Source organism: Delphinus delphis, chromosome X (assembly GCF_949987515.2).
Source record: "Delphinus delphis chromosome X, mDelDel1.2, whole genome shotgun sequence".
Classification (NCBI taxonomy): domain Eukaryota; kingdom Metazoa; phylum Chordata; class Mammalia; order Artiodactyla; family Delphinidae; genus Delphinus; species Delphinus delphis.
This window is the reverse complement of record NC_082704.1, coordinates 14161208-14233296: the sequence shown is the minus strand read 5'-3', so window position 1 is coordinate 14233296 and position 72089 is coordinate 14161208. Positions and strand designations below refer to the sequence as shown.

Genomic DNA, 72089 nt, shown 5'->3' with positions numbered 1-72089 from the left:
TGTACTAATACCAGTACATGATGAGAGATAGAGAAGAATATTTTGTAAAAATAAAAGAATCAAATGACTAGGAGAATATTACAAATTCTAAAGCCATATGCACCCATAATAGATAAAAAGCAAAAACTGTTCGAGCTGAAAGGTAAAATAGACAAATCCACAGCCACAGTAAGAACAATCTGATAGATGGAGAGCAAATCTTTAAAAATACAACATTCATTCATGATTAGGAAAAAACCACTCATAGCACATTAGTAATAGAAAGGAACTCTTTTAATCATATAAAGTGTATCTACAAAAAAAACACCCCAGATCAAACATCATGCTTAATGATGAATTATTGAAAATTTTCTCCCTGAGGTCAGGACTGAGACAAGGAAGTCTGTTATCACAACTTCTATTCAACAAAGCTTGGAGTCCAGTGGCAATAACACAGGAAAAAGCAATAAAGAGTATATGGTAGGAAAGGAAGAAAGAAAACTGTCATTATTTACAACAACATGAGTTGCACTAAAAAAAAAAAAAAACAACTCCAAAAGAATCTGCAGAAAATCTATTAGAATTAATAAGCAAATTTAGTAAAGCTACTTGATAGTTTATATCTAAAAAATCAAGAGTATTTCTATATAATAGCATCAAGTAAATATGAAATGAAATTTTTAAAGATACCATTTACAGTAGTATCAACAACATCAAACAACTAGGAATAAATCTAACAAAAGATGCCCAAGAGCTTTAAACTGAAAACTAAATAATACTGAGAAAATTTTTAAAAAAGACAAAAAATAGAGTGATACACCTTGTTTATGGATTACACAACTCAATATGGTAAAGATGTCAGTTCTCCCCAAATTGATCCATAAACTCAATGTAATCAAAATCCCAACAGGTTGCTTTTATTCCACTAAGAAATTGACACATTGATTATAATATTTATATGGAAAAGCAAAGGGTCAGGAATAGTCCAGACACATTGTGGATCTAAATGAGAATGATACATCAACAAAACTTCTACAAGAAAGTAAAGAAGAATATTTTTATGACCTTGGCAAAATTAGTGATTTCTTGAAGAAGACCAAAGGCATCAACCATAAAATAAACAATGTGGAAAGGAATAGGTGTGCCTCTGTTCCCATAAAACTTTACAGACACTGAACTTTGACTTTCATGTTATTCTTTAGAAATCATTATTAATGTATAAAATTAAATTTACAAATTATTTTATAAAATAAATTTCACAAAAATGTTTACCAAGTAAAGTTTTACAAAATATTTTTCAAAAAGGAAAAAGTTCATAAACTGGACTACATTAAATTTAAGAGATTCTGTTGATTAAGAGAGTAAAAAGCAAAGCACAAAGTGGGAAATGATATTTGTATATTATATAACTGACAAAGGGCTTGCTTTTATCCAAAATATATAAAGAATTCGTACAAATAATTATGAAGGCAGCAGAAAAATGGAGAAAAGACTTGAAGAGGTGTTTCTCTTTTAGCACTGCTTTAGCTACATCCCACAGATTTTGATACATTGTATTTTTCATTGTAATTCATTTAAAATATCTTCTAATTTACCCTCAGATTTTCTCTGACTCATGGATCATAGGGAAATCTGTTGCTGAATTTCTAAGAGCTTGGAAGTTTTTCTTTTGTTGTTGTTATCTTGGTTTCTAGTTTTATTCCGTTATGGTCAGAGAAATTTTCAATTCTATCAAATTTGTTTTGTTTTATCACCTAGAATATAGTCTAGCAGGCTCACCTTACAAGAAATACTAAAGGAAGTTCTTCGGACTGAAAGCAAGTGACCCCAGAAGGTAATCTGAATCTACATGAAAAAAAAAAAAGAGCCCTAGTAAAGGTAATTAAGTAACTATAAAAGACAGTACAAATCCATATTTCATCTCCTTTCTTCTCTTCATTAATTTAAAGAGCAACTGTATTAAGCAATATGTGTATGATTGTATTGTTGTGCCTGTAACATGTAAAAACGTAATACATTTGACAATAACAGCACAAAGGAGGTGGGCGGAGGCAAGTTGTATTGGGGTTAGGAAATGATACCAGATGGCTACTCAAATCCACAGCACAGATGAAGAGGACTAGAAACAGCAAATAAGAAGGTAAATGTAGCAAACTCTATAAATATATACTTTGTCTCTTTTCTTTTTAAAATATTAATTAATTAATTAATTAATTTGGCTGTGCCTGGTCTTAGTTGCCACATGTTGGATCTTCTTTTAGGATCTTTTTTTAGTTGCATCATGCAGGCTCTTAGCTGCGGCATGTGGGATCTAGTTCCCTGACCAGGGATCAAACCCGGGACCCCTGCATTGGGAGCGCAGAGTCTTAACCACTGGACCACCAGGGTAGTCCCTGTCTCTTTTCTTTTCTCAGCTTCTATACTACACATAAAATTATATAAAGTAATAATTGTAACATTGCATGTTTGGGTTTGTAACATATATAGATGTGATATGTATAACAATAATAGCACAAAATGGGGAAGAAGGAACGGAGCCATATAGGAGTATAATACTTCTATATGTTGCTGGAGTTAAGTTAGTATAAATGTAAAGTAGATTCTGGTAAGTTCAGATGTATATGAGAAGCCCTAGAGCAACCACTAAGAAAGCAACTTTAAAAGCAGAATAAAAAAATCATTAAAAGTATGAAATTGTTACACTAGGAAATACTTAATGCAAAAGAAAGCAGTAAGGAAGAATAGAGGAGTATAAAAGGCATGAGGTTGCAGTTGACCCTTGAACAACATGGGGCGTCAACTCCCCCACCTCTGCGGTTGAAAATCCGAGTATAATTTATAGTCAGCCCTCCATATGTGCAGTTCCTCTGTATCCACAGTTCTGCATCGACGGATTCAACCAACCAGGGATTGTGTAGTACTGTAGTATATGCATTTATTGAAAAAAAATCCATGTATAAGTGGACACATACAGTTCAAACCCATGTTGTTCAAAGGTCAAATGTATATAGTAAACAAAACCGGAAATATCAATGAAAGTCCAACTATATCAATAATAAAATCAAAAGTGAATGGATTAAACAAGCCAATCAAAAGGCAGAGAATGTCAGTCTTGAGAAAAGAAAACAAGATCCTACTATATGCTGTCTACTAGAGGAGTCACACTTTGGATTTAACGATGCAAATACGATAAAAGTCAAAGGATGGAAAAAGATACATCATGCAAGTAGCAACCATAAGAAAGCTGGAGTGGCTATACTAATATCAGACAAAGTAGACACCAAGACAAAATCATCACTAGACACAAAGAAGGACATTTTATATTGATAAAAGAGTCACTCCATCAAGATCATGTATGAAGGGTTTCCCTGGTGGCACAGTGGTTAAGAATCCGCCTGCCAATGCAGGGGACATGGGTTCAAGCCCTGGTCCTGGAAGATCCCACATGCTGCGGAACAACTAAGCCTGTGCCCCACAACTACTGAGCCTGCGCTCTAGAGGCCGTGAGCCACAACTACTGAAGCCCGCATGCCTAGAGCCTGTGCTCCGCAACAGGAGAAGCCACCGCAAAGAGATGCCCGCGCACTGCAATGAAGAGTAGCCCCTGCTCGCCGCAACTAGAGAAAGCCCGTGCGCAGCAACAAAGACCCAACGAAGCCAAAGATAAATAAAATTTTAAAAAAATAATATATGAAGTATAAACATATACACCTACTACAGAGTCCCAAAATACATGAAGCAAAAACTGCCATAAGTGAAACAAGAAATTAGACAATTCAACAATAATAATTGAAGATTTCAATACTTCACTTCTGATAATGGATAGAAAAACCATGCAGAAGATGAAAAGGAAATAGTCTTTTTTCTTCCAGTTTTATTGAGATATAATTGACATTTCTCACTGTATAAGTTTAAAGTGTACAGCATAATGATTTGACTTACATACGTCATGAAATGATGACCACAGTAAGTTTAGTGAACATCCATCGTCTCATAGAGATAGAAGAATTAAGGAAATAGAAAAACAATGCTTTTTCCTTGTGATCAGAACTCTTAGGATTTACTCTCTCAACAGCTTTCATATATAACATACAGCAATGTTAATTCTATTGATCATGTTTTACATTACATCACTAGTACTTGTTTATCTTATAACTGCAAGTTTGTACCTTTTGACCACCTTCATCCAATTCCTCTTCCCCCTACCCCTTGTCTCGGGTAACCACAAATCTGATCTCTTTTTCTATGAGTTGGTTTGTTTTTGAAGTATAATTGACCTACAACACTACGCTAGTTCTTGCTACACAACCTACTGATTTGATATTTCTATACATTTCAAAATGATCAGCATGGGGCTTCCCTGGTGGTGCAGTGGTTGGGGGTCCGCCTGCCGATGCGGGGGACACGGGTTTGTGCCCCGGTCCGGGAGGATCCCACATGCCGCGGAGCTGCTGGGCCCGTGAGCCATGGCCTCTGAGCCTGCGTGTCCGGAGCCTGTGCTCCGCGACGGGAGAGGCCACAACAGTGAGAGGCCCATGTACCGCAAAAAAAACAAAACAAAACAAAACAAAATGATCAGCATGATAAGTCAAGTTATCATCTGTCACCATACAAAGGTATGGCATTATTATTGCATATATTCCCCACACTGTACATTTCATCCCTGTGACTCATTTATTTTGCAACTGGAAGTTTGTACCTCTCAATCTCCCTCACCTATTCCTCTCCTCCCCCCACCCCCATCTCCTCTGGAAACCACCTGTTTGTCCTCTGCATCCGTATCTCTATTTCTGTTTTGTTATGTTTGTTCATTGGTTTTGTTTTTTAGATTCCACATATAAGTGAAATCATACAGTATTTGTCTTTCTCTGACTTATTTGATTTAGCATAATACCTTCTAAGTCCCTTCATGTTGTCACAAATGGCAAGATTTCATTCTTTTTTATGGCTGAGTAGTATTCCATTGTATATATCTTCTTTATCCATTCATCTATTGATGGGCACTTAGGTTGCTTCTATATCTTGGCTATCGTAAATAATGCTGCAGTAAACATAGGAGTGCATATAGGAAATAGAAGTGTTAAATAACACTATAAACCAACTAGAACTAATAGATATATATGTATTGCTATATACAGATATATATGTATATCTATCTATCTAGCTATCTATCTCCACAAAATAAAAGCAGAATATACATTCTTCTCAAGTGCACATGGGACATTTTTCAGGATAGACTATATATTAGGCAATATCATAAGCCTCAATACATTTAAAAGAATTGAAACCATACAATGTTATCTGATGACAGTGGAGTAAAATTAGAAATTAATAACATAAAAATACTGGGAAACTCACAAACATGTGGAAATTAAACAACATATTCCTAAATAAACAATGAGCCAAGAAATCACAAGAGTGATTACAGAATATTTTGAGATAAATGAAACTGTAGGCACAACAAACAAAATTTATGGGATCCAACTAAAGTAGTGTTCACAGGGAAATGTATAGCTGTAAACACCTACATTAAAAAAGAAGAAAGATTCAAATCAATAACCTACCTTTCCACCTTAAGAAACTTAAGACAAAAGAACTAAACCCAAACCAATTAGAAGGAAATAATAAAGATTAGAGTAGAAATTAATAAAGTAGAGAATAGGAAAAGAATAGAGAAAATTAATGAAACAAAAAGTTGGTTCTTTGAAAAGTTCAAGAAAATTGAAAAAACATTTAACTAGATTAACCAGGAAAAAAAAGAGAAGACTCAATTTACTAACAACAGGAATGAAATAGAGGACATTACTACCAACCTTGCAGAAATAAAAAGGATTATAAATGTATACTATGAACAACTATATAACAAATTAGTTAACAGACAAAATGAACAAATTGCTAGAGAGACACAAACTACCATACCTGACAGAAAAGGAAATAGAAAATTATGAATAGAACTATAATAAGCAGAGAGACTGAATTAGTAATTTTAAAACTACCCACAAGGAAAAAAACAAAACAAAACAAAACTAAGGATTTAAAGACTTTACTGGTGAATTCTACCAAATATTTAAAGAAGAATTAATAGCACTTTTTCATAAACTCTTCTAAAAACTAGAAGAGGAGGGAACACTTCCTAACTCATTTTATGAGGCCAGTATTACTTTGCCACCAAAATCAGACAAAAACATAGCAAGTAAAGAAAGCTAAAGACCAATATATCTTATGAAAACAGAAACAAAAATCCTCAACCAAATACTGGCAAACTGAATCCAGCAACATATAAAATTAATTATACACCATGACCAAGTGGGATTCATCCCAGGATTCCAAGGATGTTTTAACAACCAAAAATCAATTAATGTAATGCACCATATAAATAGAATAAAGGACAAAGCTCACATGATCATCTCAATAGATGCAGAAAAAGTATTTGACGAAATTCACCATCCCTTAATGATAAAAATGCTCCATAAACTAAGAATTGAAGGAAACTTTCTCAACCTGATGAAGGATGTCTTTGAAAAAACCCACAACTAACATTATATTTAATGGTGAAAGTTTTTCCCTAAGATCAGGAGTGAAACATGGATGTCTGCTCTAGTCACTTGTATTCAACATTTTTTATTGAAATATTTTTGACATATAACATTGTGTGAATTTAAGGTATACAACGTTTTGTTTTGATACATTTATATATCGTAATATGATTCTCATTGTAGGGATAGTTAGCACCTCCATCACATCATATAATTATCATTTCTTTTTTTGTGGTGGGAATAATTAAGATCTAGTCTCTTTGCAAGTTTGATAATCATAATACAATATTGTTGTCTATATTCACTACACTGTGTATTAGATTTCCAGGATTTATTTACCTACTAGTTGCAAGTTTTTATCCCTAAACAACGTCTCTTCTATCAACATTGTACTGGTGGTTCTAACTAGGGCTTTGGCAAGAAAAAAAAAAAAAAGGCATCCAGATTGGAAATGAAAAAGTAAATAATATTATCTCTATTTGCAGATAACATGATCCTGTATATAGCAAATCCTAAGGAATACACTAAAAACCTACTAGATATAATAAATGAGTTCAGCAAGGTCATGGACACAGGACCAAAATACAAAAATCACTTGTATTTCTATACACTAGCAATGAACAAATTGAAAATGAAATTAAGAAAATGATTCTAGCAGATGCAAACTATTATATATAGAATGGATAAACAACAAGGTCCTACTGTATAGCACAGGGAAATATATTCAATATCCTGTGATAAACCATAATAAAAAAATATAAAGAAGAATGTATATATACGTATGACCGAATCACTTTGCTGTACAGCAGAAATTAACACAACATTGTAAATCAACTATACTTCAATTTAAAAAAATGATTCCATTTACAATGGTATCAAGAAGAAATAGGAATAAATTTACTTAGGAATAAATTTAACAAAAGATGTGCTGACTTGTACACTGAAAACTACAAAATACTGATGAAAGAAATTAAAAACCTAAAATATTAAAAATCATCCCTAAAAATCTGCTTAATGAAATATTTAAATAAATTTGAACACTTTCAAAAAAAATCATCCCACATTCATGATTGGAAGACTTAATATTGCAAAGACGGCAATACTTTCCAAACTGACCTACAGATTCAACTCAATCCTTTATCAAGAACCCAGCTGGTTTTTTGCAGAATTTGATAAGCTGATCCTAAAATTCATCTGTAACTTCAAAGGACCCAGAATAGCCAAAACGACCTTGCAAAGGAAGAACAAATTTGGAGGATTCACATTTCCTAATTTCAAAACTTTCTGCAAAGCTATAATAATCAAGACAGTGTGATCAATGGAAGAGCACTGAAAGTCCAGAAATAAACTCTTACATTTATGGTCAACTGATTGTCAACAGGGTGCCAAGACCATTCAATCGGGAAAGAATGGTGTTTTCAACAAACGGTGCTGGGACAACTGGATATCCATGTGCAAAAGGATAAAGTTGAAACCCTACCTCCCACCACATGCAAAAATTAACTAAAAATTGATCAAAAAGTTAAATGTAAGAGCTAAAATATCTTCTCAACAAAAGTGTTGAGCACAGAATACGTAGATTTTACTAAGTAGAAACATCAGATTTCCAGACTTGCAGGAATTAGTTTCCAGCTCTCCAAAAATGTACATTCATTCACTTTGTTATCTTCAAGATACCTTTGTTAGACTAGCTGTTTGCAATCAGGTCCTTTGCACCTATAAATTCATTGTATAGGCTTATCCATGCTTAAAATGCCCATAATTTTTACTCATCATAAAGGATTCTGGATGTCATCAAAACTTAACCCTTTTTTTCTCAGGAAAAGTGTTCTCGGGGAAAAAAAGTACAGAGGTGACTTGAAATTGTGAAATCAAAATTGGATTCCAAATAAGTTAGAGTTTTCATAAGAAATTGAGGAAGCACTGTTTAATTTGACTGCCCTTTACTGGGTGACATTTTATTTTGAGTTCTAAAGCCATCTGATTTCCAAAATTTACATTGGCACTGTCTACTGAATATGCAGAACGATGAGCAAAGTTGATAAGATAGCAACAATCTTTAGTTTTATATTTTTTGCAGCTTCACTATGATCTTAAAAGAAATCAAGAAGATGATTTGAAATTCTCCTTTTTAAATCAAAGTATCTAAAAGCTAGGAGGAACATTTTTCAGTTGCCATGATTTGACACATCATTTGATTTACTGTAGAAAGCATGATTCTTGGTAAGATCTGACAAAATCAACTCCATACTGCTAGGGGCCAACCCATCTTGTACCAAAATTTCCCCTTTTGTTCACCCACAGGACATTTTAGTTGCTATCTTGGAATGAGGAAACGTAACTTTATTCAAAGAGCAATGAAGAGAAAGATAGAATAATGCATGTTTGTTGGTATGGTGTATCTAGGGTAAATCAGTGGCCACCAATTTCAGCTGAACATTAATGTCTTTCTGGAAGACCCAAAGCATCTAATTGATTTATAAGCACTTATCTGTCTTATACTTCACTTGTGATATTCAATCTCCATATATGCTTACACATTCTGTTCTCTGCCATGCCCAGTCCCAAATTCTTTTCAGTTTATTGCGCAGTTATGTTCTGTTTTGGTTGTTCACCTCCCTAAGCCAGTTGTATGTGCCCTTCTATCTGTCATCAAAATAACATAGTCATTTATTTAGTTTTCTTTTTGGGTGATTTCTGGGTCAAGCTGGAGTTGGTATTGTGATTGTATTCATTTTCTTTATCTGACCACTCAGAGCACAATGCTCATAATGTTAAAAATTAAAGTACCACTATCTCCATACAAATTGCAACAGTTAATCCACAGGCAAAGTCAAAGACAGAATGTTACAAATCATGACTGAAATACATGTAAATTACAAACAAAGTTGCATTCCTCTGAGTGATACAACAATGAATGATGGGCTATTGTGAACAGCGGATCATGGCTGCCAACATCAGTGGTCAGCAACGGTGACTACGGATAGATAATCGATGCCATTGGACACTGAAAATAGCATTGCTTTCAGCCCCTGCTTTTGGAGCCACAGTATGGGTTTGGTACCTTTCCCTCAAACATGAGCAACCATTGCTGAAAATTGATTTTTTGCATACTGGGGAAGAGTTTCCTGGGATGCAGGACTTTCAGTGCTAAAACTGGGACAGTACCAAGGAAATCAGGATAATTGGTCCCCCTATTATGTCTTTGGTAGCCTTCCAGAACACTGGAAGGGCTGTTTCTGTCAGTTTTGTCCAGCTTTTTTTTTTTTTTTGCAGTACGCGGGCCTCTCACTGCTGTGGCCTCTCCCGTTGCGGAGCACAGGCTCCGGACGCGCAGGCTCAGCGGCCATGGCTCACCGGCTCAGCCGCTCCGCGGCAAGTGGGATCTTCCCGGACCGGGGCACGAACCCGTGTCCCCTGCATCGGCAGGCGGACTCTCAACCACTGCGCCACCAGGGAAGCCCCTGTCCAGCTTTATAGTTGCTTTTGGGGGGAGAAGATGTGTTAACTTTCTTAATTTATCATGCTGGAAATAAATCTCTCATACTATGTATACTACATATTATTTTTAGTGTGCCTCTCTTTTACTAAACTGTAAACTCCATGACAATGGGGATTTTTGCTTGTTTTGACCACTGCTATATCTCTGGTGCTTCGCACATCATTCGTAGGCACTCAATAAATTTTTTTTTCTTTTTTTCAATAAATATTTTTTGATGAATAAATGAATTAATGACACCTGCAGGAGTGCTGGAGATTAAATTGGAAGAGGGAAACTTAAATCAGATAGCCAAGTCAGTAAACTGGTAGAGTGGTCCAGGTAGGAGATGGTAGAGACAGTGGAGATAATGAATAGTAGGCTGATTTTAGAGATAATTAGGAGTCAAAATTGCCACGATTACTGATAGAGTACAGATGAGTGGGGGGAGTGAAATAGAGGGTGGTGTCAAGGATGACTCCTTGATCTATGGCCTAAAGAACTGGGTGGATAGAGGTGCCAGTCAGTGAGTTAGCAAACAGTGGACCAGGTTTATAGGGAGAAGATCACCAGTTCTGTTTCAGACATACTGAGTTTGAGATGCTTTTGAGGTGACTAAGCAATTTCAAATAGGCAGTTGGATATATGGCCCTAGAATTCAGAGGAGAAATGTTGACTAGAGAGCTAAATGGATGTTTTGTCAGTCCCAGTGGGTGGTAAATAAAGTGGTGGGTGTGAATGATTACCAAGGAAGAGAGAGAACAGGGTCTAAGATCAAGCTGCAATTGTACTCTGCATGTGCTTAAGTTTTTCCTTGGATTAAAGAAAGGAAATCACTTGATTGTCAACTGGAGCCTAAGTTAGGATTTTAAATCATAAACGTTTTAATGATTTTGCAATGCAACAATTAGAAGAAGTTTCCAGGTTTTCTCCTACTTTTCTTTTAGGTCCCATTTTTAGAGACGAGGCATGTTCATGGCATACTTGGTATCCATTGGTTGTGCTTTTTTTAAATTTTGGTGAAGGTTGTGACTTTAAGTATTTCTCATGTCCTCTTGTGTTTTCAGCACTGTGCTAGGTGCTACGGAGAATATAAGAGATACCTACCTTGTTGACTCCTGAGGAGTCTTCTAACTATTGGTAGGAAGAATTGCATATTAAAATTGGAAGAGATCTTAAAGATAATCTAGTCTGATTTCATCATGTTTTTTAGAACCTGAAAGTGTGTCCCAGAAAGATGAAGTGACATTTCAAGTTCAACATGAAGCGATAGAGATCTGATTAGAAGCCAGGGCTCCTGATTTCTGTCTAATCAAGTTCACTACTGTTTTTCACTAAATCACTCATTCATTTAACAAACACCGAGTGTCTAAATGTTCTAGGCACTTGTGGTAAATTATGCTACTTTTTCTTTTTTCTCCCGCTGCGGAGCACAGGCTCCAGACGCGCAGGCCCAACGGCCATGGCTCACGGGCCCAGCCGCTCCGCGGCATGTGGGATCTTCCCGGACCGGGGCACGAACCCGTGTCCCCTGCATCGGCAGGCAGACTCTCAACCACTGCGCCACCAGGGAAGCCCTATGCTACTTTTTCATTAGCATTCACGTCTGGTGATTAATAGTAGCATCCATGATACCCTGGGCATTCAATAAGCAGACTTGATGGACAACTGGGTGTGGCTTATAGCTAGATCATCCACTTTCCATTTATAGCCATTTCTTCTCTTAATGCCCGAGGGAAGAGGAAGTAAGTGGTAGATTAACATATGAAGCAATTAGAGAATAACATAGTGTATACAGTGTGTAATTAATTGCTAAATTGCATTAAATGATTCTAAGTGCAACAGAGAGTTGTAGGAGCCAAGGCCCAGAATACAAGACAGCAGTCTCAGACAGGAAAACGTCTCCCAACAGCAGTAACCACTGGCTCCCTGGCATGTTCCTGGCATGTCCAACATTTATGGGACAAGCACTATGCTAGGTGCGAAAGGGTAGAAAAAGGATTAGGACATGGTCTCTCCTCCCAAAGAGCTCACTGTCTAGTGGGAAAGACAGAAGTACATATAATTTCAATATAATGTGGTAAATGATGAGATCGAGGTCTGGCCAGGATGCTATGGGAGCAGAGGAGGGGAGCTTCACCCAATCAAAGGGTAATTAAAGCTTCCAGGAAGTGAAGGGCTGACACCTGAACCAGGTTTTGAAGGCTGCTAGGTCCTAGCAAGTCGAAGAAAGCTGTCAGAGGAGTTGTAGGAAGCAAGAACAGCAGAAATAAAGAAACAAAGGCCTTTTGTCTCCCTATTCCACTTATCGGAAAACCTGGAGACAGCTATAGCTACTCTTAAGTAGAACACTCCATATGGCTGCCCATAAAGCTAGCTCTTGTAGCTAATGGTTATTGAGCTCTGTGGGCCAGGAACTGTGCCAGATGCTGCATGTGGATTATCTCAAGCAATCCTCAAAAAAAAAAATCCTTGAGACAGGTACTTCCGTCATCCTCAGTTTACAGATGAGGAAACTAAGGCTGAAGTAACTGAGAAGTTAACCTGAAACTCGGATTTTTGTCCAGGCCATTTGGTTTTTGTCTCCTGGCACAGACTATATCTCATTGTGAATATTAGCTCCCCACAAATCTTATTCATATATAATTCCTCTAGTTTTTAGACTTATTATTATAATATGTGAGATTAGTGTAGACTTGTCTGATCATGTTATTTAACCAACAGCAAAAATAGGGCCAAGGAACAAAGATGCTCAAGATTACCTGGGACCCAATGGCAAAGTCAATTATAAGGATGTGACCTCACATGTCCTCACTAACAACTATTTCTAAGAATGATATTTATCAGAATGAAGTCTCTTGGGCACTCAGATGAAACTGATGACATGCCCAAGTGAAAAGGTTTTTTTTTTTTCTTGTTTTCAGCTTGAAGGCTATAGGTCAGTGGTTCTCAAACTTTCGTGTCTATAACAGTCTTACCTGGGGAGCTTGCTAAAAATATAGTAGCTGGGCCCCATTTCATATCTATGCCAGAATTACTGGGGTGGGGGGCTTGGGCTGCTGTATTATTAACAAACTCTTGAGATGATGTCATTCCATTCCAATTCCACTTCTCCCTGTTCTTCATTACAGTCTCTTTCCCATTCTCCATTTTCTACTCTTTTCCATTGTCCATTCTCCACACCCAGCTTCAAATTGCTAAACTAGGGAAAGACATCAACACAAAGTCTCCCGAGGTCCCCATCTCCTCACTTAGGTACAAGGGTAGCTCCGTAGGGTGGCCAACAAAAACAAAAACTAAGTAGAGGGACTTCCCTGGTGGCGCAGTGGTTAAGAATCTACCTGCCAATGCAGGGGACACGGGTTCAAGCCCTGGTCCGGCAAGATCCCACATGCCGCAGAGCAAATAATCCCATGCGCCACAACTACTGAGCCTGTGCTCTAGACCCCACGAGCCACAGCTACTGAGCCCCTGTGCTGCAACTATTGAAGCCCACACGCCTAGAGCCCGTGCTTTCACAACAAGAGAAGCCACCGTAATGAGAAGCCTGCGCACTGCATTGAAGAGTAGCCCCCGCTCGCTGCAACTAGAGAAAACCTGCGCACAGCAACGAAGACGCAATGCAGCCTAAAATAAAATAAATTAATTTTTTAAAAAACTTAGAAAAAACAACCTAAGTAGAAGAGCATAGGCACCAAATGCTGGTAGCCTACATTAGCAGGTAGACCAAACAGATGATATGGCAGTTAAAGGATACAAAGAATAATAATAATTGTCCTTCATATTTATTGGGGCAAGAACTTTAATGTACGTCATTATCTGTCCTTGTGCTCCATAACAGCTTTGCAAGTAACAGTAATCTCATTTGACTGATGTATAAACAAAGGCTCAGAGAAGTCAAATGAATAACCCGAGGTAACTCTGCTAGTTAGTGGCAGGCCAGAAATTCAAACCCAGGTCTTCTGACTCTTATGCAGCATCTCACACAAATATATAGCATTCTATCGTTTTTCACAGAAACATTTAATATACTTAATCCATCAACTTTAAAAATAAAGAATAAAAAATATAAAATGTATCCAACATACAAAACACAAGTAGACTTCAGTTCCATGTAAGTGACATTTGCTTCCTTCTGAACCAATCGTGCAAAAGTTGTCATAATTTTACAGTGGTTTATGTGATTAATTGATTAAGGTCTTTCTCCCCCACTACACCCAAATGGACCATGTCCATATTTATCTAACACATAGTAGGTGATCAATAGGTACTTAATGAATGAATGCATAATCCACTGGTGTTGATTACAGCTAGAAGGGAGTGAATTTAGGCACTACCTGAATTTAGCCTTTGGTTTAGGCAGGAGCAGAAATGCTAGCGGTATCTTACACAAAAACACTGAAGATGGGGAAAAAATTACTTTTTAGTTGCTGGATAGGATGAACTTGCTTGTACTAGACATAGTGATTTGAACTCAAGGACAGGGCTAATCTAACCAGAGCAGATGCAGTTGCTAAATGGTTGTTTACAGGGTAGTGAAAGTCAAGAGACTGTATCAATTCTACAAAAAAAGAATGAGGGAAGTTTCTTAATGTGTGGTCCTCAACAGATTGGCATCAGACTATCTGGGCAGTTTAAGAAGGCAGATTCCTGGACCCAAACCTTCAGAATCCTCCAGGTGCCAAAGAATCTGCATTTTTAACAAACTTCCAAAGTTTAAGACTGGCTGGACTGGAAGGGGGTGGGGGTCTAGGACTCTGTCTAGGGAGAAGCCTACATTTAAAAAGAGAAGAAGAGAAACATACAAAAGAGACTGAAATAGCAGCCAGGGAGCCAGAGTCAGAGTCCATGTTACAAGACAAGGAAGGTGAAAGTTTCAGAACAAGTAAATGGCCTAAAGTGTCAAATGTAACAGAGACGTCAAGAATGAAGACGGAGAAAAGTTGTGAAGATGGGATCCAGATTTTTCTGGATCTGGACCTGTCTTTTAAGACCCAACTCAAAACATTTCCTCCCCAGGGATGTATTTCCTGCTCCACTGGACAGAGTCCACCAAACTTTGCCGTATGTAATTCTATTATAGCATTTCACCTATTGCACTGAAATTCTGTTTTTCTTTCTCATTAGAAATACCTGTTTTTCTTTCTCATTAGACTGAGAATTCCTTGAAGGCAGGAGCCGTGTCTTACTCCTTTTCAAATGTCCAATGTCTGGCATAATACCTGGCATACAGAAAATATCTGCAAATGTCTGCCGAATGAGTGATGGGAGAGCAATGGGAGGGAAAGAACACAGTCTGGCAGTGAAGGTAGAGTCTAGCACTGAAGGTAAATGAGAGCAGGGCAATTGATGCTGCTGGAGCAGAAAATAAGTAGGGAATCAGTTCCTCCAGAGCACAGAAAAGATGTGATTAAAGCCACAGCTTTAGCTTTAAAAAGCAGAAAGGACAATTCTCTCTCTGAATCTTGAAGGAAGCCAGAGAGGATGGGTGTACAAGATAAAGTAGCTTAGCTCACATGGCCCTACTCTAAATAAGTCAGGAAGTTAAAGACTTTGCTGAGAGTGAGGTACAAAAAAAAGCAGGATCTAGGGCCTGAAGCAAAAAGTGAAAGGAAAAGGAAGAGTGTTGGTGGAAGTGTGCTGGTGAATCAATAAGAGATGAAGAGATCCAATGCTCTATCCTCAGGCATTGTTAAGAGCACGTTATCACAATCTGACTCCTTTCTGTAGCCCTTGAAATAACAGGCTGCATGTATCAGTCATGCTAACTGGAACTGGCTACCAGACCTGGGACCTGAAACTAACTGGAGTCACTGATCTCTTCCTCTCCTGAACTCTCCCTGCACTTCCTTTCCACCGCAAATGCACGTGCTGCAGTCCATCCTCTATAGTAGCTATTTGTCTTTTCCTTGTTAGACTGTAAATAGTTGAGGGCAAAGGCTGTGTCTTATTCACTGTTGCATTGTACCTTAGCATAGTGCTTTGTACATAATAGAGGATGTCTGTACCAGGCACACACCTAATATAGCATTTATCACATCATACTGTGTTTGTTTGCTTGTCTGTCTCCCTTTTTAGACCATGAGCTCAAGGTCAGGGATTGAGTTGATCTATGTCTCTCTTGTGTTTGGAACTTAGCAGCTGTGCAGATGTTTATTCAATCAAATTTTGTTAGAAGGAATGCATGGATGAGAGAATGAATAAAAGAGAGTAAAATATGGGGATTTGTGAAGAAATCTAAAAAGATGACATACTGCACAGGCACTAAATTTTGTCAGTTACACAATCTTCAGTCTCATCCTGACATCAGTAAGTGTGTAAAGTTGGTGGAAAATGATGCTGGGCCTGGGGGGAGGACCTGTTCTCAAACACACTGTGAATATTTGGAATACACATTCTGGATCTTCTTATGTAAATTTCCAGCCACTCCCTTTCAAGGGTACAGGGCCTGGGTGAAAGGGCTAAGGGTGCTGCTTTATCCACCCTTATTAGGTACCTGTTCGTATGGGATACAAGGTTACATCAAACATGGTTACTGTTCCCTTGAGGATTACAATTTAATGTTGTCATTGCAGTTAAAAATAAAAAGAATGATGAAGCAGCATAGAAACAGCAGTGGATCAAAACAATGAAAATCCACTGCTTTCCCCCGCCCCCTTTTTTTTTTTACAGGAAAAATAGCTACTTGAAGGGCATCTTTAAAATTTCATTGGTTTGTTAGGAACTTCTTTTCTTTTCTTTTAAACCACTGGCTAGCAGTCTGTGAGCCCAGTAGAAAATAACAAAAGCTGACCCTTACATAGGGCATACTATGTGCCCAAGCGTTATTCTATGTGATTTACATATATTAACTCATTTCTCTTAACAATCCTATGAGATGGACACCACTGTGATCTCCATTTTGGATGTGCTGAAACTGAGGGACAGAGGTAATGCAACGTGCTCAAGGTCATAGAGCTAGAAGTGGGGGAGCTGAGATTCAAACCCACACAATCTGGCTTCATACATCAGAGGAAAGCGCTCAGTTTAGGTGTCAGGTTTACTTGTGTGAAATATGAAGAAAATCACTTATCTTTTCTGATTATGAAAAATCTCAGAATTTATACAGGGCCTGTTATACGCCAGGGACGCTAATACACGGTTTACTGGCATTATCTCATTTCTTCCTCACAATAAACCCGTGAGATACTATTTTTATCCCCATTTTAAAGACACAAATTTAAGGCACGGAGATGAAAAATTATTCGCCCAAAGATTGAAATCCAGGCAGACTGACTCCACTACGAGCTTCTCAGTCTTTCCTGGCAGTAAAACGAGAGAACGGGGGACCTCAAAGGGATGCCACGAGAGTACAATGAAATAATGGATATGAAAAGGCCTCGGTGAACAAGTGCAAGGGATAAGGCCTACCCACTTGAATCACTGTTGAAAACTGGTTACCCGGGGCCTCCGGCCAACGGTTTCTAGTCCCAACCCAGCCCCTTCTCCGCCCAACCCACAGCGATATCTTTGAATCTCTTTCTCTATCTCCTCGGATCCTGCCCCCAAACACTTGGCTGAGCGGCGGACCGGAGAATAGAAGGTACGCGCGCGAGCAGGAGGCGGGGCCTGCCGCCCCGATCCGTACCGGGGGTGGCTTCTGCACATGCGTTGTGGCTCTACGGCTTCAGCTGCCTCCTCGCTGCAGCCAATCAGGGCCCGCGGCGCGCTCGAGACGTATTAACGCTATGTGAGTCGTTGCGTGCGAGGGGGGCGACGTAAGGGCGCTCCGCGAGCCCGTCTGTTCTCGAATGAAAGGAAACAACCTCCGGCGACAGAACCCCGCTCCCAGGCGCTGCCGGAGAACCAAGACCGAGTTCTTTCTCTTTCCCCTCATTGGCGCTTCTCCCCTGCCGTTCGCCTCTGGGCCCCGCCGGTGAGTCCCCACGGTACCTTGGGGCCCCCCATTCTCTGCCCGGCGGGAGAAGACAAGGAGGATGGCGGTGGCCAGGCCGCCGCCCCTGCCCGTTGTTAAGGGGGACTCTTGGTGGTCTCGCTTTATTGTCAGGGACCCCAGAAGCGCCGCTCATTGAAGGCGCTTGGCAGAGAGGCTGCTGAGAAAAGTGCTTCGGAGGAGCCAAGGGAGAGGTTAGGCTTAAGCCTAGACTTCGGGGGAGGGGGCGCAACATTTAAGGAGGACAAAATACCGGGAATTTTTAGCCTTTGCCATCGCTTAGGACATATTTGGGAAGGAGGGAGACTCCCAGTTTGGGAAGAGTGAGAGGAAGAATTGTTAGGATGGCAAGAAGGGTAACCTTACGGAATGAGGAAAAACTCCGGGGTGGGGGGAATTAGGGGTGAAACTGAGATAGGAAACGAAGACTATTAGAGGACGAACTCCTGGCGGGAGGAGGGTTAAAGAAAGTGGTAGGGTGATATTTTCCTGGATCCAGGAGGATTGGAAAAGGACAATTAGGGGACCCTGACTTTACGACCGAAAGGAACCTGCTAAAGTGCTTTATTGGAAGATAGTTTTGCGAGTTTATCTAGCGCTTGATTAGAGGGAGATCTTGGAGTCTAGTGTGTATTGAGGAATAAATAACGGAGAGGCTCCGGTACGTTATGTGTACCATCCTTTATTATATGGACGAGCAGCACGGCATTCTTTTGAAATTTCTTCGTTTCGATATTCTGCGTGGAAGTTGAAAAATCCTTTAATTTCGAAAAACCTTTTCTTTTTATCGGCTTACTACGTAATATCAGGTCTTATTCATACAGTTCAAATTCTTTCTCTACCCTTGGGTTTGAAACAACTGGAAAATTCCTTTAGTTTCCTTTTGAATAACCGCAAAAAGCAGTGCGAAGCATGTAATAATATCGTGCAACCAAATTCAGGTGCCCTTCCGGTTCATCTCTTATTCGTTTATTTCTCTCCAGTGTAACTTTCCTGACAGAAATACTGCTTCTTGGATCGTTTATATATTTTGATCTGTATATTTCAACTTCCTTGCGTGTGGAATTGTTTGATCTTCCGGAACTGCAGTTTTTGTTTTGTTTTGTTTTTCCGTGAAAATGGTCTTTCAGATATCAGACACTGAATGAGCTCTCGAGTTGGTTCTTGAATGCTCTCCTTGATGTTTCAGGTTATTTCCACCTTGGTGCTTTAAAGCATCTTGGAAAATCTGAAGTGCACTGATTGCTTCAGCCTAACTAATCGGGTTTTTATATTTTTTCGGACATGTAAATTATGTTTCTCACGCTGTTATCTTTGCCTCTTTATTTCTGCTTTATAACATTATCCATAATGCTATGTTTCTTTTAAGGAAAAGGTTTCATTGTTGGGTGGAAGCATCAAAGTTTGATCTCCGCATGCCCTGAAAAACCTTTTAGACTAAAATTAAAATGCCATATACTGTATGGATCATTATGAACCCCTTAATATTGGTCCTTGGAATGCCCTTATTCTCCTCAAGTAGAGACCACAAATGTGACAGCATTAGATAAAAATCTGCATTTTTATGATGAAGACATTTTTACTAGGAGTCATTGTTTCCATGATGTTCTCCCCTTCATGTTTTACAAGGAGGCTGTAAAAAAAATTAGCAAGATATGCACAGATGCATTATTTGAATTTTAGTGGAAAAATCCATTTACTCATTGCACGTTGGGGAAAGTTTTTAATTGGTTTGGTGCACTTTTATGTGCGTTTCTGTTCACTTTACAAATTATATTTAAACTGATTACAGGAAAAATACACTAGAGTATTTTTGAATGCAAAATAAAGTGTACCTTTTTTTCTCTTTTAGATTTTGGGGTCTTTGATACCTAGAAAAGTAGGTTCTCAAAATTAGGATGAGAAATTTACCTGTTTATAAATGGAAAGAGGCAGGATTCAATATGGGTAGAATTTTGGGGACACCATTTTCAGAATTAATTTTAAGAATAAAAAGTGATGTTCTAATCTAGGAATTTACTTTGTCTTAAGCTGTTTTTATAGCTTCTGCTAAGGTTGTACAGAAATTACACATTAAGACGTCTGTATAGATTGGATTCATAATGTGCCATCCTTTCAGCTGGCCAAGGATGACCAGGAGAAATGCTGAATACATTACAGTGCTTTCAGAGTGCTTACTGTTCATTGCACAGTAGTAAAGAAAGCTAATTTAGAACTCAAGTAGCAAATTCTGGAGCTATTTATGAATTTTGATGTTTTGCATATTTAATTCTAAAGATGTTGGCAGCTACATTCTTGATAAAGCAACTGAACACATATTTGCCTGAGCAAATGCAAACACACTTCCCCTTTTGTTTCTTTTGTTTCTCTGTTATGTTCTTTTTTTTTTCTTTAATCCTAAAAGTATTTGCTGCCTGTTTTCAATCAGTTTCACGGTTTATAGCCAGTGCTATGAATACAGTACTGTTGTAAAGTATCCGATGCCATTTGGAAGAGTGAAGTATTTAAAATTGTAAATAGCCTTAAGAGTTTGTTAAACCCATCAATGCAGAGACTGTCAGGGCCTTTGAAGTTTCATTAAAGAGAAAAACCTAGATGTAAATTGCTGAGAAGACCTGTTTCTTTGTGACTTCGTGTTCAGTTTTAAGTATTTGCATTGTTACATTGTAAAGCACTGAATGGTTTGCAGCTACCACCTTGCTGGCTTCCAACTGCTCCTGTTCTTGTTGGTGAGCAAGTGCTTCTCAGAAAGAAACAGTGTAGTGTTAGTGAGTCCATTTTTTCAACATATTTTGAAAATGTTCAAATGTATGGAGGAATGGAAAGAATTTAGTAAATGTTAACACAAAAATTTGAGATTTTATTGACTGTAATGTGTGTTGTGGTAACCTGGGTCCTGAACTGCTTAGTTATGTTGATTTGGGAAACCTCCACAATTCAAATAACTGATTCTACATTTGTTTATAGTCTTCTGAAGAATCCATGTTGAGATTGATGATCTAAATCTGAAACCTTCCATGTTAGAGCTTTTCTTCCCTTTTTTTGTTTGACTATACTACCTGTAGTTATAATTTGACTAAATTTAAGGCTCATTCAGAAAAATTTTCCTTTCTTTATACAGTATTACTAATTAAGGTATGAAAGTTACTACATTTAGAACACGACTGTCAGTTTGTAACTTTAATAAGCATATTTTTGGAGTAACTCTCAGTCAGGTAATACAGTTGTTTTTATAAATGATTGGTTCCTAAAGTCTGCGTTTTTGAATAGACTGGTGTAAAGCTGAATGTTTTCCTTACTTGCAAAAGGAATACAATAGCAAAAACTAATAAAGATGTATACATGGTTTTTTTAAACTTGAAAATAATTCAACTTTTAAAAATAAGTGTTCCAAAGTCATGGTTATGTAAATTCATTTCTCATTTGTTGGATTATCAATATGTGAGCTTTAAGGAGTTGTGCAGTTATAGAATTCTGTTCACCCTGGATATTGTGTAGTTCTCTTATTAGTTTTTGCTCTGCTCTTAGATGTATAATTCTTTGTCTCCTTGAAGGGGCACCTAGCTAGCTATACATGAAAAATGTTTTTCATTAATTATGTCAGCAGATGACTACTTTAATATCATACACTGTTCGTGTTTTATGTATCCATGCAGAAATAGTTCTAATTATTTCACATGTCCCTTAATTTGAGAGCAGTTTGATTTTTCTCAGTACTTCATTAACTTATCTTTATGCATATGCTGTACATTTTTTAAAATTACAGAGGTTTGAATATTAATTTGTCTATACTAAATAGCTATTTTTAAATGCATATATTAAGACCTAGGTCAAATATTAAGCAATTTATATTACTGTGTAAACTGATTTTTAAAACAAAATTAACCATTTTGTTGCCCTTCTTATTCTCTGTAGCATTTCTTGAGACATAAAGTGGCATTCTAAAGGCAATTTAAAAATCATGTCAAGCTCAGTTGAACAGAAAAAAGGGCCTACAAGACAGCGCAAATGTGGCTTTTGTAAGTCAAATAGAGACAAGGAATGTGGACAGTTACTAATATCTGAAAACCAGAAGGTGGCAGCACACCATAAGTGCATGGTAAGTATGCCCGCAGCAACCAAGAGATCTGAAACCATGAGAATCTTAATAATGAATATTCCTGATTACTAAACAAAACAAAACAGCAAAACCAGTTAAACTTCTAAGAAATGGTTTCTCCCTAATGCTATGCCATTTTTACTTGAATATTTCCTTTTAAATTTAGCATCTTATTCACTGTTTCACTGTAATTTCTTTATATATGAACCTTAATTTTTTTTAAATGTAATTTATAGCTCTTTTCATCTGCTTTGGTATCATCACACTCTGATAACGAAAGTCTTGGTGGATTTTCTATTGAAGATGTCCAAAAGGAAATTAAAAGAGGCACGAAGCTGGTAAGTTGGTATTTCTGCCTCTTGAGACTAAAACTTACTTTAAGCTCATTAAGGAGGAAATTGCTTATTTTAGAGTGTATCGTGTTATTAACTGAGTGTAATTTTTTAAATTGCAGTCTTATTTTTTTCCCCAAATCAGCAAATTGCAAGGCTAGGTTTAACTTACTTGTCAATCAGTGAAAAAGGAGTGAATCAATATGTATATTCATTTTTTTTCTTTTCAAAAAGAATTAAAATCTTCTTGGAGGCCATGTTGACTTACAAAACAAGCAGTTTGCTTAATTTGAATATTTCATGTATTAAAGTCTTCATTCACGTATATTTTGATAATTAAAATTCTGAAATGTTTTCATTTTCCATTAATAAAGTAATTGTGATCATTACAAATGAAGATGACAGAACCCTTTCAACAGGAAAATGTTAGTAGTTGCTGCACAACGTATTTTACCATGGTTCAGCTATACAACACAGCATTTCTGACTTTGGATAACTTTTGGTGAATCTTACAGTTTTTCTGAAGCTGTGCTAAGTGTAATGTTCCTACAGTTGTCTTCACTACCAAGTAACCAGTTTGGCAAGATACTGTATTGCTCTTTTGGAGAGGCAGTGTCGTCTCTGTTGCTATTTAATACATTATGGTTTACATTGAGACAGTGTCTTCTCATTTGGTTATTTTTCTCCTCTGAGCTCTTTATTGAAATTACATCTGTAAATGTACCTTCAGTAGCTCCACTATCAAGTGTTTCATTATTTTAAAGATGGGTTTGGCAGAACATATATCTATGTTCCTAGGCACTAAGTAATCTCATATTTCGTAAAGAATCTAATGGGAAAGGGGGGGCTATCATTTTTTTTTTTTTTTTTTTTTTTTTGCGGTACGTGGGCCTCTCACAGTTGTGGCCTCTCCCGTTGCGGAGCACAGGCTCCGGACACGCAAGCTCAGTGGCCATGGCTCATGGGCCCAGCCGCTCCGCGGCATGTGGGATCTTCCCGGACCGGGGCACGAACCCGTGTCCCCTGCATCGGCAGGCGGACTCTCAACCACTGTGCCACCAGGGAAGCCCGGGGGCTATCATTTTGATGTCAGGAATAATCTATTTTGAAAAGTAGTCAGTTTTCTAGTATTAGTTGAAAAAAAAAGAGAAAAGCAATACGAAGATGTTCAAAGATAACATTTGAGATTTGTTTTAAGGATAAATAGTCTCAAACCCTAGAATCAGTATTGGCACAAATGGGAATTCAGAGGTCAGACAGTTTTTGTTGTAGTGAGACCTTAACTGTGAAAATGTTTATATTCCCCACCCTCAAAACTGTAGATAGCAATAGAATGCTGCATTTTTTTAAAAATGCGTTTTTTTTTTTTAATTTGGTGGTTTTAGATTTCTTCATGTTACTGTGGCTTGCTGAGTTTTGAGAACCAGAGCAGTTATGTTTTTATTTCCTAGTCCTTAAAAACAACTTTGGGTACAAAGAAAGAATACTATTTACTTGAAGCTAGTTGTACTGTAACCCTTATCACCCCATTATTTATTCCTTGGCATTATGAATATTCCTGGAAAATGCATCTACATCCTGACTTGTTAGCATTTTTGTTATTTGACATGGCTGCTCTAGTCAGAACAGGAGCAGGTTTGGTCCCTGATGTTACTGTGTTATTAACAAATGCAGTGCCTAGTTTTATATGAAGCAGCAGCATACATCTGGCAGTATTGCTGAATTCAATGGAGATTTAATTTATTTGTACCTGTTTGTGCAGAAAGCATCAGAACTTTGTACAGATTTCACTATTATAAATGGTTTTGATTAATTTTTAATGGTATGGTGTAGGGAGTTAATTTTTTTGCCCAAGTGTAGTGAGTTATAAATAACTAAGCTTGTTCCTTGATCTAGGGAGTAGAACAGTATTGGAGGTTAAGACCACAAGCTTTAGTAACTAACTAGCTGGGTGACCCTGGGCAAGTTGATTTACTTCTCTACACCATGTTTTCTTCGCCTGCCAAAAGGAGATAACGGTAGTACTTGCCTTCCAGGGATATTGTGAGAATCAAAAAAGAGACGATACAGGATTTAGCATGGTACCTGGTACATGGTTAAGACTTGATAAATGGTAGCCCCTGTTGTAGTTATTGTTCGTAAGTAATAATAAGATCCTGCTAATATTGTTGTAGGCTAATGAAAAGGATGCTGGGCTGGGAATTCATGAGGCCTGTTTTTAAATAACTGCCACTGACACATTATATAACTTAGGACAAGTCACCAACAGTAAACGGATAATGCTGTATCACTGCTTACTAAACAGTGATGTTGCATAACTAAAGAGTGCTATAAGAGATATAAAGAGTTACCTTAGGAAAGGTGTGGGTTTTTTCTTTTTTGTTTTCTTTTTTGGCTGTGCCGCATGACTCGTGGGATCTTAGTTCCCCGACCAGGGATTGAACCTGCGCCCTTGGCAGTGAAAGCATGGAGTTTTAGCTAGTGGACCACCAGGGAATTCCCTTAGGAAAGGTGTTTTGTAGCCATTTTGAGGCTGTGGGCATCCAGCATTGCGGAATAGTGGCAGAAGGAGAGAACTTTTGAGCCAGGTATATAATTTTGCTCCCTTTCCTTCTCTTAAAATGTCAGAATTTAAATAATTTACATAGGGGCTAGGACTGGAGTAGCATTTGTATGTTTAATTTTGAAATAATTTTTAAGTCACCTTTTAACCTTTAGTTTTGTCCCTTCCATTACATCATTTTTACGTGAAATACTATCAAGTAACCAAAATATCAGATTTTGGTTTTCTTATTTACTTTTCCCTTTGTAGATTTGTATAAGCAATAAAAGGGCCATAAATCAAATAGAAAGGGAGAAAAAAAGTGAAGAGTTTCATGTAAGTAGGTAAGCTACGTGTAAACTAGATAATCAGTTTCCATAATTGACTTTTTAAGGCATTTTATCCTGTGAGTCTGCCCTGGCTCCTGTTCATCTAGATTTTAGGTGAAAAGTGGGTCATGAATTCCCGTTGAAAATAATGAAAAATAGGAGTGCTGGTCCATGGGTGCTTTTAAGACAGGTTCCAGTCTGTATCTCGTGCTGGCTCCAGAGGTTCTCACTTGCCCCAAAGAAAAGTATAAAGAGAAGAGTCTGGGGTTTGAGGTGAAAGTATATAGGCGGCCAGATGGGTCAGAGTCTTGAGAGGATGGGAATTCACAGTAGAGCAGGAGGTATGGGTGGCAAGTGTGTTCTTGCTGCCATAGGCCATTTTCCAAGATTTTCATGTCAGCCAGAAGGATCAGGGAGGAAAGCCATTCCACACAAACATATTCATCTCTTTTACATCACCTTTAAGCACCAAGATGGACCAGGAGACATTTGCCAGCCTACTAAGGTTTTTATAATTTGAGACTCTGTTTTTGCAATTAAGACAGATTTTTTTTTCCAGAATGGTTTCTAGTTCCTCTTGAATTCATATGTGGAGACACCACATCTGTACCATCTACGCTTATTCTCCAGCCATCTAGCCAAGAAATGCAAATTTCCAAGTAAGATTATGAGTTATCGTTGCCGTTTTCATTTGTTTAAGGAGACACTTGAGTATATTTGAAGAACATACTCTTGCTGGATGAAACTAGGTGGTGAGATCATTAAGAGTATCTACATCGGGGGAATTCCCTGGCAGTCCAGTGGTTAGGATTCGGCACTTTCACTGCTGGGACCAGGGTTCAATCCCTCGTCAGGGAACTAAGATCCCACCAAAAAAAAAAAAGGAAAAGAAAAGAAAAAGAGTATCCACATCAGATAGTTACTGTTAAAATTGGTACCTATGTCACATATATCACAGACTCTAGGAACAGAAGGAGTTGAGAGGCCATTTAGTTCACTTTCCTTCCCCTTAGGCAAGATTACCTAAAAGCCATGTAACATAGATTTTTTTGTCTATCTTATTTTAAATATATCAAGAAATTGTGATTCTACCCAAGCAACCTGAAACAGGACGAGTATTATATAACACTCTTCACAGTTGCGAAATTCATCCTCCTGTATAACTCAAGTATCTCACTTAAGTTAGAGTCATTTATTCTAGGTCTGCCTCTTTCCATTAAAGGAAATATTTGGTTTTTTCTATATTAAAAATGAAAAGTCCTTCATAAACTTGATGACTATCCTCAGGTCATTCCTAAACTTTCCCTTTTTCAAACTAAATTTTACTCACATGTCTTAAGAAGTCCTTTGAACATTTTTCCTGCTTTTTTCAGTAGCAGAAATAGCTAACATTTATTGAACACTTAATATGTGCTAGGAACTGGGCTAAGTACTTTAAATACATGAACCTTTTTAATCCTTACAGTCATATTGTGAGATAGGAAGGTATTCATTCTCACTTTACAGATTAGGAAACTGAGGCTCAGAGAAGTAACCTGACTATGGTCATATAGCTAGTAAGTGGCAGAGCTGGAATTTGAATCCAGGGCCAGTTAACTCCAAAGCCAGAACTCTTAATCTCCAAAGCCAGAACTCTTACTCTCTAGATTATACTAGACTGCCTTTTAAGCTACCTAACCAAAAATCACATTTTAAAAAATGTAATGATTAGAGCTTAGAAGTTTTCTAATAAAGATGGAAATAGTACTGAATTTAGGACATAATCAGACTCCTATTAATATATTCTGTTAATAGCATTGTTTTGGGGACAAAAATCCTACATACATACTATGTAAGAATATGCCAAGTCTCTATTGCCCTCAAGATACTTTTTGTAGCCTCTGAAAATAAAAAGACAAATTTTACATAGTGTTTAGTTTATTTACTCAGTACCAGTAGAGTGCTTGGCACCCCAAACAGGGTGTCTCATTTTGAGAGTTCATGATCTAGATATTGGGCATGCCATGAATCTGCATACATGACAATTTATAGATACACCTTTTTATTCTGTGCGGGAGGGATCTTGCCAATTTAGGTGGTTAAGACTACTTCCTAGAGATGGTAAGTTTAAAAAAAAAAAGGATGAGTCCATGAAATAGGTTAACTATAACAGAATGGGTCATTGAGACTGGCAGTAATGGATTAGAATTGAGAAAGGTGGGATGATTACAGGGTCTTCAAACATTAGACAGGAATTTCAACTTAGATAGGAGGGGTAAAGCAAGATTTTTCAGGAGACAGGTGATACACAGTAGTCATTGTGGAGAATGAAGTATAATAATGGCAGCATATTTGTCTCCTATACATAGATGTCCTGCAGGCATCTTAAACTCAACCAGTATTTTTCATCTCCCTACCCTGAAACCAGATTCTCTTTCTGAATCATTTACCTTCAGTTCTTCCTTCTTCCACATCAGTCACATCGATTCTACTTCTGGGATGTCTCAGCCCTCTTGTCTTTCTTACTGCGACCCTTACTTACTGTATCCAGTCTTCCTCTTCCCATCCTTCCAACATACTGCTGGTATTTACTTGATCTCTACTTTTATAACCTAGTATCACTCACTTCCTGACTCCAAACCTTTACTTATTCCTTACTGCCTACAAAATAATATCTGCCCTTCAGAAGTCGTACCTTAACCCACTTTTTCCATTCCTAATGTCATCCCCTCTCCTCTCGGTTTCCCAAGTATCCTCTGCTTGTCCCCATATCTGTGCATGTACAGATGTTATTCATCTCCTAGCTGCCTCTCAGAACTTCTGTCTGTTTTTGAGTCTAACTCAACCTTCACCTCTGTCATAGAGTTTAACAATATGCATTGTACTTGTTACACGTGCGCAAGCCATGCTTCTCCACTGTGTTGTGAACTCTGGGAGAGCAGACTGTATTTTCTTTGCCCAGCATAGGATTAAGTGGGGGAAATGCATGGAAAACACTTAGCATGATGCTTGGCGTATCATTTGTGCTCAGTTATACTCTAGTAAGTGGGCACTCATTAACTGTTGGCTGAATTTGAAGGAGGGAAGGGCTTCAATTGGATGATAGTGTGAAGCTTAAATAATGGGCTAGGTGTAAATTGACCACGGAAGTAATAGTATAAGCATAAAATTCCTGTGTTTTGGTTAATCAGTGTTTTAGTGTTGTTTGCAGCTCTAGCAGTTTGAAGGGGAAGGAGAGAAATCTAGAGGGAAAAATCAGGTTGGTTATTTGTTCAGGATGGTGGAGAGCTGTGTATGCCTCAAACAAGGGCGTTTTCATGTTTCTTCAACCTTCACTCTACCAGTAGGGTGTTAAATTTTTGTTGTTTTCCTCAGGCATTGTATTCGTCAAGGCCTCCATCTAGATTCTAGAAATCATCTGTCTGTCCATTTATCAGATACTTAATTGGGTGCCTACTTTGTACCAAGCACAATGCTAGACACTTTGTATGCAATCATGAATAAATGTACTTTAGCCTTAGAAGTATGTAAAGAATGCCACAGGGGAGCTGGGAGAGAGGACCATAATTAATTTTACCTGAGAAGTCAAAAGACTTCATAGAAAGTGACAGTTGAAGTGTGTTCCACTGGGAAAATGATGCTGTAGAACTCAAAGGGGGAAGAGTTTCAAGGAGGAGGAAGTACTTTTGACAAGTATTAAATGAATATTAAATGCCAGTGCTATTTAAAGTAGAGTGTGTGTGGCTTATTTGGCATTCAGTAAGGGTAAAATGGAGCACCCAAAGTGTATAGAACGCAACCACTGCTTACTACATACAAAGAAGCAGAAGATGCCAGGTAATTAATGGTGCTACCAAATCCTTAGAGCACTGGTACTTAACCAACTATTAAACCAGAAAGGGGTGTGGGTGGGTTGCAGATAGGTATTTTCTGAAAAAGATTCCCAAGTGATTTTTGATGAACACTTTCCGTTACGGACCATTGCCTTAGGACAGGGGTTGGGACACTTTGTGTAAAGGATCAGATAATAAATATTTAAGGCTTTGCTAGCCATATTGTTTCAGTGCGGTCACAGACTATACACAAAGAAGTGAACATGTCTGTGTGCCAGTAAAACTTTATTTGTGAAAACAGGTGATGGGCCGAATTGGGCTTGCAGGATCCTTGCCTTACAGTATTTTGGGGGAAAAACAGGTAAATTTTTTCCTGAACATTTGTTCACTGGCTTCGTTGTCATCTGTGTAACTAAGTGTACATGCGTCATGAATGTATTCGTATAAATGTGAATTTTTTGAAAGCTCATCATGGCATGCAGATTAATTTAAATGTGCGCAGATACTTTACGTGTCGTTTATATAAAATGAACTTTGTTTTACTTTGGAGGTGATTAAGGAGAATGAATGTGAGGCCAAAGAGAAACTTCAGATCTAATGATGAAGAAAATCAGGTCTTTGACTATTACTGAATAAATTAATTTTTAAAAACTTGACAAATTTTTTTCCTTTGCCTTCATTGAATATGGATACTTCTTTGTAATTGAGAATACTGTAAATTTATGTCATTATATAATCACTTCTCGCTTATTTGTGCTAATGGACGAGAACCCAAACCAGTAGTATAAAATAATCTATGTCTGGTTTTGGGGGGACGTCTTGCTACTTATTTGAGCATGGATTGTAGTTGGTGTTCTTCACAGATTAAGTATAGTAAGCAGCGTGGCACTTCAGAGTACCCTCAGCCTCAAAGACCTACATCTTAGAAGAGCTTAAACAAAAAGATCTGAGCTCAGAAAAACTCTGAATCTTTCAGATGAATAAAACAAACTTCAAAAGCTCCGATAAGATAATTTTATATTCCTCATAATGATGATTCATAAAGTTGGATGGAGTTGGAGTATGTGATATTGAGAGCTAGGTCAGGAGACTAGGTTAAGTAAGAGCTTGACAGGCTTACTTGCCCTCTGATTTCCAAGAGACTTCTGAAATTATTTATTCAGTAACTGCTTAGAATTATCTATTACTTTAGTAAAAAACAAGTGCTTTTCAGTAGCCCTGTTTTTTAGAAGCACTTGGAATTTAAGGTCCTAATCTATCAAATCACTTTTCAGTGACTTTGACAGCTTTCAGATTTCATTTTTGCTTTCTAGCTTTCTACTTAGACCTAATTATTTTATTATATAACCCTTATTAAGAATATTTTATTAAGTTTGTATTTTTTGAGACCTTCTTCAAAATGCTGTATATATATATTTTTTAATTGTAGCTGTAGGATAAACCAGAAACAGTTATGAGTTCATGTTCCACCTTTCCGGGCAATGGTAATTTTTTTTTAGGGGTTTTTAACAAATCAAGTGGACAGCATCTGCTAACCAGATAATTCAGAGGTTACTCTGTTTTCTGACTGTGTTGGATATGTGAGGTATTACTCTATATAAAGTAATGAACCTGGAGTTAGGAGCATTTTTTAGGCAGCTCTGAAAACTTGCCCCAACCGCACTGTCCTCCATTCTAGTTTTAACCGGAGGTAGTGTTTTCTGTTATTAAAAATAACACAGAATAACAAACACCAGTGTAAGGTGAACTACTCTCACTTTATTTTTGTCTCGTTTCTCCTGTGAAAATATCCTAGGTACACTATTCCCAACTCCCAAGTGCTTTTTTTAAAAAGATTTTTTGACCTGGACCATTTTTAAAGTCTATTGAATTTGCTACAATATTGCTTCTGTTTTATGTTTTTGGCTCCGAGGCATGTGGGATCTTAGCTCCCCAACCGGGGATGGAATCCGCACCCTCTGCATTGGAAGGCGAAGTCTTAACCACTGGACCACCAGGGAAGTCCCTCTGATTTTTCTTTGTTTTGCTTTTGTTTTTTTTTCCTACAGACTTTTTTTTTTGAAACCTCTTTCATTCTCTGTACATTTGTAGCAGTTTTCTTGCAGCAGGTATCTTGAGAGTAGTAAGTACTTGGCTGTGAGAATTTATATTTATACACTGGTGGTCAGTTACTGACATGCATAGTAGATATACAGCAGTTAAGCTGAGCAAGCTAAGACTTAGAGCTTTTCCCCAAGAGCCTTCTCTTTCTGCCTGTCCTAGAAGTTGGCAATCTCATTTGTTTTGCCTTGTCTCTGTCTGTGGTCTTAGTTGAGTTTTCCCTGAGCTTCCCCCATAGCAACTAAGAAAGCAGTATTTTTCCTTTTATTAACTTAAGACTTCTTCCTTTTGCAAAGTGAATTTCAGTCCTGGCCTATTTCAGTTGACTGAGGAGCAGGTATGTCCCAGCCTCTGTCTTCAGCGGGACTTTAGCTAAGTCATAGTCCTTTCAGTTCCGTTTGTCTCCTCTCATGCGTGACTTAGTTCCTCTTTCGTCTGTGGATCAGCTCCTTGAGACTCTGCTTGTGTGGCACAACTTAATCTTAACATAGTAAAGCTTCACAGACAGTAGAACCCTGGTTACCAGGGGCAGGAGGGGTGGGGGAAATGGGAGATGTTTGTCAAAAGGTACAAAGTTGCAGTTATGTAGGATAAATAAGTCTAGAGATCTCCTGTACAGCATGATGACCGTAGTTAATAATACCCTATGGTATCGTGGAAATTTGTTGAGAGTGGATTTCTGGTGCTTGTACCACATGCACTGAAAAAATGGCAATTATATGAAGAGATGGATATGTTAATTAGCTCAACTCTAGTAATCATTTCACTATGTATATGTATATTAAAACGTATACATCCTAAATATATATAATTTTTATTAACATTTTTTAAAAAGATAGTATGATATGTAAACATCTATAAGAGTCTCTTTTTCTAATCTCCCCATTTTGGAAGAAGTAATGGATTATTGAAATTTATTAGGTCTACTAGGTAGCAAACTGAATAGAGGAATAAAAGTAAAAGAAAAATCATTAACAACAAAGAAATTTTCACCTCTATTTAAAGAACTTGAAATCAGGGTATAGGCAGGATAAGCTGAGAATTGACATTTATACCTATATATATTGAAGACAGGAAGTTGGCCTTCAACAGAATATTTGATATGTGGGACAGACCTTTTTTCAGGGAAGAGGAAGTCCGCCACTGTCCTTGAGAAATGTGTTCCTGTCAGATTAACTTTGATTTGCCCACATGGAGAGCAACCTGGCTACAGTGCAAGCATGACACTCGTTCTGCTGAGGGCCCAGTAGGGCCTGTGACAGATTGGAGGGCAAATAAATGTTTTGTGTAAAGAGGAATACAGGATAACATCACTCAGGTCCAACCAACTGGTGCCTTGCTGTGTCGGGGGGGCCCGTTTTCCTATTATTCTACTTTTTTTTCAATAGAAGTCCTCTTTGTTTTATTTTCCATAATACTTTTTTTTAAAGAAAAGTATACTAGCCACCTATCTATTTTCTCAACTTCTTTAATTTTCTTTTTATCTCTTCTTGATTCTCTCTGCTCATTCTGTGTCCCTTCAATTGGATTGTTCGCAATTTCACCTTTCCAAATCAGACTTTTAAAATATTTTTAGATGTATTTTAAGATAATTATGTCAAGTCTGCAGGTATTAGAAACGTGAATGAGAAAAAGATATGCCATATGATATTAAAATCTTCAATAACAGAGTAACCTGAGTTTCTGTAGTTAACTGGTTATACTTTGGGCAGATTTGAATTTATAACCAGCCAAAACACGTTTTGATATATTTTGGGCATTTGGTTTCCTTCTCATTCTCGATAATTGAGTACTACATGGTAAGTCACAGTGTTTGTCTTCCAAAAAACTCGTTCTAGAAGCACTTGATGGATAAAGTCTATACATTTATAAAGATAAATTAGTCATACAAGGAAGTAAAATGGTAATAGCCAAAATGAATACTCTATCTTAAGTCCCATAGGCGTTCAAGTAAAAAGAATTATTTCAGGTGTTGCAATATAGCAGTGATGTCTTGAACACAGTAGTGTTCCCATTCTGTATTCATAGGTACGCAAGCAGATATACATTTTATATTTAGTTTTATTATGGACACTTTTTTGGTATTTTCTTAGTACTTTGCCAGAATTTCTTATACAAGCAGAAATACCTGCTTGTGTATGAATGCTGCATAAAATAGATCCTGTGAATTCTAATTAAGAAAAATTCCTACTCCTAGCCTTGAGAAGAATCTTCCACTCTCTGAAAACATTTTTATTGGGATATCTTCCTCTTTCTTTTCTTCCTTGAGATAAACTGACAAAAATGAGAATAAGCTTTTTCTCACTTAAAAAATTTTTATTTGTTCTGAGTTGCTGTAGTTAACTGGTTATACTTTGGGCAGATTTGAATCTATAACCAGCCAAAACACATTTTGATATATTTTGGGCATTTGGTTTCCTTCTTATTCTCAGTAAACTGAGAGATGGGTATTGAAATCATTTGCTAGAGTATTTCCAATGGTTTTTAAATAATTTTTTGTAATTTCCCCTTTGTAGAAAAATCAGAAAATATACGAAATGATGAAGAAGAAAACCAATCACACACAGATAGTCACTCAGCATTTTGCTATGTTTACTTCCACCTATTTTCAGAGTATATGTTGTAAACATAATTAGCATACCTAACTCTGCATCCTGCTTTATTTTTTCACTTAATGTTATACATAAACCTTTTCCCATGCCATTAAAATGTTTTTGAAAAGAGTAAAGAACATTCCTACATATGGTTGTACCGCAATTTATTTAAACATTTTTCAGTGGTTGTTTTCCACAGGTGGTTTTACATTTTGGGCTATTCCAACTTTGCAGTGAAAATGATTGCATATAAATCGTTTAAGTATGATTTATTTTGTAGACTAGATTAATTCAAGGAAAATTACTGGATCAGAGAGTATAAACTTTTAATAAGTTCTAAGATAAATAAGGCAAGTTGCTGTCCAGAGAGTATACCAATTTCCAGCAGTATCTGAGAGTGCCCATCTCACTGTGTTTGCCAGTGCCGAGCCTCTACAGGATTTTTAACAGTACCTCTCCTTTTATTTTTGCTTGCTCATTGAACTCAATAATTTTTTTCAGAATGTACCCATGCAAACACATTTTCGATGTAATTTCAAAATGAGCTACTTGCAGTACAGTTCTTAATGAAGTAATGGTAATGTTCAATTTATTAAGTTAAAAACCAAGTGACAGTATGTACAAAATTACATAGAAAAATACTTTCACGTAAGCATAGCAACACTGTAATGGTGTCTGCACTTGGTGAGTATGAGTGATCTTTTAATTTTCGTTGTGCTCTTTCGTGTTTTCCACAATTTCTGTAAGTCTATGATTTTTTTGATTAGAAGTATAATTTACTAAAATAGTAGAACCTCATAAATAAGTTGTAGTACAAATGCTCCACCTCCTCAAGAATTTATAAGCCACCCAAAAGCATTTAACAGCTTTCCCTGCTTGATAATTTGGCACAGTGTTTCTTTTTACAGTATTGCTTTGAAGTTTCTATATTTATTTAAGGAAGTGGTGTATTTCTTTCGCATTAATAATGGGCACTGGCCATCATGTTTTCTGGGAAGTACCTGTATTGAGAATGTTTGTTTCTGACTTACATAGGAGTCTTTTTTAAATGATAGCTTGAATGAGAGGTTGAGTGTTTGACTTGCTTAGAGAAATGTAAGGCAATTTATTAGAATTTACATTAGCCTCTTGGTACACTAAAATTGCTTAGGAGCCAAGTAATGCAAAAATTAGGATGTTCTTTATGTTAAAATTAATCAAGAGGAAGGAGAACAGTTCCAAATGAGGCATCTAACAACAAAGAAACAAATGAACAGATTTTAAGATTTACCTTACTGTGAATTTATTTTTGCATGGCATTTATAGCTTAGGAGACAGCCTGATTAAAAGTCCACTCAGTACCGTATACTATGATATGTTAATCAAAACCACTAACAGTCATTGTTATGTACTTTTCTTAAAGAATTTGTTTCTAAATTTAGACATGAGCTAGTTAAACAGTATGAATTATCCAATAAAGTCAGAAGGTAAGGTATATTAAAATATCTTGAAAGAATCTGTTTTATCTACTTCCTCGACTTCATAATGTGAGAGGTAAGTAACAGATTAAATTAAAATAGATGAGCATGTTTTCACAATCAATTTGACATCACAAAATATTTTTAGGGCTCGAGGTATTTGAAAATCTACCTAATTCTTTTATCTTCTCTCCTTCCCTCACTTGAAATTGATTTTACCAGGTTCCCAAATAGTATGTGAGTTTTTTTCTAAAAATTCTCATTGATAAGTGGAAATGTGAAAGAAAATTTTTTCTGGAATGAGCCATTTTCTCCAGTTACTCATTTCCAGGAAGATCTGGATTGTGAAAAGGTCTACAGCTTACATTCCTGATTTGCAACATTTCAGATTTTCTCTTAACCACAATGAACCAATAGATATTAATAATATTCCATTAATTTTGTCATAGTTTAACATGGGAAAAAATACTCCCAGTAGAATTTGATTTGAATTATTTCTAGGTGAGAAAACAAGAAAAGTAGCATTATTAGTTACAGAACTTTTCAGTAACCAATTTGTTTTCCTTGACAGAGATTTGATATGCCTCTAACCTGATTTCATAGCCATAGCAAAATCACACACTAATAATATTATTTTATTGTTTTCCTGTAGATGTGTTCTTTGTGCCATTGTCCTGGAGCTACAATTGGTTGTGATGTGAAAACATGTCACAGGACATACCACTACCACTGTGCATTGCATGATAAAGCTCAGATACGAGAGAAACCTTCACAAGGAATTTACATGTAATTATTTAACTTCTCTTTTAGTTTTTTTAAAACAGTCATACTTTCTTTAGGCCTTTGTAAAAATTTGTTCCCATTTCAAAGCATTTCATCATCATCGTAAAGGGTGTTTTTGGTAGGGAATTTAATGCTTAGAGAAATGGCATAGAAAGTTTAATGATAAGGTTTTTGGAATCCAGCTTGTGAATGGGGTGAAGTGTACTGCTCATTCTTAATTTGAAAAATGAATTTGGTTTGTTTACTTTTAATTTCTTCATTTTTTGTAGGGTTTATTGCCGAAAACACAAGAAAACTGCACATAACTCTGAAGGTACGTTATTCAGCTACTTTTCAATTTCAAGAGGAAATTTGAGTAAAATATGAGTGAATTATACTGTATTGACTTTTACCACAAGACATATCTCAATATTGAATACATTTTGAAGAATTAAAAGCATTCGGGTGCTTTCTTCAGTAGCACATATACTAATATTGGAACGATACAGAGAAGATTAGCATGGCCCCTGTGCAAGGATGACACGCAAATTCGTGAAGCGTTCCATATTTTTCACAACATTGTAAATCATCTATACTTCAATTAAAAAAAATAGAATGCTTAACCCAGTTCCTACAGAGATTCAAAGCCTTTTGAGAGCAGTTTTATTATATCTGTAAATTAATTCCCTTTTTATTCCTATTATTAAGATTTATAACTAAGATATTTAAGTATAGAGAACACGTTCTGTTCGCTTTTAAGTTTAAGCCCTATAAAAATTATTCAAGTTATGAATGAACCATTATGAGGGGGAAAAAAGAGAGAGAAGCATTCAAATAAACTAACGTACATAGTGAAAAAGATCTGAATTTTTAAGAAAACTTTTACCCCAAAATTCTTATGAAGAGTATGTTGAGAATGTATTTATCTTTAGGGGGAAATGATGCTAGTGGTTACAGATTTCTGTGTTCAGGTAAGTATGTTAGTAGATTGTAAAGGTAATAATTAGAAACCTTGCTACTGTCAGATAAAGAAAACGTGAACTGGGGATACTAGTGCATTTTGTGATAAACAGGCTTTCTGTTAAATTTTTATTCACATTGTAGTACTTCTTTTTCTTAATACAGACATGTTCATAAGAGGTAATCACTTTTAAAATACAAAGTTTTAAAATGGTTTTATAGTTTATTTCCACTTAAATTTATACAAAACCAGGATAGTCATGTTCATGTATAGTTAGCCAAGCTGTAGTTGGTCTTTAAAAGGTATGGGAAAGTTCTCAAATTGAATTCTGACTTGTTTCAAACCTTTTCAAACAGATGGTTTTGATACTTTTACTAGCAATATAAAAAGGCTTAGATTTAATTTGAGATTGTTCTATCCTTCCATTTAGATTAGAGATCTTTAAAGTTTTTGTTAGCTTCTGAGAACGTGTTGCTTAGAATTAAGAATGGTTTGAGCCTGTTGTTTTAGGAAGTTGTTGCTTTTATAAAGACTTACCTAGTTACCAGTGTTAGCATATTAAAATTTGTGGCCCTTTTTTGATCTCTTAGATCTTGGTTTTATAATACAAAATAGTATTGTTTCGCCTTCAGGACCAGATTGGTCTAAATACTTTAGAAGTGCTGGTTAAAAATTCAGTGTTTAGCAAAAACTTGTCATTAAGGTAAACATATTGGACAAATAATAAGAACAGAATGTTTTTGAGGTGATAAAGTACAACTGATAAACTTTATAGTGTTTTCCTTCAGTTTTTTCTCACTTAATTCTGTAATTGAATTGAAAAACCTTTCGTGAAAGGTTAAGAGTAAGCTTTCCCACCTTTCATTGCTTCAGGTTTTAACAGCGGATTTATTTGATTCTCTTCACAATTGTAGTGAGCATATATGAAAAGGCAAGGATTGAGACTTAATAATCTGACGAATACAAGTGTGTCAGCATACTGGGGCAGGATATTTGAGGGTGGCAACAATGATTAATATAGTCATCTCCCCTTTTATTTCCTCAGTTTCTGAGGCTGATAGTACCATCTAGTGGTAGAGATAAGTCAGTGCAGACTACATAAAAATAATTTTGACCACCTTTTTGCTTTGAGAAACTTTTTAATGAGGAAGATCTAAATTCATGCTTTTCAGGAGGGCTTTCCGTTTTTTTTAAGATTTTTTCATGTGGACCATTTTTAAAGTCTTTATTGAATTTTTTACCATATTGCTTCTGTTTTCTCTTTTGGTTTTTTGGCCCTGAGGAATGTGGGATCTTAGTTCCCCGACCAGGGATCAAACCTGCATCCCCTGCATTGGAAGGTGAAATCTTAACCACTGGACTGCCAGGGAAGTCCCAAGAGGACTTTTCTTTCAATATAGCTGGCAGGAATACTACAATTCAAATTTGTGATACGATTGATTTGAATTTTGGGTTCAGTGTATAGTTTGGTAGCACATTTGGGTTCCCTGTATTATTGACACATGTAGTATGTTTATACTCATCTTGTAGAACTTGAAAGGATAATATTACAGTTTAAAAGTATGACAGAGTTTCCGTTTATTGAATTTTGACTTTTATCACATTCATCTAGCTTGAATTTATTAGATGTTGAGTGCTTTGTCAGAAACAGAACTTCCAATTATTTCATTATTCTAATGGGAAACATATATGCTACTTTATGATTGTAATTTATGTTGGGGGTTTATAGGATTGTATTTCAGGGACTGTCTTTGAGAATTGTATGGCACTAATCTATACAGCAAAGAGGAATTGATACCTTTGGCGATTTCTTGATCGTTTTTGCCATTTGTGGCTCAGTACCTACTTTGCTAATACTCAAAACGATAAATACTATGTAATTCAGTCTGTCATGTTAGCTTGATATAACATGAACTGTGCTTTGAAATATTAAATTTGAGAATCTCTTTACCATCTCCATACTTTTGCCTTTTCCAGAATGTCATATAGTTGGAATCATACAGTATGTAGCCTTTTCAGATTGGTTTCTTTCACTTCGTTGGCCTTTTTTTTGGTGGGGGGGGGATTAGTTGTTAATGCTTACAAGAAAGGATCCAATGAACGAGAAGAGATTGAAGGTACAAGAAGGAGGATTCAGTGCACAAGTGGAACAATTGTCCTGTGATAAGGAGGTCCTTTCCACTGTAATAGGAGAGAAGGAAGAGGATAAGTGGTTCCTATCAGGTCTGTTTTCTCTGTGAGGGAGAATGTAGGGGGAGGGGTGAGGGTTGGAAGTTGAAGGAGAGAGAAGTTGTTTTGAAAGAATAGTTGTGAAGACCAGGGGAGGAAGTTTGCCTAGAGAAATGTAAAGTTTCTGGACTGAATTGGACCAGTTGAGGTTGGTAACCGTGAATTTATAAAGTGATGCCATCAGTCAGGTTGTGTGACATTTCCTACAGCAGTACAGGATCCTGGGTGTAGAATAGAGAAAGTATCTAGTTGGTTCATTCAGAATCGGAATTTTTCCAAGTGGGTTCAACATAAGAGTAAAGGGATAAGGGAGTTTAGAATATTTGCGAGAGTAAAGAAACTGAAAGGAATTAATAGACTGGAGGTCCTGGTAAGATTGAAGAACAATGAGAATGAAAGTACTTGGGAAAGCAATCATCTGTGGTTCCAAAGTATGATATAGTGATTTCAGAGGTAGAATCCTTTTAGGTGACTATGAGGTATCTGGGTATGATTATAGGGATTAGGTGGTTGATGGAGGACATCAGTGAAGTCTAAGGAACTGAATGGCTGGGTGTTGCTTGGATTGTCCATGTGGATAGTGAAATCACCCAGCATGATGGGCAGGGGTCAGGATGGAGAAGAGGGCTGTGAGCTGTGTGCTATAGAAAGTGATGTGTGAGTGGAATGATTGGAAGTTGACAATTATTAGCAAGAAGGAGAGGAAGAAGGTAGCATAGTCTGTGGACCAGCAGAATGGACGTCATCTGGGAGTTGTTAGAAATGCCTGATCTGAAGCCCCACCCCTGACCTACTTAATAGGAATTTAAACAAGATCCCAGGTGGTTTGTATGCATATTAATTTGGGAAGCAGTGGTTTAGTTGAATGACATGGACCTCAAAGGTGCAGGGCTTTTTACAAGGGAATGGAGAATTAATGGCTCAACAATGCTGTCTAGCAGAATTTTCTGTGACGATGGAAATGTTCTATATTTGCACTGTCCAATATGGTAGCCACTAGCCACATGTGGTGATTGAGTGCTTAAAATGGTGTAGTGCCCTCCTATATGTTAGAAATGGACAGGAATAGCCAGAATTAAATCCTACATCTTATGTTCTCCCCCCCCCGTTGGCCTGTGTTTAGATAATAGGTATATCCTTTACCTTTTTTTTAATAACTTAATTTATTTTATTTATTTATTTTTGGCTGTGTTGGGTCTTCATTGCTGCGCGCGGGCTTTCTCTAGTTGAGGTGAGCGGGGGCTACTCTTCATTGTGGTGTGCCGGCTTCTCATGGCTGTGGCTTCTCTTGTTGCAGAGCACGGGCTCTAGGCGCACGGGCTTCAGTAGTTGTGGCGCGCAGGCTCAGTAGTTGTGGCTTACGGGCTTAGTTGCTCTGCAGCATGTGGGATCTTCCCGGACCAGGGCTCGAACCCATGTCCCCTGCATTGGCAGGCGGATTCTTAACCACTGTGCCACCAGGGAAGCCCTTTTACCTTTTTTTTAAAGCAATATTTCAAAAATGTCAAATGTTCGCAATAGCAAATAGCTTTAGCTTGTAACAGATGCCAGTCTGTATTTTGTAGAAGTACTTTAATATGATAATTTGTCATCACTAAACATATGACTACTTATAAGGAACTGTGATTACAAATGAATGGTGGTTCTTTTAAAATCATTTTCATTAAGGGTATTACGGTCTTTGCATTAAATAATTTATATGGAGCAAAGTAATCTGTGAAGAGATAGAAAACAGTATCTAGAGTAGATGCTGGGTGTTAGATATTCACAGCAAGAATGTGTAGAATGTAAATCATCATCACAAACATAACCTCAGCTCAGTTTAAATTCTTAATTGTAAGGAGCCAAACTTGTGGTTTATTATACTTCTTAAATTACCCAATATAGAATGTTTTGCATGGGATGGGTACTCGAGAAATGTTTGTAACTTATTCATTTTCTTTGGCTTGAAACTAAGAACGGTATTTAACGTGTCACTTGTTCTGGGGTGACACTTCTTGTCCTGTAGCTTCTCTTGTGCTGGGTGTCAGTAGAGAAAGATGAATTAATAAAACAGGGTTTCACTCTGGGGGGAGTTACAGAATTTAGCAGCAGATATGTGACTAACTGATTAAAATACAGTGGTGATACATGGAAGTACTTAGAGATAAAGGGGCATCATGTTTGCATCTTACTCTTTAACCTTTCAGAAAAAGGTATATGGATAGAGAGAATGAATGATAACGTATATATGGTAAGATATTAACATTTGGGTGAAGGGTATATAGGAATTTTTTTTTACAGATTTTTATAAGTCTGAAATTAGTGATAAGTGCCACAATTACAGTGACCATAAAATCCCAGGTGTTCTGAGACAGTGTAAACAAATCAGGGACTTGGTGGAGCCCCTGATGGACAATTTGGGAGCTTTATTAGAGGTGTTTGTCAAATCATATCTCAGTTTATGTTTCAGGAAATAGTTATATTGGAAGTACGTTGAAAGTGTGTTGTCATTTATGTAGATTCAAGCCTTTGCCTGGTTTAATACTCCCTTAATATTTTCTTTCCCTTGTTCTTTTTCTCTAGATTACGCTGCAGTTTCCAATCTACATTACTTTTATTAAGTGGAAGTTTAGGGAGATTTTAATATGGTATCAAAGTGTTTAAAAACCTTTTTAATTTAGGTGCATTGAATAGATTTATTAAGTACTGGAAAGGCAGTTTTGTACACTGGTTGAATATGGGCTTTGAATGCAGATGTATATTTGAATCTTAACTCTGCCACTTACTAGTCACATGATCTTGGGCAAGTTATTTAGTATCTCTTAGAACCTTAATACTGCATCTGTAAAATGGGGATTAAAAAAAACCCACCTGTAGGATTATTGTAAGAATTAAATGAAATGATGCATGTGAAGCTCTTAGCAATGTGCCTGGCACATAGTAAGTTGCTCAGTAAATACTACATTCTGTATCATTATGGTTGTAACCATTATTCCTTGAAAACTCTACCTACCTCTCTTACCACTCATCTTTTCATGTGCTCTTCCTTGGAAGATAATAGAATTTAAACTGTGTGATTTAACTCGGAAAATTTTAGTAGTGTATTCATACTGTGCTCTTTGCTAGAATTGACTCCATTTTCTTTCTTTGATTCACCAGATTTGTTGACTACCCATGTGCAAAGTGCTGTGCTAGGCATTATTTACACTCATCTTTGTTTTAGCACACTTTATAAACTTTCATTATAGGAAGTTTGAAACATACGCAAAAGTATGTTTGAAAAAAAAATCCCAATTCACAGAAAGATAGACAAGATGAAAAGTCAGAGGGCTATGTACCGGATGAAGGAAAAGATAAGACCCCAGAAAAACAACTAAATGAAGTGGAGATAGGCAACCTTCTAGAAAAAGAATTCAGAATAATGATAGTGAAGATGATCCAGGACCTCGGAAAAAGAATGGAGGCAAAGATCGAGAAGATGCAAGAAATGTTTAACAAAGACCTAGAAAAATTAAAGAACAAACAAACAGAGATGAACAATACAATAACTGAAATGAAAACTACACTAGAAGGAGTCAGTAGCAGAATAACTGAGGCAGAAGAACAGATAAGTGACCTGGAAGACAGAATGGTGGAATTCACTGCTGTGCAACAGAATAAAGAAAAAAGAATGCAAAGAAATGAAAACAGCCTAAGAGACCTCTGGGACAACATTAAATGCAACAACACTTGCATTATAGGGGTCCCAGAAGGAGAAGAGAGAGAGAAAGGACCCGAGAAAATATTTGAAGAGATTATAGTAGAAAACTTCCCTAACATGGGAAAGGAAATAGCCACCCAAGTCCAGGAAGCGCAGAGTCCCATGCAGGATAAACCCAAGGAGTAACACACTGAGACACATAGTAATCAAATTGGCAAAAATTAAAGGCAAAGAAAAATCATTGAAAGCAAAAAGGGAAAAACGACAGATAACATACAAGGGGACTCCCATAAGGTTAACAGCTGATTTCTCAGCAGAAACTCTACAAGCCAGAAGGGAGTGGCATGATATACTTAAAGTGATGAAAGGGAAGAACCTACAACCAAGGTTACTCTACCCGGCAAGGACCTCATTCAGATTCGATGGAGAAATCAAAAGCTTTACAGACAAGCAAAAGCTAAGAGAATTCAGTACCACCAAACCAGCTGTACAACAAATGCTAAAGGAACTTCTCTAAGTGGGAAACACAAGAGAAGAAAAGGACCTACAAAAACAGACCCAAAACAATTAAGAAAATGGTCATAGGAACATACATATCGATAATTACCTTAAACATGAATGGATTAAATGCTCCGACCAAAAGACACAGGCTCGCTGAATGGATACAAAAACAAGACCCATCTATATGCTGTCTACAAGAGACCCCCTTCAGACCTAGGGACACATACAGACTGAAAGTGAGGGGATGGAAAAAGATATTCCATGCAAGTGGAAATCAAAAGAAAGCTAGAGGGCTTCCCTGGTGGCGCAGTGGTTGAGAGTCCACCTGCCGATGCAGGGGACACGGGTTCGTGCCCTGGTCCAGGAAGATCCCACATGCCGCAGAGCGGCTAGGCCCATAAGCCATGGCCGCTGAGCCAGCATGTCCGGAGCCTGTGCTCCGCAACGAGAGAGGCCACGACAGTGAGAGGCCCACATAACGCAAAAAAAAAAAAAAAGAAAGCTAGAGTAGCAATACTCATATCAGATAAAATAGATTTTAAAGAATGTTACAAGAGACAAGGAAGGACACTACATAATTATCAAGTGATCAATCCAAGAAGAAGATATAACAATTATAAATATATATGCACCCAACATAGGAGCACCTCAATACATAAGGCAACTGCTAACAGCTATAAAAGAGGAAAACAACAGTAGCACAGTAATAGTGGGGGACTCTAATACCTCACTTACACAAATGGACAGATCATCCAAACAGAAAATTAATAAGGAAACACAAGCTTTAAATGACACAATAGACCAGATAGATTTAATTGATATTTACTGGACATTCCATCCAAAAACAGCAGATTACACTTTTTTCTCAAGTGCGCATGGAACATTCTCCAGGATAGATCACATCTTGGGTCACAAATCAAGCCTCAGTAAATTTAAGAAAATTGAAATCATACCAAGCATCTCTTCTGACCACAGTGCTATGAGATTAGAAATGAATTACGGGGAAAAAAACGTAAAAAACACAAACACATGGAGGCTAAACAATACGTTACTAAATAACCAAGAGATCACTGAAGGAATCAAAGAGGAAATCAGAAAATACCTGGAGACAAATGACAATGAAAACACGACGATCCAAAACCTATGGGATGCAGCAAAAGCAGTTCTAAGAGGGAAGTTTATAGCTATACAAGCCTACTTCAAGAAACAAGAAAAATCTCAAACAATCTAACCTTACACCTAAAGGAACTAGAGAAAGAAGAACAAACAAAACCCAAAGTTAGTAGAAGAAAAGAAACCATAAAGATCAGAGCAGAAATAAATGAAATAGAAACAAAGAAAACAATAGCAAAGATTAGTAAAAATAAAAACTGGTTCTTTGAGGGCTTCCCTGGTGGCGCAGTGGTTGAGAGTCCACCTGCCAATGCAGGGGACACGGGTTCGTGCCCCGGTCTGGGAAGATCCCACATGCTGCGGAGCAGCTAGGCCTGTGAGCCATGGCCGCTGAGCCTGTGCATCCAGAGCCTGTGCTCTGCAACGGGAGAGGCCACAACAGTGAGAGGCCCACGTACCATAAAAAAATAAATAAATAAAAGTAAAAGCTGGTTCTTTGAGAAGATAAACAATATTGATAAACCATTAGCCAGACTCGTCAAGAAGAAGAGGGAGAGGACTCAAATCAATAAAATTAGAAATGAAAAAGGAGAAGTTACAACAGACACTGCAGAAATACAAAGCATCCTAAGAGACTACTACAAGCAACTCTGTGCCAATCAAATGGACAAACTGGAAGAAATGGACAAATTCTTAGAAAGGTTTAACCTTCCAAGACTGAACCAGGAAGAAATAGAAAATACGAACAGACCAATCAAAAGTAATGAAATTGAAACTGTGATTAAAAATCTTCCAACAAAAGTCCCGGACCAGATGGCTTCACAGGTGAATTCTATCAAACATTTAGAGAAGAGATAACACCCATCCTTCTCAAACTCTTCCAAAAAATTGCAGAAGAAGGAACACTCCCAAACTCATTCTATGAGGCCACCATCACCCTGATACCAAAACCAGACAGATACTACAAAAGAAGAAAATTACAGACCAATATCACTGATGAATATAGATGCAAAAATCCTCAACAAAATACTAGCAAACAGAATCCAACAACACATTAAAAGGTTCATACACCGTGATCAAGTGGGATTTATCCCAGGGATGCAAGGATTCTTCAGTATATGCAAATCAATCAACGTGATACACCATATTAACAAATTGAAGCAGAAAAACCATATGATCACCTCAATAGATGCAGAAAAAGCTTTCGACAAAATTCAACACCCATTTATGATAAAAACTCTCCAGAAAGTGGGCACAGAGGGAACCTACCTCAACATAATAAAGGCCATATACGACAAACCCACAGCAAACATCATTCTCAATGGTGAAAAACTGAAACCATTTCCTCTAAGATCAGGAACAGGACGAGGACGTCCACTCTCACCACTGTTATTCAACATGGTTTTGGAAGTCCTTGCCACGGCAATCAGAGAAGAAAAAGAAATAAAAGGAATACAAATTGGAAAAGAAGAAGTAAAACTGTCAGCGTTTGCAGATGTCATGATACTATACATAGAGTATCTTAAAGATGCCACCAGAAAACTACTAGAGCTAATCAATGAATTTGGTAAAGTTGCAGGATATAAGATTAATGCACAGAAATCTCTTGCATTCCTATACACTAAGGATGAAAAATCTGAAAGAAATTAAGGAAACACTCCCATTTACCATTGCAACAAAAAGAATAAAATACCTAGGAATAAACCTACCTAGGGAGACAAAAGACCTGTATGCAGAAAACTATAAGACACTGATGAAAGAAATTAAAGATGATACAAAGAGATGGAGAGATATACCATGTTCTTGGATTGGAAGAATCAATATTGTGAAAATGACTATACTACCCAAAGCAATCTACAGATTCAGTGCAATCCCTATCAAATTACCAATGGCATTTTTTACGCAACTAGAACAAAAAATCTTAAAATTTGTATGGAGACACAAAAGACCCCGAATAGCCAAAGCAGTCTTGAGGGAAAAAAACGGAGCTGGAGGAATCAGACTCTCTGCCTTCAGACTATACTACAAAGCTACAGTAATCAAGACAATATGGTACTGGCACAAAAACAGAAACATAGATCAATGGAACAGGATAGAAAGCCCAGAGATAAACCCACGCACCTATGGTCAACTAATCTATGACAAAGGAGACAAGGATATACAATGAAGAAAAGACAGCCTCTTTAATAAGTGGTGCTGGGAAAACTGGACATCTACATGTAAAAGAATGAAATTAGAACACTCCCTAACACCATACACAAAAATCAACTCAAAATAGAGGAGAGACCTAAATGTAAGACTGGACACTATAAAACTCTTAGAGGAAAACATAGGAAGAACACTCTTTGACGTAAGTCACAGCAAGGTCTTTTTTGATCCACCTCCTAGAATAATGGAAATAAAAACAAAAATAAATAAATGGGACCTAATGAAACGTAGATTCTTTTGCAAAGCAAAGGAAACTACAAACAAGACAAACAGACAACCCTCAGAATGGGGGAAAATATTTGCAAATGAATCAATGGACAAAGGATTAATCTCCAAAATACATAAACAGCTCGTGCAGCTCAATATTAAAAAAACAAACAACCCAATCGAAAAATGGGCAGAAGACCTAAATAGACATTTCTCCAAAGAAGATATACAGATGGCCAAGAAGCGCACGAAAAGCTGCTCAACATCACTAATTATTAGAGAAATGCCAATCAAAAGTACAATGAGGTATCACCTCACTCCAGTTAGAATGGGCTTCATCAGAAAATCTACAAACAACAAATGCTGGAGAGGGTGTGGAGAAAAGGGAACCCTCTTTCACTGTTGGTGGGAATGTAAATTGATACAGCCACTATGGAGAACTGTATGGAGGTTCGTTAAAAAACTAAAAATAGAACTACCATATGACCAAGCAATCCCACTACTGGGCATATACCCTGAGAAAACCATAATTCAAAAAGAGTCATGTACCAAAATGTTCACTGCAGCAGTATTTACAATAGCCAGGACGTGGAAGCAACCTAAATGCCCATTGACAGACAATTGGATAAAGAAGATGTGGTACATATATACAATGGAATATTACTCAGCCATAAAAAGGAACGAAATTGGGTCATTTGTTGAGACATGGATGCATCTATAGACTCATACAGAGTAAAGTAAGTCAGAAAGAGAAAAGCTAATATCGTATATTAACGCATATATGTGGAACCTAGAAAAGTGGTACAGATGAACCAGTTTGCAGGGCAGAAATAGACACAGATGTAGAGAACAAACGTATGGACACCAAGGGGGGAAAGCGGCGGGGTGGTGGTGGTGGTGGTGTGATGAACTGAGCGATTGGGATTGACATATATACACTGATGTGTATAAAATTGATGACTAATAAGGACCTGCTGTATAAAAAAATAAAATTAAGAAATTTAAAAAAATGTAGGGACATGAGGAGAGCATAAAAAAAAAAAAAGCCCCATCACCCAGCTTTAGTAACCGTCAGCTCCTGGCCAGTCTTGTTTCATCTATACCCTTACCCACTTCCTCCACCTGGATTATTTTAAATTCAATCCCAGCTATCCTATTTCATTTTGGCACACTTAATTAAGAATAATATATTTATGTATGTTACATATTTATATATGTATATGCATATGCCTAAAAGAAATCATTTTTCTGATAACTTTACTGGAAAAGCAGAGTTTACTTGTGGCCAGGGGCATGCAGAGCAAGTGCTCACCACGTTCCCATTGGAGACGGCAGGGCAGATGACCTCCAGTCTTGCTTTTGTAGCTGCCCTAAAGATTCAAAGCAGATGTGGTAATGCTTACCCCAACTTGAATGCTTGGCCTTTTTCTTAAAAAACATTCCGACAAATGTTATTGAGTGCCTGCTGGGTGTAGGCACATTGGGAGTTTAGAAAAGAAGCCCCTTGTGGACAAAGAGCTTAAAATCTACACAAGGTATGACAAGTAATAATTAACAATTGAATAGAATTTCATAGTTTATAAAGTGCTTTTCTCAAACATTTTCTTAAAGCAGCCTTTTCAGGAAGGTGTTCTTATTAGTCCCATTTGATATACCAGGAGACTTGCGAGTGTTAAGTAACTTCACCAAGTTAAGGCCTAGAAAGTGGCAGACTTCAGACTTTCTGTCCAGGGGTCCTTTCTACTTCATACTGTTAAGTGATGTGAGAATTTAGGAGAAGGAAGGAAATGGGGCTTAAACCAGGAAGATATAAGATGAGGAAAACATTGATTAGGAGGGAGAAGAGAATTGGTAAAGGGACAGATAGGGCTTATACAATACTAGGAGGAGGGGAGAGTTGGTTTCCTGGTAAGTTGGTCACCCCCCTGTCGCATAGGGGCAATCAGAAGGGTAACAGAGAAGGGCCTGGCCATTCTAAGGTGACATGGACATCTGTACTCATAAAGGTGGGGAACACTTGGTGGCACAGGAAAGGAGGACAACCTTATTTTGCTACCTACCTTATCAAGTCTGGATTTTTAGAAATTGTAGTTGTGAATACAAGGGTAGGGTTTTATTTTCTCCCATATTCTTTTGTTTGAATAGGTATATGAACATTGTACAAAAATCAGCAATACAAAAGAGTGTAGACTGTAAGTAAGCTTTCCTCTCATCCTTGTCCTTGTATCTCAGTTTCCAAATTTTTTTTGCTAAAAGCAACACCTACTGTCAGTTTCTTTTGTGTCCTTCCAGAGCGATGCATACATAAGCATATGTATAGCTATCCTTTTTCTAACTTGCAGGAGCATATGAAGATGTTTATTTCCATGATAGTGGGTATTACTACTTCCAAAGCATATAGTAGTGACTCACTGACATGTGTTTGTCCCAACTCTGCTACTCCCTAGCTTTATGATCTTAGGCAAAATTATTTAACTTTTCTGAATTTACTTATCTATAAAACGGAGGATGGGGATGGTGACTGATACAACCTCATGGGGCTGTTTTGAGGTTGAATAAGATAATGCATGTAAACTGCATAGCACATCCTGTATAGTCAAAACTCAAAAAGCTCTAATGTTAGCTCTTATATTTTGGGTATTTGCATTTACATATTAAATGGAAAAGGGCAAGATGCAGAATAGTATGCTTAGAATGCCATTTGTTTGTATATGCTTTTAAAACGGATTTGCATATGCATAGAAAATAATAGCTGACATTTATTGAGAGTGTCTTATGTGCCAGGCCCTGTTCTAGATTAAGTACTTTACAGGAACTAACTCATTTAATTCAAGAACCCTCTGAGGTAGGTCTCAGGTCCAAGGACACACAGTCTGTGACAGATCCAGGATTCAAAACCAGGCTCTCTACCCTTGAGATTGAGAAAAGAAGCGTTAAGTTAACGGTACCTTGAGAGGAAGGGAGTGAGTATGAAGAAAGGGAAGCAAGGAAGCTAGGGTACCAGCTGGGAGTGCAGAGCAGATGGAATTGGAAGGTGGAAAGGAAGATTTTCCCTACTTTTATGCAGATAGTTCTTTATAATTATTATTAAAAATAACTTTTAAGAATGTTAAAACATTTTCACAGTTTTGAATTGGAAAAATAAACAATAAGTAACCATGAAAAATTTAAACAAAGGTGCTGTGACTAGCTTCATACTCACATTTTCATGTGCAAATAATTTTCAAATATTTTCTAGGATAAATTCCCAAAAATAAAATCACTGGGTCAAAGGGTTTAATCTTTTTAAGGTTCTCAATATGCATTGCCATATTACTTTCTAGAAAGATTGTGCTAGATTATATTCCCGTCAGCAGTGGCTGACTTTACCCCTTCCTTTCACCACACTGGATGTTATAAATTCTTTTAAATACAAACGTAGTACATAGCCCATTGTTAAAAAAATTAAAATAGTACAAAAGTACTATAAAAGTAATTCAGAAAGCCCTCTCTTCACCCCAAAATCACACTCTCAGTAGTAGTAGAGTTCCTACTACTAACAGTTTGTAAATCTTCCTAGAACCTTTCTTACATACGTACAATCTTACATATATATGCATATGCTCACTATTTGTAATACAATGGCATCATAGTATACATAGATAATGTTATGCAACTTGTTTTTTTCATTCTGTGATGTATCAGACACCCTTCTCTGTGCATACAGATCAACCTCATTCTTTTTAACAGTTGTGTTACATCCCATAGAATAAATAGAACCATAGTTTATTTAAGGATTTCTCTTAATAAAAATCAGTTATATTTATTTTTTATGTGAAATAGGAATAAAACTGCATTGATCTTCCTCATACGTATGTGCTTATGTACTTATGCAAGTGATTCTATAGGATAAAGTCCTAGAAATGGGGATGCCAGGAGAGACTCTGTGCATTTAACATTGGGAATCAGTACTGTCACATGTACCAACAGTGTATGAGAGTGTCCAGTTCCCTACAACTGTGCTGGATATTATCAGTCTTATAATTTTTACGAATCTGATTATCTCATTTAATTTCCATTTCTCTTGTAATTAGTAAGGTTGTGCTTCTGCCCATGTTTTTTCAGTCATTTATATTTCTTCTGTGAATTGTCAGTCCTATCCTTTGCACGTTTTTCTTTCAAGGTTTGTCTTTTTAAAATTGATTTGAAGTGCTGTCTGTAAAATACAGATATTAATTCCCTGCCACTAAATGGCTTCTTAGGTGTCCTAACCCCAAGATTATAAAAAAAATAATCTCTTCCATTTTCTTCTGTTACATTTCTGGTTTGTTATTTTATTAGATTTTTTGGATCCATCTCTAATTTTTTCATATAGTATGAGAAAAGGAATCTGAATTTTTAGAAAATGGGTACCCAGTTGTGCCATTATGTCTCTCCCCCACTCATTTGAAATGCTACCATTATCATACTCTGATTTCCCATATGCATGTGGGTCTCTTTTCAACCTGGCTTTCTCTTCTGACATGTGTCTATTCCTATGCCAGTGTTTTAACTACTGTTGCTTTATGGTATATTTTGATACCTTTTTTTAAAAAAGATAGTCTTGTGTATTATATATTTACTCTTCTAGAAAACTGTGGAATCAACTTTCAATTCTGTTTTATCAGCGTTTCATTAAATTAGGTTAGCAAGAACTGATACCATTCTAATGTTGATCCTATTCATCCAGAAGCATGGCTTATCTCAACATTTTTGTGGGGCTTCTTTTATATTTGTATTTCTAACACATTTTTTGTTGGGTTTATTGAAGTTTTTTACAGCTACTTAAAGACTGCTATTTTGATAGGTGAAAATGGTGTATCACTTAATTTACACTTCTTTGACTTAGAGACATCAAATTTTCTAAAAGTGTATTTATTTATTTATTTTAAAGTTTACTTTGGCTGTGTTGGGTCTTTGTTGCTGTGCGCGGGCTTTCTCTAGTTGCGGCGAGCGGGGGCTACTCTTCATTGCGGTGCGCAGGCTTCTCATTGCGGTGGCTTCTCTTGTTGCAGAGCATGGGCTCTAGACGCGTGGGCCTCAGTAGTTGCAGCACGTGGGCGCCGTAGTTGTGGCTCACAGGCTCTAGGGTGCAGGCTCAGTAGTTATGGCGCACAGGCTTAGTTGCTCCGCGGCATGTGGGATCTTCCTGGACCAGGGATTGAACCCGTGTCCCCTGCATTGGCAGGGGGATTCTTAACCACTGTGCCACCAGGGAAGTCCCTAAAAGTATATTTAACTACTTATGTTCTACGAATTATTTGATCATACGGTTCACCCATTTTTCTGTTGAGGTCTTAATCTTTTATGAGCTTATCAGATCATAAAGATACTAATCCTTTGCCATAAGTACAGCAGATATTCTTCCAGTTTGTTTGCCTTCTAATTTTATCACTTTTTTTTTTACTTTCAGAAGTTTAAAAGTCTAATATAATTAAATCTGTCAATCTTTTGTGATTTTTTTTTTTTTTTTTTTTTACTATTGCTGGTAAAGTCCCCTAAAATTTTATACTGAACGATTCCATGTTTAGGACAGACAAATACGCCATCTGGAAAACTAGCCATGTTGGCCTGATAATGGAATCAGTTAAGTAATTTCTTTATAGGTGTTTAACAATGTAGTGTTATTATAGTGTTAGTGATTATTTGTTTTCATTGTAAATAACAGAATATTATGTATATCATATATATGCTGTAATATATATCAGGATGATTGGAACATTTGGTTATGATTTTTCATTTTAATTTTTGGCACATGCAAGTAATTCTAATAGCTTTAATGAAATTCTGTGTCTTAAAAATTGTCAGATTGAATGTTTAAAGTAGGTGGCGTGTTCTGATGTGAAATTTGCTATAGTGTTAAGATCAGAATTATCTTTAATTGACTTGTCTGTCTTCACAGGGAGAGTTATTCACATGAATTTGTCCTATTGCCTATAAAACACTATCCACTTTTACCTTCCCCCCCCTTTCTTCCCTTAAATCCTACCATAGTTAGGTGAAGTTACATTGATATAAATTTTTATTAACTGTTTTGCAAATGGTCTAATGCTCTCAGTTCTTAGAGTTTATATATTCAAATATACTGATTAAATTACCCTTTTCTTATCATAATGAATGTGCTTTTATTGCTTAGGAAAAAACCCTTTAAAGTATTTATTAGGAAAGATCAGCATCTGAGAAGAGGAGTTGATATGCTTTCTCATGGAAGAAATTAGTCCGTGGAATTATAGTCGATAATTTATGGTAAAAGAAAAAACAATGTAGGTATTAGAACTATGCCTAAAACTTTCTATAGTTTGACACTAAGACAAGTGAATATTTGATTTTTATACCTTTTTGAACACTAAGTACATTGTCTTATATACAGTAGGCCCTCAATAAATATTTTTAGTGAATAACTGAATGAAGCACCTCTATTAATGGTAGAAATACTTTTCAAATTACTGGGAAGCACAGTTCTAAAACTTCTCCATAAATTTTGTTTAATCCATTAACGTATACACAGACAACCTGCACCATAGCTTTTCTACCACTTATGTTAGAAATTCCTTTTATACTTAATATTTGTTTAATTACTTGATCAATTGGTTAGTTCATTTGTAGATATGTTCCTTGGTGAATTTGATCTTTTGATTTTCATGATAGTTTAAAGAGCTATCTAGAGCAGTGCTGTACAATAGAACTTGTCTGTAATGATAGAAACATTCTATATCTGTGATGTCCAGTAGAGACTCAGCTTGCCACATGTGACTAATAAACACGTGAAATGTGGTCAGTGTGACTGAGAAACTGAAGGTTTAATTTTTTTTTTTTTTTTTGCGGTACGGGGGCCTCTCACTGTTGTGGCCTCTCCCGTTGCGGAGCACAGGCTCCGGACGCGCAGGCTCAGCGGCCATGGCTCACAGGCCCAGCCGCTCCGCGGCATGTGGGATCTTCCCGGATCAGGGCACGAACCCATGTCCCCTGCCTCGGCAGGCGGACTCTCAACCACTGTGCCACCAGGGAAGCCCTAATTTCATTTAATTATAAATGACTTAAATTTTAAAAAGCCACATGTTGCCAGTGGCTACTATATTGGACAGCACAGATACACCTACTTTATTTTCATTTAGCTTTCCAAGTTATAGCAAGTTTATTTTCTGGGTAATTGTTCTGATTTCACCAACAGTGTGAGGTAAAACTCTTTGAAACCTATGGTAAAAAAAAAATTATACAAGATCTAATTCTAAAAAATTCCCTTATTAGAGTTTAGAAATGTTTATTGAATTATGTGCACAGTTAAGATCACAAAACTCATTTTCATAGAATTATAACTTTGATGGAAATAATTAATTTTACAGTTATTATAGTAAAACTATTTCTTTGTATTTCATTTTTGTTGCATTTATATGAAATGTTAGGCCACTATATCAAACATACCACACATCATTTCTCCCCATATCTTGAGGTGATTTTATTCTAAGGAGAAACATATGTTCTAAGGACCCATGAACTAATGCTCATTTTAAGATTGGTCCATGTAAAGCTTTTATTCATTTTTAAGCAGCTGATCTAGAAGAAAGTTTTAATGAACATGAACTGGAGCCCTCATCACCTAAAAGTAAAAAGAAAAGTCGCAAAGGAAGGCCGCGAAAAACTAATTTTAAAGGACTGTCGGAAGATACCAGGTCCACATCCTCCCATGGAACAGATGAAATGGAGAGTAGTTCCTATGTAAGTAGAAAAATGTTGGATTCTTTCTTTTTGTTGCACCATGAATATTTCATCTGAACTGTGTTGATCGGTAAAGTTAATCATTTGAAGTGTTAACTAAGCTTGAGGTACTGATAGCATATTTTCATGGATTTTTTTTCAAGGTTTTCATTTTCTTTTACATTTGCAGAGAGATAGGTCTCCACACAGAAGCAGCCCTAGTGACACCAGGCCTAAATGTGGATTTTGTCATGTAGGGGAGGAAGAAAATGAAGCAAGAGGAAAACTGCATATATTTAATGCCAAGAAGGCAGCTGCACATTATAAGTGCATGGTAAGTATGGTTCTTTTTATGTGCTTTTAAACACAAGTTTTGGAAAAGCATTTAGCTAGTAACCAAATATAGAACTTTCCTCCCCAGCATTAGTGTTTTAGAATTATGAATAGTGTATCCTATAATCTCAAATCTTTTTTTAAAAGTATAATTGACTTACAATATTATATTAGTTTCAGGTATACAACATAGTGATTCGATACTTTTATACATTACAAAATGATCACCACGATAAGACTACTTACCATCTGTCACCATACAAAGTTATTACAATATTATTGACTCTGTTTCCTATGCTGTACATTATATCCCCATGACTTATTTATTTTATAACTGGAAGTTCTATAAGCCCAAATCTTCATAAACTCTAGATTTTAAAAAATATAGCCTTTATGATTTAGTGCGATTTAAAGTAATCCTAAGTATAGTTACTATGTTCCAGATAATCCATAATTAATGATTTCATAACTGTAAAAATTTCAGCTTTATAAACTTGTCTTGGAAGCTATGTTTGGCCTCCACTATAACCTCGTAAAAGTCTTTCTTATTGCACTTCATATACTATATTGCAGTTATTCATTTATGAACCTCTTTCCCCTAATAGACTCTTAAATCCCTTGAGGGTAAGAACTATATCTTATCTTTGCATCCTTAGATCCAGGTCTGACATATAGCATATGTAAACATTTTTGAACTAGATTGTATTGAATTACTCATCCCATTTATGACTAGGTTTTAAAAAATTATATTATTTAGGGAATTCCATGGCAGTCCAGTGGTTAGGAGTCCACGCTCTCACTGCCAAGGGCCCGGGTTCAATTCCTGGTCGGGGAACTAAGATCCCACAAGCCACATGGCATGGCCAAAAAAAATTTTTTTTTTAAATTATATTATTCATATCAGAGGTTCTTAACCAGAGATGCATATCAAATTTACCTGGGGAGCTTTTTCCATAATATGTACCCTTGGAGTAGATCCCAAACATGTCTAGTTTGAAAAAAAATCTCTAGGTTGATTCTCATCTGCATCTATGATGGAAATTTGTCATTTTAAACTATTTTTGAAACTGTGGAAATGTAAAATAGTTGAGATGACAGGGTGACACTGCTGAACTCTCCTTGTTAAATGAAGCATTTAATCTTGGCTCCACACTGGCAACCTTAGTTTTATTCCATTGTCCTTACTTTGGGTTATATTTTAATCAGACGTGAATAGATTAAAAAATATTTGAGTCAGTACTTGATTATTATTAAAGAAAAGTCATCTTTCTCAGGATATTAAAATAATGTAACGTAAGTGTTCTTAAGTTGTTTAATCTTTTTCTCACAAGGATTCTGAGTATTAAATGTTCCTGCATTTTTCTTTTCTAGTTATTTTCTTCTGGCACAGTCCAGCTCACAACAACATCAAGAGCAGAATTTGGAGATTTTGATATTAAAACTGTACTTCAGGAGATTAAGCGAGGAAAAAGAATGGTCTGTGCTTTTATGTTTATGCTATGCAACATTACTCTTCTGACTTTGTGCTTTAAATTTAGAACACATCTCAAATTTATCCAGTCATCAAAAAATTTAATATAAAGTAGTTCATATGTTAAAGTGAAGTATATATTTGACTTATTTGTAATATAATAAAGGATGCTGATGTTACTGAAAGTTATTCCTCTTTCTATGTAACTTCATTACCTAAGACAATTATACTGAGATTTATACTTCAGGGTATCTGAGAGTCTTTTAGTAAAATAAATGAAGATGTGAACATGACACACCTCATTAAGTTTAAAATGTTAAATTGTTTAAGCTCGCTTAAAGAAAAATTCCATGACCCCAATAGAACATTGAGAATCCCCCCTTGTTGTTATTCATTCTTTTTTTTTAAATAAAAGGAGATTTTTTCAGAGCCTTCTGTTTAGTTAAAGTTCACATACATAGTTATATCTTTTAATATGTTTATCATAGCTTTAAAGTTTCCTTTATAAAATGTGCCTAAGTCTCATGTTTTTAAACATACTGAATTACTAATAAATAGCTTTAAGAAATAATGGCATCTTTATTTGATGACTTACTCCTTTACAGTCTGTGAATATTATAAAATGTCATTGGAATGCAGAATCTTTTCTTTAAGACAGCAGTTGTCTCTAGAAATGACTATTTAAAAATTTTTTTATTGTGAAAATTTTCAAACATCAAAATTAGAAAGACTAGTAACACACGTCTATCCATCACCTTGACTCATCAGTTATCAAGAATTTGCGGCACTCGTTTCATCTATGCCTTTTATTCTTGTTGCTTGAAGTATTTTAAAGCAGAGCTGAGACTTCATATCATTTCACCTCTACATATTTCAGTATGTATCTCTTAAAAGTTGGACATTTTCTTACCTAACCACAATGTCATTACACCTTATAAATTAACAATGAGTCTTCAGTGTTATTTAATACCTAGTTCGTATTTCCCCAATTGTATCAAAACTATCTTTTTAAAGTTGGTTTGTGTGAATCAGAGGAGGTTCACATATTACATTTGGTTGTTATATTTCCCTTAAGTAATCTAGGGCACTCCCTCCTCCCTGTCTTTGTTGTCTCTGTTTTTGTTTTGTTGTATGCCATTGACATGTTGAAGAAAACAAATTAATTGTCCTGTAGAATATCCCACATGTTTTATTTGTCTGTTTGCTTTTTCACAATGCTATTTAACTTGTCCCTCTATCCGCCAGATTTTCTTTTAAAGTGGAAGTTAGATGTAAAGCTTGATTAGATTCATTTTCAACATTTTGGGGGGTAAGAACACTTCACAGGTGGGACTATATCATCCATATTTTATCACATCAGACAAGTCATAATGTCTGACCTTGGATTCAGGTGGTGAGTTGATCCCTCCGTTGTGAAGCTCCCCTTCGATCTTTCATCTGGTGGTTTCAGGCATTGTTGATCTTTGTCTGAATCCATAAGAAATGACTTTTTCTTTGTGGAACTGCATTTTTGAAGGTATAAAGATTTTTGATGTCAGTTGTTCCATTTAAACCCAGTTCAGTTTTTTGATACTTTGATTACTCTTCTAAAAATGAAACTCCTTTAAAACAGAATGTGGAGTACTAAAAAAAAAAATAAAGGGGAAAAAAATCACTTCATCGTATGTAGCACAATGTTGTGTCATACAGCTAAAGTCAAATAGGTGACTAGGATAACAATTCACATTCTCTTGATCAACTTATTTACCTCTGCACTGTTGAATCTTAGTGTCAACACTAACGTAGCATTTCCCCAAGTGTGCTCCAAAGGAAGTCAGTCCATCGGGATGCTCTCCCACTGCTCCAAAGTTAAAAGGGCATCTGGAGTTCAGTAAACTTGGGAACTGTTTACTATACCCTCCTTCCTGGAGGAAGGCTGTCAGAAGTTCTACAATCAAGTAATCTGTTGAAAACTAGCATTTCTCAAACTTCTCTGACTATGAAACCCTTCTTCCAACAATCACCTTAAGTCTTAAAAAGATGTCAGCCCCTTTAGTCTGTTTCTGCCCTTTTGCCTACTTGGTAGCAATCCCTCTCTGAGAATCTTCTCATTCTTCCCCCCAGCCATAATAGGAAAGGAACTGATCTCAGGGAGAAAAAGAAGCCAACCACTAAAATACAGAATATATTTTTGTGTGTGTGTTTGGCAGTATTAAGGAGTGTTCCCTTTATGTTTAGATGTCAGCTCTCTGATGGTTAGTAGAGTTAAATAATGGAAACATCAGGGGTGACTACATATTAGGAAGTCTATCAAAGTATGATTTAAATTGCAGTGTTATTTAATACATATGCTATACAGTAAGTTCAGTGCACTCTTTTTCAATAGAAAAACTGCCTGTTTTCTTTGTAACGTGGACTGTTTGGCTGAAATAGCTAAAATAGAAGAAATAAGATTGCATAAACTTTGAAATACTGCTTATGATTATTCTTTCTCTTCCCTTAAACAGAAATGTACACTTTGCAGTCAGCCCGGTGCTACTATTGGATGTGAAATAAAAGCCTGTGTTAAGACTTACCATTACCACTGTGGAGTACAAGACAAAGCTAAATACATTGAAAATATGTCACGAGGAATTTACAAGTAAGAGAACAATTGTCCATTTTCCTAAACTTGTCAGTAAGTAACTGCCCTTAAATAGATGACATTAGTTTACTTGCTCACTCTTCTTAGGTGGTGTTTAGCCAAGTGTAGAATACTAAGGACTCTGTATAAGAAATGAGTACTGCAATTGACATTTTCCTCTGCCTACACATCCCTGGATTAGCATTCATTCAATCAGTATTTTTATGCTTCCTGTGTGCCAGGTACTGTGCTAGGAGCTGGGCATACAATAGTGATCAAAACAGACAGAGACAGTGTCCTCATGAAAGCTTACAGTCTAGTGGGAGAGAGATATATCAATTAAATGGTCACATAAATATACAATCATAAACTTCGTAAGTGCTGTAAAAGATGTTACAAAGCGCTGTGACAGCATGTAACAAGGAGGAGCTAACCTACTAGTCTGTAGTGGGGGAGTGTTTGGGAATTTCCTTAAGGAAATAGTGCTTGAGCAGAGATATGAAGGGCGAAATGAATGTGGGCATTGGGAAGGCGTTCTAGGCAGAGAGAACAGCGTGTGCAAGGCCCTAAGATGGGAGAGAAACAAGGGTGCAAATGAGGGGGTGGGTGGTAGGAGGCTACTGCTGAGGGTCCAGGTGAGAATTGTGGGTAACTTAGAATAGGATATAGTTGTGAAGGCAGAAGTTGAAAAGATACACTTGGAAGACTGATGAAAGAGTAAGGTTTGGAGATTTGGGATTACATGTTACCCTCCTTTTTATGGGCCTCCACTTACCAGTGCTGCGTTGGGCTAGTGTTATCAATGTGAATCTACAGTGGTTCCCTTTGTTTAATCGAATGGAGAATAAGTTGGTAGAGATCCCTGAATATTTATTTGGTTTGCCTTTGCAAGTTGTAAAGCACTTCCTCGCTCTCACATTCCCAGCGTGCAATAAACCAGTGACTCAGGGTCTCCTATTCCGTGGACAAAGCAGTTTGCGTAAGCAGTCACCAAGTCATTTGGGTGATTGCGTGAGGTGCTAATGCTGTATTATAAAATTGGCCAAACTTCGCTTAATAATAAAGGCACATGTTTTTCAAGTGAGTTCTATCAAGCCTCGAAGGAACAGATAATTCCAATGTTATTTAAAGACGTCCAGCACATAGCAAAAAATGGAAAACTTCTTGGTTCATTCTGTAACACGTGCATAGCTGTGACACCAAACCTAACAAAGACAGCATTTAACAACAAAAATTTTAAAACTAGAGACCAGTCTTAACTTTTATAAATATATGTACCAAAATCTGAAATAAAATATTAGAAAATCAAATCCAGGGCTGTAGTCTAACAATTTAAAGATTATTCAAAATTAGGAAATATATAAATGTGACCTGTTACAATTAATAAAGAAAAATCCTAGTGGATAGTGAAAAGACATTTGATACCATTCAACATCCATTTCTGAATTTTAAAGTAAGGTAGCAAGAGTGCTCTTGGTGGTAAGCTAGGAGTCTTAATAGAGTGTTAGGAGAGACAAAAACGGCAAACAGCTTATTTAGTGTTAAAGTAAATGGACCATGGTTCTTAGCCAGAGCTGAGCCTCAGAATCGCCTGGAGGTGGATACGGCCCTCTTTAGAAATGTTCATGCCTAGGCCCTACCCTCAGATTTAAATTCAGTGGGTTGAGGCCCAAACCATGTATTTTGATGACTCTGCAGGTGATTCTCAGGTTCATCTCTAATTGAGAGCCACTATATCAATACACTTTCATTCAGATCAGGAACAAGACAAGGGTGCCAACTGCCAACGTTAACTTTCACTCTTTTTCTGGAGGGTTAAGCCTGTGCAATGAGAAAAGGAAGGAAAATGTATAGTAAATGTTGTGAAGGAGAAAAATACAATTGTCAATATTATTGATATTACTGTCTACCAAGAAAATCCAAAGAAATCAGCTCTGAATTTATTAAAACTTATAAGAGCTCAGTAAGGCTGCTGAATATGAGATGAATTCTTAAAAACAATTCCAGTAATAACTACTTAGGAAATGTAAAGGAAAAATGTCTATCCCACCACACACACACACACACACACACACACACACACACACGTGCATACACATACACCAATGGTGAACCTTTTTTAAAAATAGCATTTTACATAGGACCCCAATGAATGACGAAATATATTATGTTCCTTGATAGGCTCAACTTTGAAAGATACCTATTCTCCCCAAATTAATCTATATACTTAATACAATTTTAATGAAATCCAACTTTTTGAGTTTTATCTAAAAAAGTAAATGTGGTATTATTGTCTATTAGTAATGATTGTTACCTTATATAACAGGAAAAGAAATAGAAGCTTAAACAAGATAGAAGTTTGTTTCTCCCCTAAAAGACGTCCAGAGGAAAGCAGTGCAGATGTGGTAGGCAGCTTTTCAGTGTTATCGTTGGCCTCCATTAGCGTCTTTCTGCTGTCTCCTCCTTGGGCTTCCTTCCATAGGAAGCAGGAGGAAGCAAGGGCAAAGGAAGATGGAAGGACAAAGTAGCTGTTGCTCCAGCTGAGTCAGGCTTTAATCAGCCTTCCTAGAAGTTCCATACATGCTTCTGCTCAGCATCTCATTTGCCAGAATTTAGTCATATGTCCAAAGGAGGCTGGGAAATATACTCTTAGTGGACACATTGCTACCCAAACAAAATATGGTTTAGTACTATGGAGGGTGGTGGGGGATAGATAGTGGGGTAGCCAACTAGTATAGCACATGAAGCCAAGAAAATTTTTAATGCAATTGAGAGGAGAAATCCCCTGTTAGATATCAAAGCCAATCATATAGTAATTAAAACAGTATCACATAAGATAGATCACAGAAGATCACAGAAGACAGATCCGTGTCTTTGTTGGAATCATATAAATAATTGTGGTAGCATTTTATATATGTGGAGACAATGGATTAATTCAGTACCTGATATCTATACAGTTGGCTCTCCATTTAGAAAACGGTCTTGACCCAGGGAACTCTACTCAATATTCTCTAATAACCTATATGGGAAAAGAATCACTGATTCACTTTGCTGTACACCTGAAACTAACACAACATTGTAAGTTAACTATACTCCAATAAAAATTTAAAAACAAAGAAAAAGAAAAGAAAACAATCTTGAGTATAGGCGGCCTTTCTAAGCATGATAGGGAACTCAGAACTTTTATTTAACTACATTAAAATTAGACTACCTAAAGAGAACTCCAAATCATTACGAAAAACACAACCCAGTTTAAAAAATGGGTAAAGGACGTGAACAGGCAGTTTATAGAAGAAATAGCCATGGGTTTTAAGCACATGAAAAACTGTTCAACCTTATTAGTAATGAATCAAATGCAAATTAAAACAAGATCTTACCAATTTTGGCAAAGATGAATAGGATTTAGACTATCTACTGTTAGCTAGGTTTTTGAGACACAGGCATTCTTATTCCATGTTAAGGTTGAATATAATAAATTGGTACAATTTTTTAGGAGAGCAATTTATTATTGGAGATGAAAACCTTAAAATAGTATATATCTTTTGCTACTAGTGTGCTTGTAGGGATTGAGCAGACAACAGTGCAGAGATGTATGTGCAAGAAGTGTCATTGCATTATCGTTAGTGATAGTGGCAACACCCACTAGGGCATCTTCTTAGACTCAACTATACTTCAAACTGACAAGATTACCCCAGATGGCATCAGTCTACTCAGGAAGAATATAGACAAGAACTACAGCTTGCCAGCAGGGTGGCATCAAATATTCGTCTTCTCTGAGAGTCCTTGCAGCAGTCATTGTAGCAGTACAGCTCAGGTCCAATAAGATATGATCCACATTGGGGAAAAGCCTCATACCCCATTGGAGTCAGCACCTCTTAACAATACAGTCATATAGGCATAGATAATTTTCAGGTTACACCACACTGAAAGAGGACCAAAGATAAGACTTCTTATCAGAATATGCATATTTTTCCCAGTCCAGGTACAGTCTACCAACTGGGGGGGTAACATAGCTTAGTAAAATAGTTGACACACTAATTTTTGTTAAGTTGCTAGAGGAAGAGAGCTAAAGAGTTAACCAAAGGTGAAATTCTCATGTGGAATGGGAAAAGATTTTTAACTTTTCACCCACAATAGCAAAGAAAGAAAGAGAGAGAGAGGGAGGGAGGGAGGGAGGGAGAAAGAGAGAAAGGAAGGAAGGGAGGAAGGGAGGAAGGAAGGAAGGAAGGGGAGAGAGAAAGAAGGAAAGAAAGAAAATCAAATCAGAATTCTATCAGGAGATTTAGTAAATAAATTTTAGTACATACATGTATCTAGTGGAATACTATGCAGAAATTAAAGAATAAAGTAGACCCATGTGTAGAGTTGTGGAGAGGCATTTCAGTGATTGAGTCAGGGGAAAAAGTTACATAATTCTATTTTAGCATATAAAAAGTACGTGTGTACACACACGTACAAGATTTGTGTATGTTTTTTATACATAGAAAATTTTCTAGGAGCATAGTCAGCAAACTTAATAGTTGTCATCTCTCATTCGTTGCATAGGGGTGGAGAAGAGGCAATTTTATATTCTCCTTTATATGGTTCATGAGCAATCCATTATTTTTAAAAGTAGCCAATAATATTTTAAAATAACAGGCCCATTTAAAATGTTTAGAATTAGATATGTGGAGAATTACTGTGTTTACATTTTAACTTTATTTAGGTATTTTCACAATAGTTATCCGTTTTCATTTCAGGAAAAGATGGAAAATGTAGATAAGAAAAATAAAACTAAATGTCAACTTTAATTCTACCACCAGAGATAATAATTTTAAATCTTTTGGAATATTTTCTTCTAGACATTTGTGTGATTGTGTATATGTGTATATTTATAAAAACAAAACTTTCTTATATATACTCTTTTATAACCTGTTTTCCACTTACTATATCTTTAGTAGAGGCATTTTTTTTCTGTGACGTTAAACAGTTGTACATCACCATTTTAATGGTTGCATAGTATTCCAGTGTATGGGTGTATTAGTTTGTTTAATCAGTTCTCTTTTTAGACATTTAGATGGCTTTTATTTTTTAGCTGTTAGAAAACCATCTTGCAGTGATCATTTCTAAACAAAAGTATTTGGACTGGGATCCATGATGATTTGAAATGCTCTTTTTACTTTTTCACATTGAAATTTGTTTCTTAAATCTGCTTAGAAGTGGATTCCAGATTTTTTCATAGAGACCATGGAGTTCAAATGAGTCCGTAAGCAGGCAGTTTGGGGAGAGAAGAATGGACAAATGAAAGGAAATGCAAGGAGGAATATTTCTGAATGAAGTGGCTTCCTTCCCTCCTACATGTGACTTGCTTTCTTTCTTTACCAGCCCTTTCTGGATCCTGAATATATTCATATTAAAAAGGCGAGGGAAGATTATATAGTGATCTGTTTATCCTGTTTTATTGTCTTTATTGTATTTCTAAGCTATTTAAATATGTATTTTTGTAAAATGTCAGCCTCCCACCATAAAACAGTAAGTTCTGTGACAGCAGAGATCTTGTTTCACTGGTCAGCACCTGCGGCCTTGGTGTCCAGACTGGTGAAAGACACATAATAGGCCTATGGGAAATAGTCCTTGAGTGAAAAATAATCCGATAAAAAGATTAAAATTTGTTCTAACAAGAAAGGGCTCATCCTTTTAGATAAAACTCTGTTATAAAAATTTCTAAAAGCCCACAAAAATAGAAGAGTATAACAACCCCAGTCTCAGCAGGTACCAACTTATTGCCACGGTTGTTTCATCTACATTTTTTTTCTTTCTGAGGTATGTTAAAGCAGAATCCCAGATCTCTTGTCATTTTATCCTTACATACTTCAATATCACTATGCTATCATCACATCTTATAAAATTAACAGTAAATTCTTAGTATCATCTTATACCTGGTTCACTTTGGCATTTCCCCAATTGTCTTGAAGATGTCTTTTTAGACTTGATTTGTTCAAACCTCAATACATGCAAGGTCCTTACATTGCATTTAATGGATGTCTCTTAAGTCTCTCTCAATATAGAGCAGTCCCCACTCCACCCTTGCCTTTTCCTTCTACCTGTTAAGGAACCCTGATAAGTTGTCCTGTAAAAGTCCCATATTCTAGATTTATCAATTTGCATTTTCCTGATGTCATTTACCTCATTTCTCTACCCCTCTGTATATCCTGTAATTTATAAGTTGGCTCAAAGGCTTAATTAGATTCAGGTTATATTTGGGGGAAGATACTTCATAGGTGCACTATATAGAAGTGATATTTGATATTTGAACTCATGATTGAACTCATGATTTAAAGTGATTCCTAACATGCAGCGTTTGAAGAGTAGAAATTCTCCATAGTTCTTTGAAAATGTTTTAAGAATAAAAAATGATGAGCAAAACTAGGTCAGAAGTCAGTTGTTATTGCTGCCCCCCCAGCCCCACCCCTGCCGTTTATTCTACTCACTTGTTAGAAACTTTTCATGTTAAACCTAGTCTTATACCATTTGTGGCAGATGAATTCCTGTGATCATCTTTTATCCCTTGCTGACCACAAGAGGGCATCCACTGAACATTTTCTAAGCATTGTTCCATCTTGTCATCTTGTGTATAATTGACCTAAAACTGAGCTCAGATCAGCTCCCACCCTTCTTTGATTATTGTAGGGGTATTTAACTATAAAAAATATAGTGATGTATATACAGTAAAGTGGCCTAAACCTTTGTTCAAAATCACCTGCATTGCTATTTTCATTAAAAACAATGAATTTCAAGTATATACCCAAGTAAAAGGTTGTCGGAACAGCATGATGTCAAAGTATCCCTCCAGAGGTGGTTTGTTAATTTCAAAGAGGGAATACTTACCCTTACGATAGAGAAATCTGGCCGTTTCTACCACCTTAAAGCAAGTGAAAACAGCACACTCATAGCAGGACATTCTGAAATTACATGCATCCTGAGGTATGCAGGATTACCTACAAAGTATCCTGGACTAACAAAGGAAAGTTGAACCTAAACTTAACCAAGGCCTTAGACCTTGTTTCTAGTTTACAGGAAATAAAGGGTGAGAGAAAACCAAATAAAACATTCACAGGGACTTCCCTGGCGGTCTAGTGGTTAGGACTCGGCGCTTCCGCTGCCGTGGCCTGGGTTCAGTCCCTGGTCAGGGAACTAAGATCCCACAAGCTGTGCAGAGCGGCCAAAAAATGAAAAAAAAAAAACTGTAAAAAAGACTCTTAAAAACCAAACCAAAACAAAAACATTACCACAGTTAGATAAATCCAAAATGTGGTGTAGTTGACGAGGCATATGGTCTGACTCTTCCCAGAAGGTCAGTGTCATGGGGAAAAAAAGAAATTAAAGGAGCCAGTCTACATCATGAGAAACATAGCTAAATGCAGTACCTGGAAAACTGTTAGGTGACTCATAAAGGTGTTCTAGTAAAGGCCAGGACACTAATGATGAAAAGGTACTTGAGGAGTTTGAGTAAAATTGTTTCATGAAATGTGAGCAGAAAGCAGCAGCATGTATACTATTTATATTATTTCCTAAAATGTGCTTTGAAATTATGTATATGAACCATTATAGAATATCATTATTTCATATATATACCTAAAAGTTGATATTTTCATGTTGGCCAAGAACTTTTTTTAATCTCATTGGGCAAAGTGAGGAATTGCCTTATATTTGGACATATGTGGTTTTATTTCAGACGAACTTTTATTATTTCATTAATAGAGTGCTTTCCTTTCTATCTTTTAGACAGAGATGGACCTATAGCTAATTGTGGGGTGTTTTTTTAGTGTGGATGAGGAAACCCAGATTTTAAATGGGCATGGACCTCATCCACTAATGACATAAATATATTCTCATCAACAATGACAAAACATTTTGAGATTTTTATCTTTCATCATTGTAGACTATATTGTAAAAATCATAGTGGAAATGATGAGAGAGATGAAGAAGATGAGGAACGAGAGAGTAAAAGCCGGGGAAAAGTAGAAATTGATCAGCAACAACTAACTCAGCAGCAACTTAATGGAAACTAGGTATGAAAGTTAATTATATTGGCTCTGTTGTCAGGATACAGTATACACACTGATAAATACGTATTGAGGTAATAATGTGCAGTATGATTTTTTTAATGCTATTATGTTTAGTTAAGCATGTTACTAGAATGCTGAGGATGTGTAGGCTTGCATAGTTTTTTTCTTTTAACTAGCTGATTTTGTAATAATAAACACAAGCTATCCACTTTATCAATAAATGTAGTTGTAATGTCAAACCAATAAGATATTCTTGCTCCTCAATAACATTATATTATTGTGTTCCCCTCAAGCATCATATTTTACATTTTTTTATCATCTTTTAAACAGGTTCATGGGACAGAGTTAGAAAACTGGGAATGAATAAGACATCCATAACTACTATTCTTTTTTCACTGTTTTCTAAAATCAAAAAGGGTTTGTAACTTTTTACTGCCCAACTCTTAGATCCTTCATTGAACTGCCTAAAAACATCTTGTTTGTTTTATGAGCCTTCACTAGATGGCAGAGTTTGACATGTTGATATTACGTAGCTGTAGTTTGCAGTTTCTGGGAAGCAATTGAAACACTATTAACCCTGTGTATAGTGTCAACAGTTAAAGCAGACATTGAAATGAAGTAAGCTATATTTCTGGACTGAACAAAGTTCTACTGTTTAGAGTGTCTAAGTTTGTTTAGTGGATTCATACTCAAGGGAAAGCATAAGCAAATTTCACTTTACAGTGCAAACACGCCTCTGGTGGCAGCACATGGGAATTTATGAATTTTTTTTCCGCACTCAAGTAATGGAGGCGAGAAATGAAGAGAACCTTCTTTTTCTCTTGGCTTCGACAGCACATGCTAAAAATCTCTTCCAAGAAGTGTGCTAAAGCTTTTCATTTGGTTCCCGTTAAAGTTGTTCTCACTGACCAGCATGGACTCAGGCAACTGGTGATTGATTATAAGCTCTGAGCTCCAGTGCTTACGGCAAAATTCTCTTGACAGTAACCCTCTTCTCTTTTCATGTCATACAAAGAGCTTCTAGCAAAATGATTGGATCCTTTCAAGTTTAAACTAACATTTGGCAACAGCAAATTAAGCCTCTTTAACCTTTAAAGGGTTACCACTTACTAAGGACTTTAGCCACCGTGTCTGAAACCCATTCCTCTCAAGTGCCGTGTTGTTGTGGAACACTTCATATATTGGCCCAAAGTATGTAAGGAGATCTCATGTGCTGTAGAAGTAAAAAAAAAAAAACAGTCTTTGCATAAAGCAGTATTTATTTTTAATTTTGTGACCACTATTTTAGAAACTTTATTTAATATTTTTAATGTTTTCATTAATTGCTTTGCTTATCTATAAAATAGGATTCTGTGTCCTATTTTTCTTCTGGTAGGGTTCAGTGGTGTTTTATTGATCATCTGAATTGTTCCTCAAAGCCTAAGAACCCAGCTTTTTAGAAAGGATTTTCACACTGGCATTTCTAGCTAGTGATATTTTCTTCCACTTACCTGCTGAAGCACATTTATATATTTCTTTATGGCAAAACCAAAAAATTTTAGTTGTGTTCTGCCGAATATTACCATAGCACCTCAATATCAAGGGTAGGGATTCTGATTTCTGAATTATTAGTTAACCTACCACATTAAAGCAAATTAGCCAACAAGAAATAACATGTTAACTTGACTGTACATTGAGATATTCTGCAGCTTATGGAAAAGCATTTTAAAAATGTAACAGGTGGAAAATTACACTGTGCTTAACGACTGATTTTTTTTAACTGCTAGTCCCTTAAAGTCACATTTGTCAAGTGTGTATTCACACATTTACTTAAATCAAGGGACTCGATGACTGCTTTATTTTAACCATCTTTTATTATTTTTAGAAGGAAACTAGCTTTAGTAGTGGATTGCCCTATATGTTTTTCTCCTTTTGCTCTAAATATACCATTGGATTTTTTGTGTGTGTATGTGATGAATTTTCAAAATTCACCATGACTTGAAGTGCAACGACAGATCTAGATGTTTGTTTACCAAGCTATGTGACTTTTCCCAAAGGATCTGTACTTTATTTCCCTACAGCAGCTTGAAACCCATTATTTTAAATCTTTGAATCACTGTGTCTAGATCATTTTTACATTGTGTGCCATAGACTTACCCATGGAATAATAGAGCACCTTCATTTTTGGACAACTACTGTAATGATGTTTTTAGGAAAAATGGAAGGTGCCGGGGGTAATAATGGCCAGTCAATAATCATGTAATGGACTTCAAATACAATAGCTGTCAGTTAATGGATTTGTTATGTAATAAACTGTATGACTTTGTATGGGTTTCTTCAACCCTTTCTCTGCCACTAGCAACCAGAATAGCACTTTACCATTTGGTTGGCTAGATAAGTGGCTGGCTACCTATTTTTCTCACTGTGGTGTGATTGGCTAAATAGTCTTTCATTAAAAATTGAAATGTAAATTGAAGTCACATGAAAAATCACCTTTGGTTGTAAACCTCCAATATTTTGATTCTCTATCCATGTTTTCGTCACATGCTGAGTAAAAGTGCCTTACAATGTAAAAATTGTACAGTACTTATGTTCCCAAGTAGCATCATCATCTTCTGGGTAGTAATTACATCGTGGTATGACTATTTAGAAAAATGGACCTCAGCAGTGTATTTACCGTTCATCTCCTAAGTCCTTAACTGTAGTTTTAATAAGCATGACATTATTTGATAAGTATATAACATTTACATCATTTCAAAAAATACTGCCATGACTGTCTTTTATGCGTATTTTAGCTTGAAATTTTGAAGCGTCTTTTCTTTTCTCCTTTTTTTTTCCCTTTTTTGTTTTGTTTTCGTTATCAATATTAAACAGTGTAATCTTTGCAAGCGTATATTGAAGATTATTCTGGAGCATTTATTGCCTTACCAGAAATGTTAGTAAGAAATGTTCTTTAGAGTAGAAGGATAGACTTGAGTTTCTATACTTTAATAAGAGCTCTTTGTTCCTGGGGGGAGGGGGGATGGGAGGGGTGAGTTTTACTTTCATCTCAGTTTATTAAATACCCACAAATGAAATACATTTTATTTCAAGGATCATCCATTTTAGAATTTCAGATAGTACTTGCTCAGGAGTACATGCTACTCAAGATATTAAGAGAATAACAAGATATGTAGATCTACTGTTGAATCAGAATCTATGTACTTGAACAAATGTGTGACTCAAATATCTCAAAGCAAAAGAAAAGTGTTCTAGAATGTTGTTGCTTTTTTAAAAAGCACTAAAGTTAGACCAAGGTATACAGTTTTGTTCTAACAGACATTTAGGTTAATTGTAAAGATAAGGAATGCATTATGGGTCAAAATCAAACATTCCTCTCATGTTATGTATATTTTGTTCCTGTTATATTGGCTTTATTTTCAGAATTGTAGTTTGTAGTATTAGTTTCCTTTTATTGGTATTCTTGCATATACTATTCATTCAATAAATGAGTTATGACTTTCATGTTCGTATTTATGTCTTTTTTGTGCAAGGGTATGATGAAGCTTATTTGTAACAGCAATAGTACTGTGTTCCTTTTAGTCTTGCTTTTATTTCAAGGTGAAATACCTAGTTTGTTTAATAAATTTGTCGTTAAACAAGTATGAGAGAGAAAAATGTGAATTTGAGTTTAGTTCAAAGTTTCACACATAAGGCTTATCAGGGAGAGAATCAGCACTCTTTCAAAAGTATGATAGAACTGCATTACATTTTGGTTCTTTTATCATTCCATGATAAAGATACCTACAACTTAAATCGGGTCCTCTGGAACCTAGTTAGAAGGTGATTTTAAAAATAAACCAAAACTCGTAGTACAATTTATCTGCTTGCTAATAAGGGTGCAGGATAATATCCTTGTCATAAAGGGATTCCACCTTAAAGATTTAAATGTACTCCCTTTACTCTGGACAGCTTACTTCTAGCAGTAGTGCTCATGTATTGAGATGGTCCTATCCAGGGCAGAAATCAAAGTTTTAATTGGTAGAATTTGCTCATTCCATACATACAATTCCTAACCTGTGTTCCTGCATTCCTACTCAAAAGGAAAAAGAAATCAAGTAAGAGGTTCTGATTAATGCTGGAACCATAGGAGAGTGTGCTTTATTGCAACTGCTACACACATGCTTGGCAAGTGTGTGTGTGTGTGTGTGTGTGTGTGTGTGTGTGTGTGTGTGTGTGTGTGTGTGTGTGTTGAAAATCCATTACTTAGTTTCATTTTAATTACCCCATAAAATTATAAAGAGAATTATGTGGTTTTCTTTACCTAATTGAAACTGTTGACAGCTGGGGTTGGGGTGTTTTTTGTTTGTTTTCTTTTCTCAGCTGCAGTCATCAGCAATTGCTGATGATCATTCCAAAGCATAAACGTGCTAGAATTTCCTACGAAAATTCTATGGCCAGCAAATGGCCAGTCCATGTTTTTAAGGGAAAACCCAGTCCCTGAGACAGTGCTGCTTTATGTATCAACCAGTGTTACATAATTTTGCCGTGTTCAGATAATGAGGTAACTGGGACATTAAGGACAAGGCAAAGGTGCATTCTTGATTTTTCTTCAGAAGATGAAAGCTATAAAATACCAGTTATGATGAAAGTTAATGATAGTATTTTACCTTGTTAACTGTAGCAGACGTGTTCTCCATGTGGTCAGTGTACTGAAGTTAGTCAACCAGACCTGGGTCTTTGTCAAAAGATAGCAGATCCATAAACATCCAAATTCTACCTTTGCCTATACCTCTATAGGCTATAAGTGTGTTTTTATGTTGGGGGTGAGGGTAGCAGTGGGGAGATAGGGAAGGTACAGCTGGGCAAAGAGCTAACTAGATCTGCTGTGTGAATGAAGGGCAACCTTTTAAATGGAACCTGAGAGAGTAGATATTCAAGGGAGTGTTAGGAGCAGGGAGATAGAAATAAACTGTACTTTAATGTGGACATTGGATTTAGACTGTTGAGTTTCTACAAAGTCATTTGTACAAAAGGGTAAGGTTTTTCTGTTTGAGTAGCTTTAAAATCACAGCTATTTACAGATTTCTTTTGAATTTTATTTTATTTT

The 72089-nt window shown here is 36.5% G+C and overlaps 1 protein-coding gene and 1 non-coding gene across 5 annotated transcripts; both read left to right on the top strand.

Annotated features, from left to right (window-relative positions):
• The first annotated feature begins 17761 nt into the window (after positions 1–17761).
• Positions 17762–70504, top strand: PHF6 (PHD finger protein 6). 4 transcript variants are annotated; one of them, XM_060003133.1, is made up of 11 exons: positions 17762–17908; positions 21842–22025; positions 22262–22363; positions 35844–35977; positions 36244–36287; positions 54419–54588; positions 54758–54901; positions 56272–56376; positions 58858–58991; positions 66895–67024; positions 69875–70504. In XM_060003133.1, exons 2-10 carry the CDS (start codon positions 21888–21890, stop codon positions 67022–67024), a joined length of 1101 nt encoding a protein of 366 aa, XP_059859116.1. In that variant the 5' UTR covers positions 17762–17908; positions 21842–21887; the 3' UTR covers positions 69875–70504. The 4 variants fall into 4 exon arrangements, with proteins under 4 accessions (XP_059859116.1, XP_059859115.1, XP_059859114.1 ...); XM_060003132.1 differs by having other exon boundaries at positions 67745–70504; XM_060003131.1 differs by having other exon boundaries at positions 67352–70504.
• Positions 36419–36525, top strand: LOC132419104 (U6 spliceosomal RNA). The gene has a single exon (XR_009518114.1). It is a non-coding gene; the product is annotated as a U6 spliceosomal RNA (small nuclear RNA).
• Positions 70505–72089: the final 1585 nt, after the last annotated feature.

Coding starts and splice junctions, on each gene's coding strand:
- PHF6 (XM_060003133.1), top strand. CDS start 21,888: ATGTCAAGCTCAGTTGAACAGAAAAAAGGGCCTACAAGACAGCGCAAA. Junction 36,288..54,418: donor AACTGCACATAACTCTGAAG/GTACGTTATTCA, acceptor TTCATTTTTAAG/CAGCTGATCTAGAAGAAAGT. Junction 56,377..58,857: donor TTAAGCGAGGAAAAAGAATG/GTCTGTGCTTTT, acceptor TCCCTTAAACAG/AAATGTACACTTTGCAGTCA.